Source organism: Amblyomma mixtum, chromosome 3 (assembly GCF_055824585.1).
Source record: "Amblyomma mixtum isolate Tamu chromosome 3, ASM5582458v1, whole genome shotgun sequence".
Lineage (NCBI taxonomy): Eukaryota > Metazoa > Arthropoda > Arachnida > Ixodida > Ixodidae > Amblyomma > Amblyomma mixtum.
Genome location: NC_143014.1, coordinates 426,351,586 through 426,423,674, shown reverse-complemented (window position 1 = coordinate 426,423,674; position 72,089 = coordinate 426,351,586). Strand labels below are relative to the sequence as shown.

The window sequence follows — 72,089 nt, the reverse complement described above, 5'->3', positions numbered from 1 at the left end:
TACTTCACGACCAAAGCTGCATAAGTCGCTTCAACGCTGAAGCCTGATCTTAATAAATAAATAAGATAAATATTACATCGAGAGGATTTCGAACCCGTGGCGGCGAGAACATCACAGGTTTGCTGGCCAGTACACGAGAGCACTATGCAATCTCTGCAGCAGACCACACCTCGTGTTAAAATACGACAGTCTCGCGCTGTGCATTGTACAGCGTCGTCTTCAGCAACTAATACTCATATCGCCGCGAGATGTGCGGACAACCCAGCAAAGCAAAACCATGGGCCAGCCAGGCTAAACACATGTTTTCATATGTCTACTTGGTAAACTGCGCTAAAACCCTATCACTTTTTTTCTTCTACTTTCTAATCAATTTTCTTTCAGTTATAAATTAAGAATACTATTACTGACCCATTGATGAACATTAAAGATAAAAATAAAAAAGATAGAAACAATCCCTTATGCTCCTTGGTTTCGGTGACGGTTGGAATCCGTCATATATTATTAAGAAGTGCAGCGCAAAGAAAAAGGATTTTGCCGCTCCTGTGAATGCAGGTTCATGCGGGGTTCAGTTTAAGCCGCTGAGCTCGTGGTTTTCTTCTTGTTTTCCTTATCCGGAAAAAATTTTGTCTCCCAGTGTCTATGGGCGTGCTAATGAATGTTAGCAGTTGATTACGGCTAACGCAGTCACACTCGCTAAATATTTCGCCTACTTGGCTCGGCACTCGTATCGGCTTATTGCAGCATGCCGATACCTCGCATGTCCGGTTACCTTCGCGTTGATTGAGGTTATATGAGCGAACACAACTACCATCTCCCGCCGCGGTGGTTCAGTGGTTACGGCGCTCGGCTGCTGACCCGAATGATGCGGGTTCGATCCCGGCCGCGGCGGCTGAATTTCGATGGAGGCGAAATTCTAGAGGCCCGTGTGATGTGCGATGTCAGTGCACGTTAAAGAACCCCAGGTGGTCGAAATTTCCGGAGCTCTTCACTACGGCGTCCCTCATAGCCTGAGTTGCTTTGGGACGTTAAACCCCAATATACCAAACCAAACAACTACCATCTGGTTGCATAACCCGCTGCCACTCGTGTCGATAGCCATGGCACAAAAAGAATATGTTTAACTCGGTCTTCCAAACATGTTGCATATCTTTAAAACTGAGCGGCAGACATAGTGGCAGTTGCTTTTGCGTGCACACGGCAGAAAACGCGTTAACCACACGTTCAGCTGGAACAGGCGGATCCAGATCCCGCCCCAGCAGTCGGCAGCACGTGCACGGATGACATTCCTTCTTCATTTTTTTTTTCAACAGCCACCGCTCACCTAGTCACCTTGTTACAGCGCGGAAACCGCGTCATAACTCCATATCGGTGCCTAGTAGGCGTGCTGTTCATATAGCAGCATAGCAGAGGTTACTCGTCTACCTTTGAAATCACAGATGGTTGAGGAACACACGTGCCTTTAAATATATAACTAAAAAAAACTGTCACTAACATTGAGCATAGATCAAGTTTATGCGTGTACCCAGCAGTTCCATCTGCTGGGTTCGGGATCCACGTGCACACTTTGCAGGTCAGAGAGGGACAAAGCCCTTTAATAGAGGGTCGAATACGAAATTCCGAAATACACAAGGGAAGGTACCCCCGCCGCGGTGGCTCAGTGGTTATGGTGCTCGGCTGCTGACCCGAAAGACGCTCGTTAGATCCCGGCCGCGGCGGTTGAATTTCTTTGGAGGAGAAATTCTAGAGGCCCGTGTACTGTGCGATGTCAGTGCACGTTAAAGAACCCCAGGTGGTCGAAATTTCCGGAGCCCTCCACTACGGCGTCTCTCATAGCCTTAGTCGCTTTGGGACGTTAAACCCCATAAAACCAAACCAAACCAAAAGGGAGGGTACAAAAGGTCAGACGTAAAGGTTTCTGATACGCATATCTAGTGTTACCTTAACCAACCGCTGAGGCGCCCACTCCTCAGTCAAGTCGAAGTGTGGTGTTGTTTTGATGAGCGATTTGAAAGCAAACTGCGTGCGTATTAATGCTACACCCATGCCTGATAACGAGGCATTGCGCTGCTGAATGGAGACCTCATTTTTGCTTATTTCGTCCCAATCTTGTTAAGAACCTTGCTGATTCCTAATTTTAATTGTTTCGCTCCTCAGAAAAATATGGCCGTTATTCATAAGCTGTCAATTTTAAAATGAGCATTTCGCGTTCGTCTGGCGCACTGTCATTGGTCACTGAGATATGCCCGCGGCTTTCAGGCGTCTGTGGTAAGCGACCCGGGAATTGGGTCGATGGCATCCGGACCCCAAAATTGGCAGGCGCGATATGCTGCCACTGGGGACGTGCATTTCAGCGCTCTGTCAGCAGCAGGCGACCGGAGCAGACCAATGGCTGGCGTTGGCTGCGATATGCAGCCAATAGTGGGTTCCAGCCACCAACCACCCCATCAATGGCCGGATCGTTGTCCACCGGCGCTTCAAAGCCGCGGGTAAATCTTAGTGACACCAGACGGATGCGAAATGCTTTAAATGAATAGCTTATGGAAAACCACACCTCTGCGCGTTCTAGTCACTGCTATCCCAAAAGAATTTTCAACGATACTGGCTTTGGCTGGCACCATAAATGATACAATCCAGTTTTTTTTTCTTCAACAACGACATTACTCCAAAACTGCACTTTTTCAAATAAACGAGGCATGCAAACGTAGTATCAAGTAATATTAAACAGAATCTCATTTTCGAAAAATTATTTCACCTAGACGTAATGCGGCTGTATTGCAACCCTTGTGAGGTACCTTTTCGCATGCTCGCGAAGAAAAATTGGTCTTGGACTGAGACGAACGCTTATTCACAGCTGATAACCGCCGCGTCTGAGGTTTTACTGTCTGGGGTTTTGATGGGCAGTTAAGTATCGTGTCCTATATTTTTTATGCAGATTTTAATGCCGTGCCTGAGGTCACTTCAAGATAGTTTTTTTTCCGTCATAACTGCGTGTTATATTTAAATGCCTGAATGCATCCTTTTTCCAGAAATAAAAATCATAGAATGAAACCACATGATTAAAATTACTCAAAACCAAAGCCGATGCTCGCTTTTCTGTTCAGGAGGGGTAATCATAACTGGCAGCGTTTGTACGGTTAACGGTAAACGCCCCAGCGATACCACAGGTAATCAACACATTGCTAAGCACGCAAGCTTGTGCGTAGATTGTCTCAATTCGCGTGAATGAGAGCAGATTTTTGCATTCATGTGAACTGACGGAAACGAATTGCGTGAGGATGCACACGCAGTGACCGAAGCACGCAGCAGCACTATTCGCTGGTGGCAGCTTATTGCTTTCTGTGGAGCTGGAATGAAGCGAAGTTTGCTAGCTAGGGTGTATACTGACTGTAATTACAATATACCAAGTCACGCCTTGTTGATAACACACCTATAAGGCTTGGAATTGCTATGCCCTGTGCCCATAAATCATTTTCAAGCTAAACGTTTGGACAGATTTGTCTCTCTGGTTGGGTTTTAAGACTTATAAAATTCTAACGCATCTCCAACCAAAAACTTTAATTTGAAACGCAACGCTTCGGAGTCGGCTAGGCTCCTTCTTCAGGGGTGATTGGGGAACGCTAGCTACGGCTCCCAATCACCCTTGAAGAAGCAGCCGAGCCGGCTCCAAAACGTTGGGTTTCAAATTAAAGTTTTTGGTTGGAGACGCGTTAGAATTTTTTTATAAATCATTTGTTCCCAATACCACATCTGACAAGTTGCGAAATAGTATATCGTCGTCTGCCCGCTGTTTTCAGCCACATCTTTCATTTGAACCGATCGTTAGTGCCTGATCGTTTTCTTGTTGTTACCAGCCTGTGTCGTCAGATCGCAACTACTTCGCTGTTGCAGAAGTTGAAGAAGCGGAAGTTTTTAAGCGCATTAAGGCGACTTTAAGAGTTTTTAAGGCCACTTTAAGCTTGTTTTTAAAACGAATCACATTAGTATATTCATACTGCTTGAAAGTAAAGCTTCTGATTAGATCGTCAGTCAGACTCATTGACATTTCGAGACAGTTTTTGGCGCTGTGGAGGCTCAGTGCCCACGAGCGGGGCTGATGACACAGGGTTTGCGGTCTCTGTACCGAGAGCGGCGGCGGAACTCTGCTGCCGGCTAAATCCTAATACACGCCTGCATTCGGATTTTGTTGAACATTATGAATCCTGAAGGAGTAAAATATATATCTGGCGCTTTCCATTGCGCCTTGCACTGCAGACACCATAATAGATTTGCGTGCAAGAATTTATAACCGATTTTCATCATATCCCTGTTGCTTTTTTCTTGTTTGCTCTGCAGAAGCAATACCAATAGGAATAGAAATATTCTGCTGCTTAGTATGTATACAGTCACCCAATAAACAAAGCCGTGTCCACATTTTATTTCTGCCTCTAATTGTCACTATTTCCGCCTAAGTTGTCACTAGAAGCTACTTGTTTTCAAAAAGAAAGTTCGCATCCGCAGCTCAGACGTCCACATAACTGCTTACCAGCCATTCGCTCCTTTGTCGCTACGCGAAGTATAGTGTCTAACCCACGCATCCTATGTAATTTGAGCCATATGTAAGATCCGTTTTGGAAGAAACTATAACACCTAGCTTAGTTAGGTTTATGTTCCGCTTCTTTCCATTTCCGCTTCTTTCAACTGAGCTGGAATCATTGTATTTTCGCGATTATTTTCAGTTTCGTGATTGTTAATGATGAACCGTAAATTATTTGGCTTTTTGAACAGAATAAAACCCCCTTTTAAAGAAACTCTGCTCCATATATGATATCACTCTCACTTCAGTATAGCTTTCAATCTATGCGCATGTAAAGATGTATGTGTATGTAAAGATATGTAACGACATTTATATATATTTTCGTTTTTCTAATATGGGTCAAATCTAAAAAATGAAATTTTGAGATATTTGATAACAAAATCAAAAGCGAAACTTGCTTCAGTCTTTCAACACAAAGATAATGCACTGAAACATCTTTTAGTAGCCATTAATTATGTACTCAGTACTATTCTACATTTTACTTTTCGTAGCATTGCATCTCTTCTAGTAAAGTACTTTCGACGCCGGTCTGCATCACGCAGCCGCTCCCTTAGGATATCCCAGATCCCTTGGGATATCACCGTGCATTTCATAACTGGCCATGCCACCATCACTGTATGCGAGCGCTGCGAATAATATCCCTACCACACTGAACGTCTATTAGGCTTTTCCAACAAAGGCGCCTATTTGGCCAGTTGAGCAAAACCTCAAATGAGCAGTAAGCCAGCTACACGGTTCAGCCCAAAAGGTGGGACAGCCTTCGAGCTTTATCACCCAGTGGTGTGAATAAGGTGACTGATGTGAGTTTGAAAAGCAGCGAGGAACATTTTAACGTCACAGCGTTAAAGGCTCCGTTGTCCAGAAAATCCGGCGCCCACGTTATCGGCGTCGGCGTTGTGAGCAAAAAATCATCAGCACGACTCAGGCATGTGGTCCCCCGAAAGCAACCTAGGAGGCTAATGGGCCACCTAGGTCACGTTACCTTTCGGTGCCATCACAACCTGCCCATCTTGGCAGATGGCAGATAATGATTGGTCGCTCGTGAAGAGCAACCTGGGTTACACAAGACCCACCGATGGGAGCACGTGCCATCGCAGGTAAGTGGCGCATCGCTTAACTGCGGCACCACTGCAAAATGAGGGGTATGAGGACTCCCAAGAATCTACGAGTGTAAAGTAGAGAATGTCTTGCTCTACGTACAGGAATTCACCATGCTATCGCGTCATGCCCTTAAGGCGGACCCTATGTGTGCCCTCCAATTTTATTCATTCCTTGAGCTTGGAAATTAATTTTGTCTTATTTCTTCATCAAAATTCAGGGCGGCACTTTGCTGACCTAAAGTGCGGTGAGGCGAAAGCCTTAAGCGCAGTGTTGCTGCTTGTGTCACTGATGCGTTGTTAAGATACGCTTCGCATCTAAGAGTTAATCGTGACAGAGTCTTGCAACGCTGCCAGGGAGTCCACAGAACGCCATCGCCCGTACGGTTGTACGCATTGCTCGTGGGTAAATTGGTGCGGAAGACGCTTTCGGCTCTACGCACTTTAGATGGTTAAAGTTCCCTCTGAAATTTTTCCTATTCTGATCATTCAAGAGAGAGAGAGCTATGATTGTGGGAACTGTCTGCGACAGTCTTGCAACGCTGCCAGGGGGTCCAAGAACGCCATCGCCCGTTCGGTTTACGCCTTGCTCGTCGGCAAATTGGTTTTTGAGGAAAGGAAATGTATCTGTCTCGCTATCTGGGTGGACGCCTAAACCTCGCCGTAACGAGAAGGGAGGAAAATGGGAGTGAACGAAGGCACCGTATTGACTAGACGCGCCTTTGTTCATTCCAAACCATCGAGCTGGCATGGCGGAGTGGTTAGCATGCTCGTCTCGCACTCCGGAGACCGGGGTTCGATTCTCGACCAATTTCCGACTCGGTTTTATTTACTTATCTGGCCTCACTAGAAGGGTGAATTAGGATAATTGGGTAATTAAGCAGTTATCTGAACTCCGTCCCACTTACTTGGAGCATCACTATACGATCCCTTTAATTGGTTGCATGGTTACTAGCCAAAGTACAATCGGCCCCGTTTCAAATTCGCGCACTGTGACGTCACGACCGTTTCGACCAAAGAAAAAGGTTCACATTTCTGCCGATAACTCCTGCTCACAACTATGCGGCATTAAAGGCCTTAAAAGAACTACCAACGGCTTCCTTCATCATCATCAGCAGCGGCACGTTTTGCGTATCGTCTCGGCCTCCATAGGCACTCAGTGTGGATGCAAATTTTTTTTTGTGTGTTGAGATCTGAGCATAAGCTACAAACAGGCGCCCACAAAGAAAAACATTGTTGACTGTTTAGACTTTCCTTCTTTTATTTGAATTTTTTGTGCTGGACGGCGCTGTGATCGGAGGTTCTCGAAGTCCGCTCCTTTCAGCTCCAAAGGCATCAGGTGGGTGTATTTCAGGCCCCTTTTTGCAAAAGCGCCACACTTATGCCATGCAGTTTCCGCCCACGCGCCTTTGACCATAAAACCCGGTGGCCATATTCTATAAGCTTTCCATTTTCAATTGTGCATTGTCTGTACGGTCCTCTGTCATTGGTTACGCAGGTGTACCCGCGGCTTTCAAGCGTCTGTGGAGAGAAACCCGGTCATTCGGTGGTTGGGGACCGGACCTCACCATTGGCTGCATATCGCAGCAAATGGCAGCCAATGATCGGGTCTGGTTACTTTAGATTCTGAATAATTTCCGAGGTCGCACCGGAGGGGTGGGATAGGAAGTATGGGGGTGCGCAGCCTGGTAACTGCCTCCTTGCTGCTGTAGGGATCACAGCAGCTGGCGAGCGCAGGGCAACACCCAGGGAAAGGACCTAAATATTAGGGGAGAAGATGCGGGTCGGAACTGGGAGAGAGGCACTACACAAAGGCGTAGTGAGGTGAGGGAGGCGGCTGGAGGTGCCCGCGCGTCGGCTAATGCCGCAACACAACACACAATTCACAGAAAGCTTGGGACAGGATGCGTGAGGATGGGCATCTGGAGGCTCTTGTTGGTTTATGTTGCAGTACTCTGGCGATTCACACAAAAAAGACACACACGACACGGCACAGACTGCGCGGTCACAGAGGATCACATAACCCTGCATCATTAATGAAGCACACAACCGAGTGGTGTGCACTGCGAATAGTGCTAGCTGATTATTGTGGGAACACCAGATCACAAACAGTTGTGTGAGGGAGGGTGGTTAGCGCGTTGGCGTGAGCATGGCACACACAGAACAGGTGTTCGACTGTTTCGGTTTCACCACTGTCGATACAGAGGTCTTCGCCCTCTGCTCTGATGCGGTGCCGACGCTCGGCTGTCCATACACACCCAATTCCAATTAGAAGAAGCAGAGTGCGGGCGTTTCGTCCAAAGTTTTAAGCATGAAATGCTTTTAGCTCCCGTTGTCGGCAGTGTGGTGACGTCACGCCGAGACCGAGATCCACTCATCCGGGCTCTGAAACGAGAACATCCGGGCACCGTACGAGATTTAACGAGACTCTCTAAGCCCTCCTACGCGACCGGCATGCAAGCGCCGGTTGGTCTCCAAACGAGTCACAAAAAATAACTGCTGCCAGTGCCTTCTCAATGTTTATCAAGATATCAGTCGAGCTGTCATTTGATAATGCACGGAATTATAATTTCCGATTTCTAATAACGCGTGCAAAAATCACATACATGCCAGAATATTTAAGCATGAAATGCTTTACGGTGCGGTTCGGGTGTCCACCGCGATGACAGAGAATTACTGCTCCATTTCCTGTCCTCAAAAAACGTTGCGTTCAAAGGGCAAGGCATCGCGCCGAACGGGTGGTGGCGTTCCTACCTTCCTGTAAGGTGCGGCTCGGGTGTCCACCGAGATGGCAGAGAATTACTGCGTAATTTCCTTTCCTCAAAAAGCGTCGCGTTCAAAGGACGAGGCATCACGCCGAACGGGTGGTGGCGTTCCGCGGACTGCCTGGCAGCGCTACAACACGCTGTCGCGTTCCACTCCTAAAGGCGAAGATTAAGCGTCATTAATTAGCAGATAATTAGTATTTAGTCATTAATCAGTCATTACACACTAATCAGTAATTTGTCATTACTTCGTCATCAATTATGTGTGACGTAATCCAGTGGTAACATCACCAGTGTCACATACGCAAAGTGGTGCTGAAAACGCTTTCGCCTCTACGCACTTCGGACAGTTTCGAACGCGCTGCATATACATTCTTGTCAGGCCTGCGTTTCGTCGTGTCCACGCGCGCTTCGCATTATGCCCGTAAACATTTCATGCTTACTCTACTCTCGGTTACGGGAGAGGCAGATTTTTTGTTGATTGTTTTTTGTTTTGCCGCCGCAGTGGCTCAGTGGTTATGGCGCTCGACTATTGACCCGATAGATGCGGGTTCGATCCCGGCCGCGGCGGTGTAATTTCTATGGAGGCGAAATTCTAGAGGCCCGTGTATGTGCTGTGCGATGTCAGTGCACGTTAAAGAACCCCAAATGGTCAAAATTTCCGGAGCCCTCCACTACGGCGTCTCTCATAGCCTGAGTCCCTTTGGGACGATAAACCCCTACAAACCAAGCCATTGCTTGTTTAAATTGGATCGCTCGGGGCGGCTTGCCAGCAGCCATGCGAGGGTCAGGATGGAGGCAGGTGATGTTCCCGCGAATGATGTGGCGAGTAACGTCGTGCAATGTCACGTTGCCGCACTGAGGCATATTACTTTTGTCGTGTGCGTCCTTAGCTAACTCGTCTGCAGCTTCGTTTCCTCCTATACCAATATGGGAGGGGACCCACTGTATAATTTTGTCACAGCCGAGCTGTAGTTTGGCTGGTAGCTTTTACGTGCACGAAGCGCCTCTTTCGGGGAATCGCAGCTGCGAGTGTGCTGCCCGAGAGTCGGAGATGATTGCCGCACTTGTGATATGCGGTCGTTCGTAGAGGACGTCCGCAGCTAGGAGGCGGTCAGCTTATTCAGCAGCGGTGGAAGATGTGTAGTGATTGAGTCGGCATTGCTTGTCTACTCCTTCTGCAGGCACAGCGCCGGCGTCGGTGGCACACCTACCGCGGTGCGAGACAGAGCCGTCAGTGAATAAGAGGACCCTGTCCTTGAAGTCTTCGACTATTCATTCTAGCGCTTCCTGCAGGATAGCGCAATGTTGCCTAGAGCACTTAGAACTGACTCCCGCGAGATATGGGTTTATGCCCCAAAAAAGTGCCGATGTGGCGTGGCCGGAAGCGGTGTCGCGGTTGCAGTGTCTGGCATCCTTGCGTCAAAGAGACGGAGAACCTGGCCCTTTTATTGTAAACTCTCAAGAAATTAAATAAAATAAACAAAAATTGGAGAGGAAGCCCGCACCCAACCAGAGCTTATCGCAGGCGATCCAATTAAACATAAAAGAAAAGGGGCCAACGCCCAAGAGAAAATTTAAGAAAAACCAATTACAAGAGAGGAAAAAAAAGAGGCACAAATGATGGGCGGGGAAAAGTGATTTTTAAAGCAAGACGCCCCTGAAGGATTAAGAAGGACGAAATGAACATGAAACAGGGATGGGTCCAGCGTGCCCAGATTCTTCAGACAGGCTCGCAGGCGGCCAGGAGGCGGGAAGGTGCGGGGATCTGTAAGAAGGAAGAAGAGACAGGAAAAGAAAGCTAGGAGAAAAAAAAGAACAAACAGGAGATACTGGGCTTAAGAAAGCAGAAGGGGTACATAAAAAAGGGGAAATAGAAAAGAGGATCAAGTAAGTGACAAAAAGGCATGTAAACAAGCAAAGAAATAGAACGAGCGAAAAGTTAAAAAAAATCAAACAAACAATTAAAACATGAAAATATAACAGCTAGAGAAATGAAAAAGGAATGGCAAAAAAAATAAAAATAAACATGAAAAAAACGAAAAGCAAACAAAACAAAGACTGCGTGTACACGCAAAGCCAGCAAATATCAAGGTCCACATACCATCCACATGCCCGTGAGGCAGGGGCAGGGCCACGGCCCACTAATATTGGCCATATGGTGCCCCCGACCACATGAGACATGGGGAGGCACAGAAATGGCAGGGAGGTCTACGAGCCATCAGGGCGCGAATAAAGACGAGAGACAGGTGAAAGAAGGGAAGAAACGCGAACAGCAACGCGAATAAGCAACGCTCGAGACCGAGGGGAACATAACAAAGAGGGGAAGTCATGAGGGGAAAGAAAGTGCGGATAGCCGGGAAGCCGTGCTGCTATGTCTGCGGTGAGAGGACAGGCACGCAGGTAATGAAGAACATCCCCCACAGCTGCCCCGCATGGACAAGAAGGCGAAAGAAGGAGGGCAAAACGATGAAAGTACGAGGGAAAACGACCATGGCCAGTTAGGAGAGCGACAAGAGATCGGGGTGGAGGGAAAGAGAGCGGGATACGGTTAATACAGGGGACAAAAACAGCCAGGAGGGTGTCCGAATGTTCCGCGGTCCAGGTGTCTGACCAAAGACTGAGTACGGTGGTACGCATGCGGGTGCGCACTGACAAGGGTGACAGCCACGACGGCCGCAGGAGGCCACGCGCCGACGCCAGTGAGGCGGCCCAGTCAGCGAGCTCGTTGCCCCAGACACCACAATGGGCGGGGACATGATAGAGGAAGACAGGACGCTGAAGAGAAATGGCGGCAAGAGTGCGCTTGATGTCGCGGACGCGTAAGTCGTTCGTAGAAAGAGAGTGAAGAGCCTGAAGGAGAGAAAGGCAATCAGAGTAGACATGCAAGGGTAAAGGAGAGGGGGCGCGCCGGGCGTAACAACAGGCCTCATGAAACGCAACAGCCTCTGCGCAGAAGGCACTAGAGGCTGTCTCTAGACGAAACCGGCCCACGTTCGGCAGCGCGCCGGAAGATGAGAATTCGACGTAAGCAGCACCCGCAGAGTGGGACGTATAAGAGCCATCCGTGAATATATGAAGGCCGGGAAGGAAGGACTGAGATGGAAAGTGAGAAGGGAGAAGACGGGCGAAGGAGAATGAGGAAGCCAGAGAGGGATGGTCGCACCAGGAATCAAAGCGGGGCAAGATATCAGACGTTAGGTAAGTGTAACCGCAAAAGGTGACGGGTTCTACACCATTTAGAAGGTTGAACTCTGCACAGAGGCGATCCAATTCCAAGGGAAGAGGGGATACCCGGAGGAGTACCTGAAGCGCAGCCGTGCGCGTTGTGCGGAAAGCCCCTGTGATAGCGAGAAGAGGGACCCGTTGCACAGAAACAACCTTCTCCCGAAGGCGGGAATTGGCGCTGCGAGACCACCAAGCGGGCGCGGCGAAAGTAAGAGCGGGTTGTATAACATGAAAATAAAGCCTACGTAGAGAACAGGAAGAGAGGGAACGGTGGAAAGAGAGAAACGAGACAAGACGCGAAGTGAGGATCTTTGCCTTGTCGCGGAGAAAGTGAGCATGCGGTAGAAAAGTGAGGTGGCGGTCGAAGACAACGCCTAAAATTTTGAATTCCTGTTTGAAACTCAAGGGGCGACCCGAAAAGCGAACGGTTGGATTGCGCTTTTCCATTCCGCCCACGCCATGAGAAAACAGCATACAAAATGTTTTTGTCCACGAGATCGTCACCCGCGAGTCAGAGGCCCAACAGGCTATTCTGTTAAGGACATCGGCACACAACTGCTCCAGCTCGTGGCGCGTGCGGGCCGGAACCAGCACAATGATATCATCGGCATAGGCCTGTATTGTTACGCCAGGAGGCATTTGACATTCGAGAAGATCAGCGATTATGACGTTCCACAAAAGGGGTGAAACGGGGGATCCCTGAGGGCTGCCGAGAGTGGGGTTGGCTAACACCTCCTCACCAGTGCGTGTACGATAGACTACCGTGCGCTGCGAAAGAAATGAGCGCAAGAGGTGATACAGGCTGGAAGGGAGAGCGCGGCAGCGAAAGAAGCGAAGGACGAGGGGGTGCCAAACGCTATCAAACGCGCCCTGAAAATCAAGTGATATAAGAACTACGGGCGTGCGGGATATGCGGAAATTTTCCAGGGCCGTTCGCAACGAGGCCAGGGATTGCACTGCGCTGCGCAAATGGGTAAACCCAAACTGGTTGGGATGGAGAAGGCCCCTGGCGTGCAAGAAATAGTAAAGACGGCCGTGAAGTAGGCGTTCTAAAAGTTTACCGAGGATTGAGTTTATCACTATTGGCCCATGCGAGAGTGTGGGGATGCGTGGAGTTTTGAGAGCATACCGCTTGTCCCTGTGGCGCGATGAAGCCGTTCAGCATGGTTGAGTGCAGAGCGTTCGGCACGTAGTGAGACGGGCCAGGAGGCAAATTCCACGTACGTGGGGCCCACATCGGAGCTTTTCGGGAGGCTAGCGAAGCGTCTAATTGCTTCGCGGTGGTCTGCATCGAGTTTCTGCCACAGTTGTGGTTTTAAGCTCACGAGTGGAAGGCCGTAGAGCATGCGAGCATTTGCGATCCCCTCGTATAGGCGGAGCGCCAATGTGGGCGCGACGCCTTTGCCGTAGGCGAGGAGGCGAGCAGCATAAGCGGCTACACGTCTGTTTGCAGCTCGGAGATTTCCTACCTCACTGGTCCACTTCAGTGGTGGTCTATAGTTAGACCCAGATATTTTGCACTGTTCTTCCAGGGGAGGGGTAAGCCTCGGATGTGTAGGGCATGTGTGTGCTTTTACGTGGACAGTCGGAGGTGCACCATCAGTGCGATGGTCTTCTCAAGCGATAGAAATACACCTATACTGTTAAGGTATTCTGCTATTGCTTTGAGGGCGGTTTGAAGTTCCTTTCAGAATATGGTGTGGCCAGATGCATATATGACCATGTCGCCCGCATATACTATAGCCACACGGATGGCGTGACGAGTTGACGGCTGGCAGTTTGGAAGGCGTGCCAGTGCTAAGTTAAAAAATAAGGGACTAAGCCCGCTTCCTTGCGGGACTCCTACACGTATAGCCCGGGGTGAGCTTTATGTTGTGCCCGCGCGCACTCGAAATGTTGTGTCCCTCAGGAATGTTTCCACGCAGCGGCCGTCATCCGCTGACACCAAGCCATTGTAGGGAGGCCAGAATGACTGAGTGAGGCAGCGAGCCCAATGCACTGCGCACATCAAGCAGTATGAGATAGGAGACTTGACGGTTACCTTTGGCGACTTAAAGTGTCGAGAGGACTTTCGTGAGGCAGTCGACAGTGCAGCGGTTTCTGTGAAAACAGCATTGTTCGGGCGTGAAGTCATTTTGGGTTGAGGCAATCCATTCTACCTGCGGAGAGCCATGGCTTCAAGTGTATTCCCTGCCGCAGATGATAGCGAAATCGGCCTGTATGAAGAGATGGAGCTGGCCAGTTTCCCTCGTTTTAGGACAGGGGCCACCGCTTTATTTCACCGCTCTGCAGGGATCATTACACTGCGTCAGACTTCATTGAATGCTTCGAGGAGGGCCGGGCACTGTTATTGTTCAAGTTGATGAGCATTTTGTAGGTAATGCCATCTGCTCCTGCAGCCCTTCGGCTGCTGCGGCAGGCTTTGAGCCTGTACCTTAGCTCATGCATAGCGAAGTCAGTTTCGCAGAGCTCACGGATTTCGGTTTTGCGCTGGGAGGGAGAATGCGCATATGAGATAGGCCATTGTTTAGTGAGGCGGCAGGGAGCGTCTCAAAATTCTTTGCGAGGGCTTCAGTGAGCTCTGCGCTGCTGAGCTTTAGAGTGATGACAATAGCCAAGATTGGCAAAAGCGGGCCACTTCTGGCCGTAGCACAGCTTGCGTAATTTTCCACGGGCGAACAGAGCGTCATGTGTTGTTGAGCGTCGAGGAGATTTGGGACCAGATTTGTGTGTGGCGACGGGCTACGTAGCGGCGGCAAACGGCGTCAAGTCTGTGGTACAGTGTACAGTTGCTGCTTTGCGTGTGCATATTGCTTTGCGCTGGGCAATTCTTCTAGCGGCACAAGCGTTGAGAAGCTTAATGTGTGGCGTTGGACCTCCGGCCGCGAAAGTACAGTTCAAAGTTGGAAAGCGGGCGCAAGTGGCGATGTGATGGAAAAAATTAGTGCCAGCTGGGCTATGCTGCGTGCATCGTTCACAAAATTCGCTCTATCGAACTACGCTGTAGGTTCGGGTGACAGAACGAACACAATAGGTGGGGGTGATCGCTATGGTGTAGGGATGTCAGGCCTGTCAGGTTGTGAGTCAGGCCTTCGCTGCGCCGACTGTAAAAATTGAGCGTCAGACTTCACTCAGCATAAGCCTTTGAAATGTGCTGTGCGGTAGTAATTTTCCAGCAGTGCTGTAGAATTTGTTCTTGCAGTACAGCTGTGTATAATCTGCGTACAACAGAGCCTGCAGTCCATCGGCTATTTCTGATGTCTCTTTGCAGGATACGGCGAGCAACCACGAATTTTTCTTTATGGTTGCCCCGTCCTCTATTCGTTCTTCAGCACCAAGTTTGGGCGCTCACAATCGCCACCTTATTGTTTGAATCACTTGAACGCCTGTGACGCCGCGGCTTGTGAGCGATGAGGAGATGAAATCGTTGGGCTACGCGCTGCCAGCGGCAGCCTGGTCTTCGCAGTCATAGCAGAGGCTTCAAAGGCGCGGATTGTGCCCTGCCGCTCGCGGCGCGCAAATAGCCTTAGCGTCCGCTGTTGGGAATGAGCAGCCGTTACGCCTGACTCGTCCATGCCCGCCGGTCCCAACTCGATGACTTGCTGAAGGACTAGCGAGTGCGGGAGGGGTTGCGAAGAGGATACTGCAGAAGTTTATTTTACAATTTACAGCCACGAGAAATGCGCGCGATACCACGTAAGATGACACTAAATTGACAAGCGCGAGCACACAAAACAAGCAATCCGTCTCGTTAAGTAAGCTCTATGATCCCCAGATCCCTAGCCGGGGTATATGTCTACTTGATCAGTGTCCAGTCAGATGGCCACTCGTGGTACTAGAAGTGTCGCTCACAGCAAGCAGAATCACCAGCACACTTCACTGCTCTTTTGATGGAGGGAATGATCGTTCCGCAGAGCTCGGGAGTCTGGTCGCTGACAAAGGTCGACTTGAATGATGCGCATGACTGCCAGAAAGTCCGCAGTGCCCCGTGCGAACGAACGGGTCCTCCTACTTGCCGCTGTCGTGCTCCAGCGCAGGAAAGCTGACAGGCTTTGTTTTTTACTCGCGCGACCTGTCCAGGGAAGTCGTGCATTGTCCTCCATCCCGCGAAGAGAAGACGTTGCCGCTGCCGCCGCCACCGCCGCCGGGAGTCAGCCTGTCGTCGTCGCCTTTTCGATGACTGTTCTATTGGGTCTAAAGTGTCTCGTAAAATTCCTCTCGAGGAAAGAGGTCCCTGATCTCGACAGTGGCAACTCGGTCAGCGTTCGGACGGAAAGTTTAGCAAAGTTCGTTTTATGTTCTCCTTCCGATTCACTGCTATTGTGCAAAGTTCGCCTAGGTTTGCCCAGAATTAGGAACGAAAACCAAATCACGATTTAGGAAAAAAAAAGCAGGTGCTCTAGCTTTCTTGCTTTGTCTAAATGCTGGTGAAGAATCACCTGAGCTTAGAATTAACAATTGCAAGTTTTCCTTTCGCCATGCTTTTCTGAGCTCGAATAAAGTTTAACGTGTCCACTCGCCACTTGCTTCCGGAAATCAGCTTTTCTGGCTTTAATAAACGACGTATAAAAGCATGTAAGCCATTTCTCAGGAATGCTTGGGCATTGTAGTTAGGTGAAAATCGCAAAATTGAATTTTTTCCTATATTTGTCTACCCTGCGTCATTAAAAAATGAGTCATTGAGCACCTCTTACTTTTTAACCCTGCTTCTTTCGGAACAACATCATGCCTTGTTTCTGAAGCACTGATACGTTATTCTCTTTGTTTTGACAGGTGCTCAAAATGTCTTCACGAAGTCTTTCACCATCTACATCCTTTACATTGGACGGGGAAAACATGAGCTCAAGAGTATCCTTGGTTATTGAAGACAACGTGGTAAAGTCCTGCGTGGAAGGCACCGCCATTCCTGACATCGATTTTGCAACATACTTCACAAACCTCTGGAAAGAATATGAGGACTGTGTTGCTTTGGTGAGCTACAGCTTTTGCATCACTCATTTCTTTCTCAAAATGGACCTGAAAACCTACCGACCCTACTATGTGCAGACGATCTGGACGTTGACACTTGATAGCAGTTCGAAAATTAGACGGCTTGTGTTAGCAATGAACGATTGCAAGAATTGTACCTATGATTCGTGATATTGATTTTGGGATGATCGAAAGAAAAGGAGTGTCACACAGCTTCCACCCACGCCGTTCGATGACGTTCTACGTCACATCAGCGGTAACTCAGGACGTGCTACGTCCGCTGCTTAAGAACGTGGGTGGCGCTGATGATAAATACCCCCGAAAGCAGATTTGACAGCCGTCGCCGTAGCTCAGCGGTAGAGCACCGGACGCGTAATTCGGAGGACGTGGGTTCGGATCCCACCGGCGGCATGTGGCTGTTTTTTCTTCTATTTTTCTAATCAATTAGGTTTAAGCGATAACATATTCAGTAATATTCTAAATCGAACAACAGCACAAAATAAATAAATAAATTTTAAAAACCCCTCTCCCTTGGTTTCTGTGGCTGTTCGCTTCTCATATATACATACATGTGCGTGTGTGTGTGTGTGTGTGTGCGTGTGCGTGTGCGTGTGCGTGTGCGTGTGCGTGTGCGTGTGCGTGTGATTTTTCCTGTCAGGACTCAGTCGTCGTGCAGCATTTAACAAATTCATTGCGACTCAGTCGTCAGTAAGTTAAGCGATTTCACCATGCAGAAATTTTTCAACCGGAAAGTAGAGGGAGAGTAGTTTCAATTGTGCTTTTTAGTAAATGTACAGAATTCTGTGCCCTGTGCTTACGTCATCCCATGTAAGCTGTGGAATTAAAAACTGCTAAGTACACTTAATGCTAATGTGTCCATTCCAGATTGTTTTTTACAGTTTATGCATTCAGCTAAAATAATAAAAGTAGATTTCCCAATTGGGCTCTAGTGGCACTTGAATAGTCAGCATGAAGTTACGGCATTTCTGAAAAGGCCTACACATTTTTAGCAGGGTATCTGCGAGAATAGTTTCTATACCGAAAGGTGGCGGGTAAAAGTGCACAAAGTTGAAGAAATACGGCTTAGCAAGGTTGTCTGATGGGCTAGTTTGTGTAGCTTGGAAGGTTAAACATAAAAAAGCCCGAACTTGAAGAAATATGTCCCGCCCTTTCCTTTTTTCCTTCGTTTTTCTTGCACTTTCAAAATACGGCCTACGGCGTACACATTCGTTCATTGCGTAAACTACTCTTAATTTAGAAAAATTGCTAATTTGCATCTTCATTAATGCAATCGTGATCTAGCTTCTGGAAAGCTGCATGCTCTTCAGGAAGCCGAATATTATTCAAATGCCTTTTCACACTTTGTCCGATGAACGCAGTTTTCGTGACGCCGGTTTTCCGCGAGCGAACCGCGGTAGCTCGCTGATCTCTAGCTGTGCAATTCCTGTCAATCACCTATTGGTCGAAAGAGCCCTGCCGAGTTTTTTGAGCGCAGTAGTAGTGCTCGGTGGCATAGAGTTGCTCTAAAATTTATTACGGGAAGTGAAGATGATTTTCGGCGAATTCTTGTAGTAGCGAGCTACATCTCTGACCACTTTAATTGTACCCCTCTCAGCTTACGAGATTAAGGAATTGTAAAGAGGAAGATGAGCAGCGGCGGCCGCCGCCCCGCTAGCGCGCGGCGCGAGATCGCTGGCTGGATGACCGAAGCTCGGACCGGCATGAGCAGACTGCGGGTCGTTGTGAAACAGGGCGCAGAATGTCGACCGCAGATGGGCAGGGACGACAAGCAACCACTTCCTGCCGGTGGGGACGTAGTTGCGGCGGTACAATAGACCATCACGAATGGCGAAGTGAGCAGCCTGGCGGCGGAGGGCACGAGGCACGGGTGCCGCCGAGGAATTTGAGAGAAAACGTACAAGCGAAGATATCCAGGGGTCCTTATTTTGCTCGCTGCCCATGGTATCTGTTGAAAACGACAGCGAAGCGCAACCGGCTGGCGAGTGGCAGACAACGTCTGGCGGCAGTGGAGAGCGGGACAATGCGTCGGCGTCGTTATGTTTTCGGCCGGAGCGATAGATGACACGGATATCATACTCCTGTAGGCGTAGGGCCCAGCGAGCGAGGCGGCCTGTAGGGTCTTTCAAGGAGGCCAGCCAGCACAGGGAATGATGGTCCGTGACGATATCGAAAGGGCGGCCATAAACGTAAGGGCGAAACTTTCCGATCGCCCAAACAATCGCCAAGCATTCTTTCTCGGTTACGGAGTAGTTGGATTCCGCTTTTGTCAGTGCACGGCTCGCGTAGGCAACGACATACTCCGGAAATCTGGGTTTACGTTGCGTAAGGACAGCGCCGAGGCCAACGCCACTGGCATCGGTGTGAATTTCAGTGGGAGCAGTGGGGTCGAAGTGGCGTAAAATGGGAGGCGCTGTGAGCAGCCGGCGTAAGGTGATGAAGGCGTCGTCGCAGTCAGGTGACCAATCGGACAGGTTGTTGGCGCCCCGAAGAAGTTTTGTAAGTGGTGCGATGATAGAGGCAAAATTTCAGACGAAACGTCGGAAATAAGAACACAGGCCGAGAAAGCTGCGAAGTTCCTTCTGAGTCGACGGCTTGGGGAACTCAGCGACGGCACGAAGTTTGGCTGGGTCAGGAAGCACGCCGTCCTTAGAGACGACGTGACCTAAAATTGTCAGTTGGCGGGCGCCAAGCGACACTTTTTGAGATTAAGTTGGAGCCCCGCGGCAGTTAAACATGTCAACACGTGCTCCAAGCGGTGAAGGTGCGTCTCAAAATCAGGCGTGAAGACGACAATGTCATCTAAGTAGCACAGGCACGTGGTCCACTTCAGGCCGCGTAAAATGGAGTCCATCATTCGCTCGAAAGTCGCTGGGGCATTACAAAGGCCGAAAGGCATGACGGTAAATTCGTACAGGCCATCTGGTGTAACAAAAGCCGTCTTGGCACGGTCAGCCTCGGCCACAGGGACCTGCCAATACCCCGAACGCCGGTCTAAAGAAGAAAAGAACTCCGCGCCTTGGAGGCAGTCAAGGGCGTCATCGATTCGCGGCAGCGGGTAAACGTCTTTGCGGGTGATCTTGTTAAGCCGCCGATAATCGACGCAAAATCGTATTGTGCCATCTTTTTTCTTCACTAGAACCACAGGAGAGGCCCATGGACTACTGGATGGTTGAATGACGCCTCGCTGAAGCATGTCGTCCACCTGAGTGTTGATAATCTGGCGTTCGGCTGCCGAAACTCGGTACGGGCGTTGACGAAGCGGCAAGTGGGCTCCGGTGTCGATCTCATGGGTCACGGTAGACGTGCGGCCGAGTCGGTTTTGAGCCACGTCGAAAGAAGAGCGAAACTGGTTCAGTAGGTGAAGTAGTTGGGCGCGTTGCGGTGTGGCAAGACTGGCGTCGACGGAATCGGCAAAGGCATCGTCTGTGGCCACAGCGGGAGATGCGGGCAAAGTAAGAGAAGTAGTAGCAAGAGAACACGATTCGGCGCATCGTTCGGGATCGAGCAAAGAGTCGACGGGCTGAATGTGGCCAAGGCATTCGCCACGGAGAAATATGCAGGGGCTCAAAAAAGGGTTCGAGATCGGGATGAGGCTGCAGCCGTCTTGAACAGTGAGCAGAGCGAATGGCAGAGGCAGACCGTGTCGAGAGATGAAGACGTCGGATGGTGTAAAGACGACGGCGCCGTCAGATGCGGTGAGGCAGGAGACAGGTACAGGAACAGATGAGCACGGAGGAATCTTGATGTCGTCAGCCACAGACAGTTTGCCCCACGAAGATGACGTATCAGGCGAGGTAGCACTGCACGGAAGAAGTTCTAGCTCGGCACGAGCGCAGTCGATGAGGGCCTCATGTTGGGAAAGAAAGTCCCAACCTAAAATAATGTCATGCGAGCACGAAGAGAGAACGACGAATTCAACAGTATATAAGGAACCATGAATGATGACCCTGGCTGTGCAGGCAGCTAAAGGCGAGATTCGCTGAGCATTAGCTGTATGAAGCGAAAATCCGGATAACGGCGTCGTCACTTTGCGAAGTTTTCGGCACAGTTTCTCATTCATCACAGAAACAGCAGCGCCAGTATCAACAAGCGCCAAGGCGGTGTGGCCCTCCACAGAAACGTCGAGCACATTCGCTGGGGACAAACGAGGCCTTGAACTTGTCGCCGAATACGCAGTTCTTGCCAGAATAACTTTCGAAATGCGCAGACGGGTGCAGACTTCCTTGGGCGAGTGACATTGTTTCATTGCGGATTTGATATGCAGAAAACGTTTTGTTCCCGCGTGTTCAAATAAACGTAATTAGTATGAAGTCTGCAGAGGCGTGCAATGACTACGCCAGCATGCTTACTGCTCCATTGTTTTCGAAGCTTTGCCGTGTATCAAAGATAAGAAATGCAAAAAAAGAACAACGTCAAACGGTTTTCTCTGAGTCACCTGAACTCTCAGATATTGGCTGCGAAAGCGTTACCAACGGCAAAAGGAGCACTGATATTCACGTGGCTGAGCACTCGGCCACAAAGGTGATAACTACATGTCCTCGCGTTGTCCTGTCCGCCTTTCTTGTGAGTGTCTTGTGTTTTGCGGTTACTTTTGTACGAAGAATAATGCACCGACTAGCCCAGCAATAAGCGTTACTTGAGTCCTCGCTAACCAGTACTCTGCCGCTTTGACTGGTTTTTCTTTTCGCGCAGTCCTAATTTGGGATGAAGTGAGCGCTTTAAGCGTACAAAATCATTTCATCGGTCCTATGCCGTTTTTCTTGTTAATAAAAAGTAAGATTGCATTTGCCCCGTTGACTTCTGCATTCTAATTCCCCACACGTTGCGGACGCTCCAACACTAAGCCATAGATATTATGCCTTGGCAAGTGTGCAACGCCATTTCGCGATTGCACCGTTGGGCGTCATTTTTAATAAACAGTGAGTTATTCGTACAACTGTATGCCATCAACGAGAGATGACGTGTCGCGCAGGCTGTTCTTCGAAGCTGAGAAAGTTACACTGCTATAATCAGATGCAACTCATGGACGAAGCGGCAAATGCCCCTTAATGGAGGCCGTCCAGCCAAAGGTGTCGACCGATTCCCAGGACGTCGTATTTGATCCCTTTATACCTACTTGCCTGACATCGCAGACGGTGGCCGATGAAAGAGGATTCATCACGGCTTGATAGAATTAGCCACGTCGTCATGGAAATCGGTCGGCGACATTGGCTGGAGGACCTCCTTCGAGGGTCATCTCCTGCTTGGTTCTTGAGCTGTGTCCCACTATCGTCGGCGGCCAAGTCAGCCATCCGGCTGTCTGTGTCAAGCGTCAGAGGGAAATGTTTCGAAATGCCCAGCGCGAAAACACAGGGAGACGAGAGAAGCAATACAAACAGGACGGACGCTGTCTAACAACTGTTCATTTTCGAGGAAAACCCAGCACAATATATGCCAAAAACCGCGTGACAGTCAGGGGGCCAAAGATTACAACCTAAAGCACAATCATCAAAGGGCAGCCGACACAAGCATGAACCGGAAAAAGCCAGTGATGAAAAAATGGGGTAGGAAACTTTTATGAAATTATACACAAAAAGCACTGTAACTAGCATAAAACTGTGCTTTAGGTTAACTGTGGTGCTGTGCTTTAGGCCATAATGACTGTGGTTTAGGATGTAATCTTTGACCTCCTGACTGTCACGCGGTTTTTGGCATATTGAATTGAATTGAATTATTGCGCTGGGCTTTCCTCGAAAGTAAACAGGTTTTAGTCAGCGCCCGTCCTGTCGTTTGTGTTTCTTCTCTTGTCTTCGTCTGTTTTCGCGTTGGTCATTTCGAAATATGTTCCACCAACTCTCCGAATCAGCAATTTTGATTGTCAGAGGGAATATGACGAGCAGTGCTGAATGTGGCTGCTGATGACTCCGCTGACACTTTTTCTGGTGGAAAAGTTCCCGGTATATCATTCGTCCATTCTGCTTTATCGTCGGCTTGGCTCGCCGAGGCACGAGTACGCAGGTTGCGAGCGCGCTTCCTTGTACCGGAGGGAGACCCAGTAGAAATTCCACTGTGCCGCCCTGCTAGGCCTAGGTCTCACTATACTTCACATTTCATTCATTCATTCATTCATTCATTCATTCATTCATTCATTCATTCATTCATTCATTCATTCATTCATTCATTCATTCATTCATTCATTCATTTCTTTTGCCGCCCGATCGTCGGTTGCTCCGTTCACTAAGTTTTCTCGTCTGCTCGCTCTTTGCTTGCTTTGCACATTGCTTCTGCTGAAACACGTTCCCTGAGCTTCCAGCGCAGCAAAATGCAAAGATCATTTTGGTGGTGTGGTACATAGGGTTTAATAACCCAAAGCTGCATGAGCTATGAGGGCCACCGTAGTAGAGGCCACCAGAATAATTTCGACCACCTGGAGTTCTTGAACCTGCCCTGACATCGCACAGAACATATGCGTCATGCTTTTTGTTTCCATCAAAATGCGGCCGCCGCAGCTGGAATAAACTCACACGTCCTCGAGTTCAGCGGTCGTGCGCCCTAAGCACTAAGCTACCGCAGTGAGGGATCGTTTTCGCTTCCATCTTTTCATTCTCATATCCGGTGCATTGATCGGCTGATCCCAGCAGCAACAGGGCCGTTGCGACGCATGAGACAATAACAAAGCAATTGGAAAATACTCTGCGTAGCATGGCATAACTTTTTTATTGAAGGCCGGAGCAAAGGGCAGCTGGCCGCCTTTATTAGCTCAAAGCCCGGACAAACATAGCAATTTTATTCTGATACGATTTTAATCAGGCATCGTAGGCGCAGCCACACTCCCGCTCTGTCGGCTAGGGTTGACAGGCAAGCACCATTGAAATACCACTCATCCCCCTGTCACTGCATCCAATTGTGCTCAATCATGCGGACGACACTGCACGAATACGGCGCAAAGTCACCACCCATTGGTTCTTTGCCAAGAGGGGCTTAGCGCCGGTAAAGGTCGTCATGTGCGTGAAACACCTCGTAAAGCTCATCGTCGGTGCCGGCCCACCGGTGTGACATCGACATAGGGGCGGAATGCGTTTATGCAGTGGCATCATGGGTGTGTTTCTGTCACAAACCAGCGCGACGTCTTCTCCCACTACCGACGTCAGTTCGAGCAGCAACCAATGGCAGAGGACCAAATTATTGGCAAACGAAGTGAGTGGTTAGAAAATACGGGCCCTGCTGCCGATGGAGCGCGTAGATGAACCAATTGCGGAGAGGTAAAAAGAATATAGTTTGAATACACCTGTAGGAGAGTACCGCAACCTCCAGAATACAATCCGCGACCGCTATACAATCCTCAGGACTGAATTTTGTCTGAATTTTTTTTAAAGATTCCTTGCACCGGGTACATAACCCGAACCCGGAGTCTAGAATCGTGTTATGCATTTCGTGGTATAAGATAAGATAACATAAGATAAGATAAACTTTATTTTCAATCAAAAAATGAGAGAAAACGGGACTAAAAGCTGCAACCGCAGCTTGACTCGTCCCTGCCCCCTACATGAAAAAGACAGGTGGTACGTGACAGCAAAACACTAAACAAGAAAAGCATATCAGAAGAACAGTAGTTTCGACACGGTAAAAAGTACAATTGCCTATGGTAACAATACATGGCAACAAAACATGATACAAAACAAATATAAGGAAAGTAAATTTACGTCATTACAAACAATGATGACTCACCATTCGATATAGCAGTGCACTTGCATTTGAACATAGTTACCGAAAAAGGACTACATCATATTTCAGGATTGACAACAACACATCTGTTTATAAATTTTACAATATTAACTGCGGTTACATACAGTTTGCATTTTATTGAAGAAAAATATTCTTAAGCTGCCTAGAATTCAGCGGTAATATGTCTACATCTTTAGACAAATAGGAGTTTTAAGACCGAAGGAATGCGGTGTTTTAGGGTTTGTGCAGAGTAATTTGTTCTGCGGGAACCAACTTTCCAGTATTCGGGTTTTCTTGTGAAGTGACCTGACGAACTTCTAACGGCTAGTTGTGCTAATTTTTTTAGGATATTGTTATTTTGTCTCCAAGGATAGATGATATAACATCGAGGACATACTTTACGGGCTTGATTTTCACGTCATGGACATCACAACCGGTTGAATTTTTTAGTTGCATCATTAGCATAACAGGGGATATAAAAAACCAATACTGTGCGTAGTCCTCACGAACAGATAATCCGCAAAGCCCGCGATTTTAACTTTCAAGCACGTAAAGTGAGCGCACTGTATTCCGGAATTTACAGTCCTTTAGATTAGACAGGTCCTGTTGTTCAATAGAAGATGAAGCAAAATAATGAATGCACTGTGTTTCCACAGTAAGACAGCACACAATCTTATAAAAATGTGCAGTAAGGGCAGTTTTTGTCACACTCGGGCAACAAGAGGCAACGAACGAAAACCGGGAATAAATTGTCTCCTCCATCGGCCAAGCGACGAAGAAAGCAATCTTGCATATTAGCATCGGGAGAAGCACACTGTGCTTAGAAACTGTAGCACAGACTTAGTTAAGAAATGTAAACAATGCTTTGCGTTTGTGCACCATGTAAAGGGATCCAAGGGCAAATTGATGTCAGAGTGTACCGATAGATTTTTGGCTTCTGATAAGAAAGTCACTATACTGTCACTAAAAACGGAGATTTTGAAGCATAGCAAGGGTTAACAAATAAAGAAGAGGTATCTCAACCATGGGCAGTTTTCACACACGCACGCGCACACACACACACACACATGCACGCACACAAATTCTTGCACTACAAGGCCTTTTCCGCGTGGATTCTCGATGACAGGCTGCAACGTAATCGGCTACGAGTCGATTTTCACAGGGTGATCACTCGGTCTGCTTCCTGCGATGTTGTCATGAGTCTGAATTGAGTAGCAGGAAAAAAAGATATTGCATTGTTCAATTCAATTTCCGCTGCCACAAATCAGTCGTTTGCTACCAAACAAACGTCACTGTGTCACTGTAGCTACAAAGAACGAACTAATTGTTTTTTTTACTGGGCACGAAAATCGGATAAAGTAGTCCATAGCGTCCCTTTTGAGGACAGTTTATGACAGTAATACATTACCCCTATATATACAATGATACTTGTATTTTAGTATTGACAAGTTCCACAAATATCGAGAAATGTTATTACCAGGAATTCGGGAAAACGCCCTGTAGTGCCTCTAAGCATTGTGGCCCATAGCGCTTCAATGGGAGGCGACAGATATTTTCCAGTAACCAATCTCACAGACATCGGCCTAGATTCTTGAAGATGATTTAAGTTTTTGCTGATTTTCCGGAGCATGTGAAGGCCACGCTGCTCAGGTGTCCGAAAGAGATTTTGTTGCGATGTCCTACATGCCCTACCGCCGAAATTGGAAGGTATTTTGGGAGAAGCAACTTGATTTGTGAAGAAACTGCTCTGATCGCTTTTTGTTAGCGGCAACAGATAGAAGAGGGACTCAACTTTCTACCCTTCAAGCTTTTCTTTGTCAGAACAAAGAAGAAAAGTGTACAAAATTCACATTTTAAGTACAATCGTCCATGCCCGCGCAGTAGGCTTAAAGCAAAGCTGTCTGCCGTTGCCTATCAGTTTCTCTGTGATAGAGTGGTCTAAAGATGCTACTTCCGGACCGCGAGGTCATCTGGTCAGATGTCAACTGCTTGCGGATTTTTTTTTTGCATGATGTCGTCGCCCTATTTTTTAATGTTAGTGCATGCACCACCTGGTGGCAGCGAAGGGAACGGGAAGTGCTTGTCCAGAAATCCTGGTGATGTTTTTCTTTTGCTATTTAGAGAACTGAATCCTGTTGCATTTAGGGGGACCTTTCTTTGTGGCATAAAAGACAAATAATAACAACAATATATTTGCCTTTATTTCAAATATTGACAGATGCAACACTGGATAAATGGTTCAGCACAATTTAAAGACGCCTGAACTGCGTCCGGCAGTCGAGGAAGGCTGCATTAAACACAAATGCACTATGAAAAACACCGACAAACTCGGTTCAAATAAGTCTCGAGAAGTTTGCTCGTCATTACCTCCTCATTGCGTGTTTGGATGAAGTAGCGAATTCATGATCATGTAATATTGTAGAATATATTGCAGCATTAGAACCGTAAGGGGGGTAATATTTAAGATTTTTGAACCCCTGGTTATGGAGAATTGAACGGAGCGGAATATCAGAAATCATGAATTCATATTGCCAGAAACAGTCTGGTACAAACGTTTACAAAGATAATGTAAAATGACGACAAACAGTACTATCGGCCGCAAAAGGTGATGCAAAAAAAAAAGTACTGTGGCACTTCATCCAGCCATAGTCGCCTGTTTCTGTTGGCAGCGGACGGCAGGCAAACGCGCCCTGATCCCTTCATGTATTTGAAGCGATGACTTCAAGGTACGACACCGAACTAATTTTTAGCACACCGAAAGGCCGTAAACTTTTGCTGAAGATAGTACATGAACAAACAAGACATACAAATTTCTGTCACACTTGATGTCTGTGTTTCAAGGCATGCATCCTATGATTAGTCCGAAAATAGCATTAAGGTTTGAGCACCAAGCGAGAGAAGAATGATACAATTAGGAAATCGCATTTAGAACCATTTTGAAATTCATGTTTTTTAAAGTGTGCATTTAAAATTGCAAATCCAGAACCTGTGATTGTATTAGTAAAAGTGCACCTATACTACCTGTAGCTAACAAAGGTAGTAAAAATATCTGAATACTCTTCCAATATCATAGCACTTTTTTTAACAGGGTACAAAGCTCCACTCGAAGTCTCCAGTCCAGTCCAAAGCTCCAGTCCAAAGCTCCAAGTCTCGGGAACATACAAAAAGGCTTCCCCACAAATGAGGACAGAGTTAACATATCTCTTTGGATGGTCAGGAAAACTTTTGGGTTAAATTGTTATTGGCCTATCGTTCCTCACTTTTTTTAAGGGTTGTAGTATAGCCCTTGCCTTTCTGCATGTGTGCACGTACAAGGGCGACGGAAAGAAACGCGAATAGGTGGGAGCCTAGGCGTTCCGCTTTTCGCGTTTGTTTTCATCATGCTTTCACTTCGGTGACAGCAAAAAGACGCTAGAGTCGTCCGTGATGCATTCTAGGACAACTGTCGGTGCCCACCGAGATATGTGAGACAGTTACTGCGTAATTTCCTTTCCTCAAATACAATTTTCATTTTCTTCATTACGGCTCCTCTTTTTCTATCTTCTTTCACTCCCACCTCCCTTCCTCTACGGTGCGGTTCAGGTGTCCACCGAGATGACAGAGAATTACTGCGCCATTTCCTTTCCTCAAAAAGCGTTGCATTCAAAGGGCAAGGCATCGCGCCGAACTGGTGGTGGCGTTCCGTGGACTCCCTGGCAGCGCTACAACGCGCTGTCGCGTTCCACTCCCAAAGGCGAAGCTTAAGCGTCATTAATTAGCAGTTAATTATTATTCAGACATTAATCAGTAATTAACAATTAATTAGTGATTTGCCATCACTTAGTAATTAGTAATCAAATATATGTGACGCCACCAGTGCCACAGAAACAGCGAAGCTGGTGCGGAAAACGCTTCCGCCTCTACCCACTTTAGACAGTCAAAGTGCCCCCTGAATTTTTCTAAAGGCTCAGAGCTTTCGCTGGGCGAAATTTCCTGCATTCTACTGAACGTTTTTTTCTAGTTTTCGAAGTTAAGATGTCGTCCAACACGAGAGGTCGACGAACTTGGAAGTAAATATGGTTGGCATCTTGAGCTGGCTATTGGTTGAGTTGTAAAATTCGTGTGCGATAGGCGAGCTCATGCTAGTGCTGTCTATTTAATTATTTAACTATTTATTTATTTCAGAGTACTTCAGGCCAGAATTGCTCCTAGCAAGATGTGCATCAAAAACACAAATCAAAACACGACGTGAAAAAAAAACCATACATTGCATGCGACACACAACAAAATGAAATTTAAAAGATGTCCTAGCAAAGAAGAATATCAATACATAATAAAAAATCAGTATAGGAATGTCACTTCCTTTCTACTGAAGCAACAATGTTTGTAGCGCCTGTTCCACCTCAGGAGAGTGAAAAATCGATTCCGGAAGCACGTTCCAGTCCGCTATAGTTTCACGGAAGATACTGTGCTTCATTAAAGGCGCTTCTTGAGGCAAAAAGACGCTGTAAAGAGTGCTCCAACTGCTCGAAGCACTCCCTTCGAGCAGTGGAGTGCTTGAGGAATGAAGGAGGAGAAATGCTTAGTTTAGCTGCAAAAATTTTATGAACTTAAGATGTTATTGTCTTTCGTGAGCTGTGTTGGGCAGTCAGACCTTTTGTATATATGAAAAATAAAAGACACTGCCTGTCTTTGAATGAGCTCTAGTTGATATATATCTTTTTACCGTGCGGATGCTTGTTTTGTATGTATTTATTAATAAATGCATTCTGTTTTATTAAGCCTTGACAGTGGATTCCTAACCACTTTCTCTTTTAACACGAAGCTTTAAGTGGTCATGGCGACCAGCTTTTCTCACGGGGCACCCCTGCTTCAATTATGCGGTGCAAGGTGGAAAAGAAAACACAAGAGCGCGCAACGACTAGTACTTGGCATGCTCCAGCTCTTTTGCGCTCTTTATTCTCGAGCAAGTGCAATGATTAATGCAACAGTCCTTCAACACACAGGCAGCAAGTGCCCTATGAGCAGCGACATTTTCGCGCTAAATAAAATAATTATAATTTGAATGGTAACTTTACTGGTAGCATGCGTTCTGAATAGTCACCAAGTTCATGACTTTATAACTTCCGTTGTTTTCGGAAAACACAAGGCAGATGACACTTTTCTACTAAAGCACGAGCGTTTCTCGTGAGCAAGTCATTTGCCTTCAGAAACTTATTTCAGTTTCAGTTTGGTGTTATGATGTGGGCTGCATGCAGACTAACAACCTATAGAAGCTTGTTTTGCTAGTTAAGTCACTGCCTACTGTGCTTCTTTCAAATCATCGGCTCACCAGTGGGCGCAGCTCAGACGCCTTGTTCAATGTTCGTCCGCTACATGGAGCGCTCCGAAGGGAGCACCTCGTTGTCGCTTCGGCTGTGGCATCGCGTAGGAATTCCTGTACCCTACACGACGGGACGCAGTCCTGCAGAAACCCCCTGTGACCATGCAACCGAGATAGACAAAAAAGCATAGGAGCCGCAAAGTGCTTCAGAAAATGACAAGGAAGGGATAAATTCAACATTTTCGGCTGATCTGACAGGCATTTAAAAATGCAAGAGGAATTTGCTAGCTGAATAGTATTGTGCCCTCTTACATGGTTGCTATTGGTCCGCCTCTGTTTTCGCGCGGGTGCGTACATTTCTGGAACGCAAGCTGTTCCTTCTATTTGTCCCACCCTAGGTTGACGTCAAGTCCGGCGCCGAGTACACCTTCGGCGAGCTGCTGGACGCCTGCCGCCGTGTTGCCGCTGGACTGCGGTGGCTCGGACTGCGCCAAGGAGACGTGGTGGCGGTCCACTGCGCCAACGGAACGGAGCTCGTGGTTGCCATGTGCGGAACATTCTTCGCAGGAGGCGTTGCGGCCCTCATCAAGACTAGCCTCACTGAAGGTTAGCGGAGGCCTTCATGACACTGCAGGGGAAAGGCCATCAATCCGGTGTTTTCATTTGCATTCAGCGAGTAAATGACAGCCTCTAAAAGGAAGCAGTTCTATTTGGTTCCAGCAAAAAACACGGCTCGTAAAGTCAGTATATTCGAAATAATTATTTTTTTGTTGATACACCATAGAGTACACATCATTTTGCTGATATTGTTGAAGCTTGCATACGTTCCAGTAAATGCACTAAAAATCGGAAGCGGTCATTCCTACGTTTCGAAGCGATGGCGATAAGGACCCCATGTCCCAGAAAATCCGGCGCCATCGTTTACGCTGACGTCATTGTCCGCGAGCGAAAAATGCACGAAAAATTCACAGATGAGGAGCGTAGGTTGAAATATGTAACGTTACCTTTTCGCACCATCACAATCTGCATACAGGATTGTGAGCAAACTTCCCACCATGGCAGGGGATAGTTATTAAATGACCGGTCGCGATAGGTTGCTCGGGAAGACCAAGCTTGGTCTCACAAGGCCCATCGTTGGCAGCAACTGCCATCGTAGGGCAGTGGCGCATCGCTTAACCGCTGCACCACTGCACCAGGAGTGGTATGAGGACTCTCTGATATCTATGAATTTAAAGTATAGAATGACAATCCTGCATATATAAGCATTAACTTTTTAACCCATCTGCGTAAATCGATATGATTGGTTCTTTCCTGTCCCACTTGTGAAATCACTCCATAGAAGATAATTGTTACCCAGATATACTCAAAGTTGCTAAAGTAGTACCTATATATAAAGATGGAGATCCAAACCAACCAGGTCGTTGCAGACCAATATCTGTAATGAGTGTGCTAAGCACTCTCTTCGAAAATCTAATTGCGCAACATGTTAAAACATATCTTAAGAAAAATAATATTATTGCAACTCAGCAACACGGTTTTGTTGAAAAAGAACCAATTCCACAGCCGTATTAACATTATCACAAACCTTTAAATCCGCCATGCATAAAAATCACATAGCTGTCGTTGTTTTCCTAGATATTGAAAAAGCATGTGACACGGTCGGTCATCCCATCTTGTTGCAGAAATTAAAAAAACTACGGTTTTGCAGAGAGCTAACTCAAATTCTTTCATAGCTATTCATCTTCGCAGAAACAAACAGTAATTATTAATGATTTTATGTCAGATATTGAAAATATATCTTGCGGTGTACCACAGGGCTCTGTTATGGGTCCAATTTTGTTTTCACGTTATATGAGTGATTTTTCACAGGCGCTTCACTCTTCACATTTAATAATGTACGCAGATGACGCCACGCTAATAATTACTGCTGAATCTCTTGAAGTAACTCAAACAACAATACTGAGTGAACTGAAAATTCCCTCTTCCTGGTTCTTCGAAAATCGCCTAAAATTGAATGTAGCGAAAACTAAGTACATCATTTTTCATTCTTGGTACAAGGCAACCAACAATTGAATTACATTTACTCTAGGTAGCTCGTTAATACAACCGGTTTCCTCTTTCAAATGCTTGGGAGTTGTCATTTACATCAGAAAGAACAAATTCACGACGTACGCAATAAAATTAGCGTTCGGATGTCGCATGCTCACTAAGGCAAGATATAATTGTCCGTACGATGTATTACGCTCCATATAATACTCCTTCTGTCATTCACATATCAGTTACTGTTGCGAATCTTGGGGCCAAACATATAAAACCTACTTGTGACCTTTATTTCGTCTCCAGAAACAGGAACTGCACGCGATAAGATCTGATTCAGATCACTCTAAGAGAAACATTTTTGATGCTAATCAAGTGCTGTCGTTTCCTTCCTTCCGTAACTATAAAATCTCGCTCCAGATAAACAACATAATAAACACTACGTCTCCCCTTCCATTAAGCCTTTTTGTAAATTTAACCTCCCAAAATGTACCAATGTACATGATGAACGCCGGATAGAGTTCAACGGAGAAAAAATACGGAATGGATTGCCCATCGAGATAAAAGTAGCCAGAAATTTTAAAATTACTTGTAAACTGTATTACATTTCACCGCTGCAGTCCTCCTTGGATGTAAGGGTAAATGAGAAGGCTGCGATTAAAGGACCTATAACTGACTAAACGATTTTGCGTGATCATAGACAAAATTTAAGCGCCTTGCTGCTTCATATTAATGTCATCACGGTGTTTTATTGTGAGTTCACCTAATGATTGTTTTCTTTTTAGTTTGCAACAAAGATTTCTGCATTACGAGATGAAGGGATGTTGTGCCTTGAAACTCGGGGACTTTCTATGTATCCCAAACGAGAGCAAACCATAATGATAACCTAGCTCTTCTTAAATGCGACGCGATTTTCTTTGCTTTCAAGACAACACCCCCGAGTTCTATTCCTATTTCGATTTCCGTCATTGAGACTACAAGTCCAAACGAAGAATGATGAAAATCACCGTTCCTCTCGGTTCGTTGAGTGGAAAGACTGAACAGAGGAAATCCTCGTATCATGGCAGTGCGAATGAGTACGGTTATCGCATTTATAGGGATGCATGTAAATAGAAGCCTGAAGATTTTTATATATTACTGTAAGAGTACTAATTAAACGGTCCTCAAGATATGTTTGAAATTTACCCTGGCACTTTTCAATCAAAAATAACGTTGTTTGGCTGGGACCGCAGTGCTTTTCATTTTCACGCTTTTACCAGCGTGCTATCGCCATCCCATTGACAGGTCATTGTTTAAATATTGACCTAGACAAAAATCAGCGTTTCCGCTGACAGGAAAGTTCCCCTGAAAAATGTGTTTGGCCTTTTTGGCAGAACCGTTCCAAGAACGCATTCTTTTGGGCGAAAACTTTTCTCTTGCTCAGAAAAAGCTTGAGCCTTTCAAGACCAATTGTCCGTTTCTTTATATTCGCCATGGAGTGCCCGTAGATTGCTATTATGATTGTATCGCAACTGCAACTGCAAATCTTAGCTAAAGAAACTATGTGCATAACTTTATCTGCGGCATCATAGTAGCAAAGGAAATGACTACATTTTCTCTGCATTAATGTTTTCAGTGAAACTATTTAATACCCGTGTTACACGGGCGTTTTCAACGGCAGTTCAGTTAGCCCTCAGTTGAGTATTTCAACTCTCGTTGAACTCAACTGGATTCGCTTCCTGTTACACGAGCACTTTGCGTTCAGTTCAATTACCACACTAACCACGTGACGTTTCATCTAGAGCGAAGTGAAAATAAAGAAAAACAGCGTATACATTTTTTTTTGTGTGTAGTAAATGGTCGCCTTGTAGATATTCTTTCCTATAGAGACAAATTTTGTGTACTCTTTTTTTTGCTTTTGGGCAAAAATTCACGTGACGATATTGGTTCGTAGCCATGACTATCCGATGTGGGTCGGTTCGCTGGTCGTCGTCGTTTTTTTTGTGTTTTCTCACTTCGACTTCTCTCCCTTCTCGACGCACGCGCTATGTCTACCTGTGTTTAATGCGTCTCCAGTTTTAATTGGAGTGTTTTCTTAGTTTGCTGCTTTGCGGATGCCGCAGTACTCTGAGCCAAGGCAATCCACTACGGGAAATTTTTTTTTATCCGTTGGACGCCATCATGTCAGTTGGCCGTTCAACTGAGACCTCCGATCTCAGTCGAACTCAACTGCCGTCGAGATTGGAACGACAGTTAGCGCTGCCGTGTAGCACTGCTAACTGCCGTTCAGTTCAACTGACGGTCAACTGAACTGCCATTGAAAACGCCCGTGTAAAAAGGGTATAAGATACGGGACTATGCAATACTCTGCAAAACAGATTAGCATTGCATGTAACGCCCTCAAACTCTCCAACATTTTCAAGGTTTCCACAACACTCACCTTTAAATGTGAGCCCCGATGAAAGAGGGGTCTGAAAACGTGAATCACATTTAAAAAACGATCATAGCTGGAATATTAAGGGGAAAAAAAGAGCACCATGAATTTCAGGACTGAAGCGAATGAATAATACCGTAGTGGAAGTTGAGAAAGAAATGTGCGATTGATAGATGTAATGATGCCGGGCAGGTGCGGAAACAATAAAGACAACGAAGGGTGACAGAGCCTAAAGGGATGTCATAAGCTTGGCAAGCTGGCCGGGATATGCTGGCCGTGGCTAGGGCAACGCGGCGCTAATTAGAAATTAGTGACAGAAGATAGTACCGTGCGCTTCTTTTCGCCGACCTGTATATGATTGTGCTAATGCAGCTGGAGAGGGTATGAACGTTGCGAAAGGGAGTGACTATAATGAAGAGGTTAAACTTCTCTTTTTTTCTTTCATGGAAATATTTCTAAAGATCTTATGTTCTTGCTGCGTTGAGGTGCTCAAAATAGCTTGTGTAACACCGTCATGGTTAATTTTTTTTTTACTTCGTTTTGCTTCTTCCAGGAGAAGCTCGTTACGAGCTGGCCGATTCAGAAGCGAAGTTTGTTTTCTGCGACATTGAACTGAAAGAAAAAATAAAGAACGCTTGCGACGGCCTTGCATCGGTAGAGGTAAGTTGCTCTTCTGGCCCATAAGCTCGTTTCTAGCTCAAATAAAGTCGCTATGTTTCTCACATCCCAGTTGAGAAAACTATCGTAGTCAACCTAACATAGCTCAGAGCGTGCGGAAAAGTCAGCTTGACGCTGGTTCATTGCACGGCTTCTGCTCTGAGAAAGTAGTGCATGATCGTAAAATTGAACAGAACCGTAGCTAGAAAAAAAACTAAAAAATAACGGTTTTCATCATCACCGGTCGTTTTCGCAAGCAATGAGCAAGTGCATCGATTCTTTTTCGGCGTGGGTCTCTGATACTAGGATACACTGCCATTCACTGCACAATAGCGACCGCGAAGTGTTTTTGTTTTTGTTCTTGACTTCACGAATCTCAATTGAATGAATCGAATTTTCAGATCCAGTTTTCTCAGCGAAAAATGAATCTTCCGTAAAGACATCAACGTAGCCAGGTGCAGCCATAAAACGGCTTTTTATGTAGAAATAAAAAATTTAATAGTTATCTTCAGCGCACCTTGTATAAGGTAACGAACGCCGGAGCAGCCGGAAATGAATACGCCTAAAATCCTGCTTTCACCTAGTTGCTTCATGCTACCTAGTTTTTTTTAGAACAGCGCGAAAAAGGCAGCACGAAGAAGGAACACAGTGCCCGTCCTGACTTAGTGTTAGTTCTTTGCCCCGCATTTTCTTGCGCTGTTCTAGAAAAGCGTACAGGACTTTCGAAACCTCTGGCCAAGTGACTACTGTGAGGCGCCCCGTTACCGCAATCCACGCGCGCCAGTTAGCGCTCAATTCTCGTCTGCTTCCTCAATGTAGATCCTCCGTAGCATGAAAAAGACAACAATGTCCGTATTTCCCTTCATACATAGGGCAAACCGATATTACGGGGTCCCCAATGCTATGCTTGGGACAAGCCGCACAGCTTATGAGTTGGCACGATCATTTAAACCAAGATACCACCCATGAAAACAGCCACGCGTTCTCTCAGTCTGTTTAAAAGGCATGCGTTATTCAGCCGAAGACCACACAAAAGTCAGAAAGTCATGCTGGGATGCCAGCCTTGTACTGTTATGCACGTAGTGTCTCTTGGGCCAAAAGTTGGGAGGGGTGAGCTGCTTGAGTCTGCCGACTAGAGTCTTGTTTTGGTTGCTTTTTTTAGTGTTAAAGAGATTAGCACATAGGACAAATTATTGGCCAGCACCCACTGCGACCTTTCTTGGAAGTCAAAATGAAGTAATGCCAAAACAGTGACCAAAACTCGTGATGTCTGATCACCAATGAATAATGATCTTCGGGTGATCGCTCGCAAGCAGAAATGGGCTGGTGGCTCTTTCGCCTGGGCAGTCTTAAATGCAGTCGAAACGGTTTATAGGCAGGATACAGAGACATGAGACAGTCACCAGCTTCCGCAATTCTTGCTTTAGTTGTGTAACACATTGACAAACAAAAGCGTATGCCAGGTGTCCTAGTTAAAAGTGACCAAGCTATTTAAAAACGTTGTTGTGTCTTAGGCGGGAGAGACCAAATGAGTGCTGTTGAGAGTCGCTTGTCCCAGTAGCAGCATTTTTTTGTTCTGAAAGTTTATTTAACCTATAAAGAGTAATTAGCTTACTTTTTAGACATTGTTGACAGGAGGAGTGTCAATATGGAAGTTGTAGACCTTCCTTAAAAACAGCGAATTGAAATGCTTGCACCAAGATACCATTTATGTCGCCTTTTTAATGTTCTTAAAAGAAAGCCAGCAAAACACAAAACCTACCACGTTACAGCGGTGCTCGTCAGCGTCCCAAGACGCATCTCATAAAACAAAACACATTTTTCTCCGGAGTGCCGTCTCCGCAGGGGTTTTGCGTGCGCAATGGGCAGCAGATATGTGCCAGCAGCTGCCACTTGATAGCTTTTGTATTTCACGACCGTTGCTTCAAGGCCAGGCAATAAAGCTGCGTAAAGGGCACCTTGGTGCTCTCGTTTCAGTCAGATGTTTCTTAAGATGATGTGCAACTTCACAACTGACAATTTATTCGTGAAGCTAGTGCTTAAAAAGTTCGATAATTACTATTTAAAAGTTACTAAATTTTGGAGAACATAAAAAGGAATGCAAATGGCGTGTCCCAGAGGGAGCTGAAAGGGGGGCGAAAGTGCGCAGACAAAGACTATACTATGTGATGCGACAAACCTGCGCTATGAGCAATGGTTGTACATTTCGATTTTACATTGATCGATCTGCTCATTGCGTCCATGAATTTCATTTCGCCATCGTTTTTCGTTCCTCTCCTGTGCGAGAATTTAGTTGAAGCTTCGGAGGGTGAACGTGACAGGGTGGAGGCCTTCCGGAGTGGGGTGGTGGGTACAGCTTCAGGAGGGTGAAAGTCAGTGGAGGCTTGTAGGAGGGCGATACATTTTTACAGGTGGTTGCCCGAATGTGCAGGCAACGGAGGCTTCAACCAAACACATGGTGACGGATTTTTCTCTAAAAGAGGAATATATATACTGCTAACTTAGTAAAAATAGTGCAGATTGTGGGCCGCGCGACTCTGACAGCAGTCACTTGGTTTCACTTGGATAGGAAATGCGTATTTTTTAAAAACCTTGGTAACTTTTAGCTTGGACACTCGGTATGCAGCACCTACTCCTTCAGGCTCTTCTACATGCGCAAGCTGCAAACGCCCATATCGAATGGCACTGGTCGGCTGTACCGATTGTAACGTACAAAAAGTATTTGGCGCAGTTGAAGCAAGGAGCGCTCGGACGGACCGCGCTTAAACAGTGAACATGGCGAAAGACTTGCTCCAAGTTATCACATCTCGAAGAGTATCGTCGTGTGCGACGCGGGAGCAATAATGGGAAAGACGACAGCGGCAGCGCAAATCAACGGATGCCCATGTTGTAGCTAAGAAACAGAAAGAATTGGAAGCACACAAGTAGTATGTGCAGAGAAGACTTCCGCAAGAAAACGATCAATAACGGCAGTTGCAATTGGATGCCATATGGCATGACGGCTTACCGAAAGCGAAAATCGGAAGAACGTCTGGCTGAAAATGCTGCAGCCATGAAAATCTTCACCCATGAGTTGGTGGAAAACCCGTTTGGGTCTTCACGGCCAGTGTGTAGGAAACTTTCGTATCAACGTGACTTGGAAACTGTGCCGCCAATGTTTAATCATTGAGACACCACAGGCATAACCATTTAAAAACATCTTACTGGCCGATGTTCCGTGATTAACCGAGATTAACCGCCCGTATTTTTTTATGCATTTGCGGTGAGAGACGTAATACAGTAATGCGTATACGCTCGCAGCTTCACCCGTTTGTAAGTGATGTTTTGCCCAGGAAAACTCAGTTTTCAAAGTTATTAGGCGACGAGGCGCTGACGCGTTTTCTGTCAGATATTTGGCCAGCCGGGAGTTTATGCAACCCAGTAGAATCGTTTTTATACGTGCTGCAGGAATGCTCCACTACTTGTTTTGGGAGCTGTACCTCTAGAAGTGTGGTGCAATTGACGAGATATTTCAAATTCTTCGATACAGATTACAGGTGGATGCTGCGACAAAGCGGTCAATATTGGCGTGATTTAATACAGTAAAAATACGATTAAGTAAGTAAAATTGCAGAAGAGGGCAAATACGGGCTGGTTGGTACATGTTTTAAGAATTGGAAAAACAGCGCAATCAAAGACGAGACACAAGAGAAGGACAAAACACCAGCGCTGTTTTTTTTTCTGACTAACAACCAAATGGTTTATTGCTACAGGCAAGGCAGCATATATATGAAATGGCATGAGTAAAAAACACAAAATAAGCATGAGAGAAAGATACCGCACAACCACACAACTTGACTAAAAAAAGGCACGTTACTGATTAAGATACGCAAGTTCCTTTGAGAGTAGATTTATGGATGGGCTGCTGATACAGGTGTTACCGAGCTTTCTGATATGGCAAGCCTCCGAAATGAGCCTTGTGGTCTCATCTTTATAACGGGCGATGATAGTAGTCCGATTGAGGTGCGCTTCGCAATCTTCACACTCAGCACAGTGCACAGCAAGGTGGTTTCTGCGAGACTTGTTCTCTATATCTTTTGCATGTTCACGCAGTCTATCGTTGATGTATCGTCCCGTCTCACCGATGTAGAAACTGCCGCAAGAGGTCGGGATCTTGTAAACGACACCAACACGACACTGAACGAACTTCCGCTTATGCTTCTTCTGGCAGCCTTTTTTGCTTCCATCCTCATTAACACGCTTGCACAATCCGCTAAGTTTATTCCTGGCTGAAAAAACCAGTCTAATGCCTCCTTTGCTCACTATCTTTTTTAGATTGTGCGAAACTTTGTGCACATACGGGATGCACACTGTTCTTTTTCTTTCTGCCAGACCCGCATCGGTGTCCTTGATCTTTCGCAGACTACATTCTGCAAGCAGGGACTCAGCAACATTTGACACCATCTTCGTGGGGTATCCTGCTGCAGATAGCCTGTTCACCTGTGCGTGAAAGCTGCCTTTTGTCTGATGCAGACATGATCTTTTCAGTGCGGCTCTTGTGCAGCGCTGGTGTTTTGTCCTTCTCTTGTGTCTCGTCTTTGATTGCGCTGTTTTTCCAATTCTTAAAAGTAAAATTAATTAAGCACTTTGTTAATGTTTGATTTTCAGGCAGAACATCCAAATGTGAAATTAAGGCCTTGAACATCCGAGGCGAACAACCCACTTTTTAAAATTTCTCAGCCGGCATCATTGTTCCAAATATCAAAAAGCACAAAACGTGTTTTTGGGAACTCGCTAAATTGTGTTTGCCGCATTGCACAATGTTTAAATGGCGTTCCTGGGCGTGGTATCTTCACGGTGGTGGTGGTGAAAAACTTTTTTAATACTCAGAGAGAGTTTGGGGATCAGAAGACCCTACTGCATGGTCGGTATTCTCAGTCCGGGACATCGCACGACGAGGCCCCGTCTCGCCCCCGCTTTACTAGAGCCCTTTGGGATTCCAGCGTGGAGCAGTTGAGGAGGGCAGTATCCCATGCCTCTCGGGTGGCGGTAGGGGAAGGGGGAAGGTGAGGATTCTGATTACATGCCCACACCATGTGAAAGATATCGCAGATCTCTCCACAGTGCCGGCAGCGCGCATCTATTTTCGGATCAAAGTGTTTGGCGATGGCAGGACAGAGAAGAGTTCCTGTCTGCAGGCGCCGCAGAGTTCGCTCCTCCGCCTTATTCACTCCCTTGGCAGGTGCTGGGTAGAGGCAGTGGCTATCGCAGTAATGCATTAAGATTTTAGGGATCACGCCAACATTTACGTCGCAAAAAACGTCAATTTCGGCTGTACTCGTCTTGAATTCAGAGACTAGTATACCAATGTGGAATGTTGCAAAGCCAAATTGAAAAGAATATATTAGTGTTTTTTCACGCTCTATACGGCAAATCACTGCGCCGATTCTGGGATTTTTATACTGGGCTCGCCTTCAGTACGGACGACCATCAACTTCGCAGTTTAGTCATGCGCTCTGAACCCGAAAGCAAGTTGAATAGTTATTCATCTAATTAGCTTTTTGCTACAATCTATCAGATCATTTCTCACAACCAGATATTCTTCACAAGCGCATTGTTTAAACAAAAAGTTGTTCATAAACTTCATTTTTTCGCATTTCGTAAGATTGCTCGATAACAATAAATATATCCGCAAATCGCCCCTCGGGTTGCTTGTAGTCTTCTACTATCAATTGTCAAAAATGCCCCCAATTTATTTTCTATAGCGGTCCTACCTACTCGTGGCAAGCGCAGTACAAGCTTTAAAACCAAGATTTTGCTACGCACAGGAATGTTAGCCGATTTACACAATGTGTACATAAGAGTATTTCACAAATATTCTACATTGCCTCACAAAAAAAAATGATATCGATAAAAGCTGGATGTGGATTTCAACCTACCGAGTGAAATGATCGGGAAACGGGTCTTTCCCTCCACCTGCGTCTATGGCCAAAGAGCGCCATTACACAATGTGCTCTTTCGTTTATTTAAGTTGAGGTCAAAGACTTGCTTTCCGATGATTTCGTCCTAAAGAGTGAAGTGATGTGGAAACCGGTCTGTGACCCCGTTGGCGCTGTTTGGCCGCAGATGCCCTTGCGCCATAAAAGTCATCATCATCAACGTCCCCAAACCCACTCTTTGAGAACATATCATGGTACAGTTATCTAGCAGGAACAAAATGGTATATTGAAGCTGCTATGGCAACGTAAATGAAGGCGGTAAGAGTTCATTGATCTCCATCGTAATGCGAAGGACAGGAAACAAATAAAAAAACCATAGGTACAGGCAAATATGCGGTAGCAGTAATGGCTGAACCTTTTAATTTTACGTTGATCGCCTTCTCATTGCGCTCTTTGAATACCAGGCCAGGGCAAAGCTTGCACCAATTGTATCCGCGGCGGGTGCCCCGCCGCACGTTGCATCGAGCGCTGCACCTCGTGCATGCAAGGCAGATGCTCAAACCTCTAGGCCACCACTGCGGCCGGTTTTGGGACGTTCGCTATGGTTAATCTGCAGAAACCCTTTCTAGGCCACTTGACAGCAACAAGCAGTTCGCGTCGCGGGCAGCCATTTCCAAAATGCGCTTTAGTCACTCGTCTACCAACAGCGCTACATTGTCTGGCTGAGCCAAAGCTTTTATGCATCTTATTCCGTGGTGTATTTACATTTTTGAAGCAATGAAACTCTAATCACAGCTGGGCTTCATAGTGTTACGTAAATGTAGGCACACAAGGGGTAGTCACTGAGGGATGCTGACAGCAGCTCAGTCGAACCACTGCCGGCCAACGGCGCACAGATCACACTTCGTTCTCTTCGCGCTCCGTGCACGAGCCCAGCGCTGTCTTCTTAGTTGTCCACTGACACAACTCCCGGCGGCGAAAGCATCGTCCCGATGCTAAGTGGAAGACGGAGCAGGCGCACGGTATGGCTTGAGGCGAACCACGTGAACAACGTCAGTGGCAGGGGGGGTGGATGACGACGGAGGATCGAAGGGGGCAACCTCATAAGTCACGTCGGTCATCTGACGGAGCACGCGATAAGGGCCCTTATACTGATGTAGTAGTTTCTCTGCAAGGCCGACACGGCGAGAGGGATACCAAACGAGTACGAGTGATCCTGGCGTGTAGTGTAGTGGGTGATGTCGGCGGTCGTAAACTGACTTCTGGTAGGCCTGGGAGGCGGTGAGACGGTCGCGGGCGATTTCGCGGGCCATGGTTGCTTGGGCGATGGCGCCACGTGCGTACTCCGTGGTCGAGGCCGAAGAAGGTGGCAGGAGTGTATCCAATGGCAACGCAGGATGCCGGCCATATAAAAGATAGAAAGGTGAATAGCCCGTGGTGTCATGCCGCGATGAATTGTACGCAAATGTTACATAGGGCAAGGCAATGTCCCAATCACGATGGTCGGGTGCGACGTACATAGATAGCATGCCAGTGAGGGTCCTATTCAAGCGCTCGGTAAGCCCGTTCGTTTGAGGATGGTACGCTGTAGTGAGTTTATGCTGCGTGGAACAGGACCGGAGTATGTCGTCAACTACCCGAGACAAAAAGTAGCGGCCGCGGTCCGTCAGCAATTGGAGTGGGGCACCGTGATGAAGGATGACATTTTGCAACAGGAAATCGGCGACATCGGTGGCGCAACTGGTTGGTAATGCACGTGTGATAGCGTACCGAGTGGCGTAGTCAATCGCGACGGCGATCCAACGGTTGCCGGAACTGGACGTAGGAAAAGGTCCGAGGAGGTCTAGGCCGACACGATGGAAGGGGTCCAGAGGTACGTCGATAGGCTGCAGAAGGCCGGCAGGCAAAGTGGAGGGCCGCTTCCTGCGTTGACAGAGGTCGCAGCTGGCAACGTAACGGCGAACACTACGGTAAAGGCCGGGCCAAAAGAAGCGGCGTCGGACCCGATCGTACGTGCGGGAGACACCGAGGTGTCCCGCGGTGGGCAGGTCGTGTAGTTCCGCGAGGACAGAAGAGCGGAGGCGTTGAGGAACGACGAGCAGGAGCGGAGGGCGGTCAGGGCGAAGGTTGCGGCGGTATAGGATGTCATCGTGAAGAACAAAGAGTTCGAGCGAAGGATCGGGGTTGGCACAGGTGAGGCGGTCAATAAGGGGACACAAGGAGGAATCTTGCCGTTGCTCGGCCGCGATGTTAAGCAGATCAGAGATAGCGAATAAGCACGGGCCGAGGTCATTGTCTGCAGGATCTGGCGGCTCCACAGGGTGACGAGATATGCAGTCAGCGTCTTGATGTAGGCGCCCGGACTTGTAGACAACGGTGTAAGAGTACTCTTGCAGGCGCAATGCCCAACGACCAAGCCGGCCTATGGGGTCCTTCAGCGAAGAAAGCCAGCAAAGAGCGTGGTGGTCTGTCACAACTGTGAAAAGACGGCCAAACAGGTAGGGTCGAAATTTAGCGACCCTACTTTGTAATACCCTACTTTGTAATAAAGCGACCCTACTTTGTAATAAAGCAATAGCTTTATTACAAATTTCATGTGCCACACACTGTCATCCACCTTTCGCAGATGATCATTGTTACCACCGGACCCAGTGACGACGGTACACGCAGTCTGTCTGAGCTGAAATTATTTCCTCTCGAAGACAACGAAGCTTCTCTGAAACCGAGTGTGCACACTGTGCTGGCAATATTGTACTCAAGTGGATCTACGGGGCTTCCAAAGGGAGTGCAGCTGACTCATCGCAACGTAATTGCCCAAGTGGTGTCGTTTGGGTATGTATACAGGCTTAGTTTTCTTAAATTTTTGAAGCGCTCACGCTACTGATGCGAAGGTTACAATTGTTGCCGTGCTATCTTAAATTGCTAAAGGACTGTTGGTCTACGTTCTGCGAGCATTGTTTTGCATTAAGTCGTGAGAAGTTATCAAAAAACGCCTTTCCGAAACGATCCCTGTGAGGAATACCCATATATACCAAGCATATATCCACTCTGCTTAAATAACAAGATATTCCTGAACAATTCATTTATTACGCAAAAGACAGTTATTCTTCAGAACAAGGTGAAACAGGGCACAGGATTGTAGGGCAAAGGAGGAAGAATAATACAGAGGTTGCAACGCTCGAAAGAGCTAAAGCCACAATACATTTATGTTATCCTATTTCTCATGACACTCCTACTCAAAGCCATGGAAAGGCTTTTTGCGAAGCCTGGACTGACCGCACCAAGTTGTAAAAGAAAAGAATACATCTTCGTTAAATACATGTAGCTCAAGAGCTGAAACAAGGCAAGTAAGGCTGTGTCTCCTATAAGACCGTTCACTGAGTGATTCAAACCTCGCGAGACTCAAGGTCTTGTGGCCTAGGCGGCCCACCTTCCTTCTAGGTTATTCTCTGGGGATATTTCGTGGATTTTTTGCTCGTGCGGAATGACGCCGACGACAACGCGAGATTTTCTGCGGCACGAGCTCCTTAATGCTGTCGCGTTAAAAGGTTTTCACCGTGCAGTAGACAGGGATCCCCTTAAATGCATCAGTAGAATGGCTGTTCAGCACGGAGAAGGGCACCATGTATTTCAAAGCAGGGCAAATATTTCGACGCCACATTACAGCTCAGCTGCTCCCTGCGATGCAGTAAATTGAAAAATCCGTAACGAATATAGGAACTGCATCCAGAGTACTCTTATATAATCGCAAATTAAATAGCCGTCTAGAAGTGATTGCAATTATTTTTGAAATTAATTCTAATATAATGTCCTGACCTTTTGTGAAGAGTAATCTCAAATGAAATTTAATCATATTTTTGCATTGTTGAGAAGAGTACTTGGTATTTTATTTATTTTTCAAATGTAATTTTGCCATGTGTGCGTGGAGCTGCAGCCAAGCATTGAGAGGTGCAATCTGAAGGTCAAGAAGAGAAGCGAAGAGCGACCCATTAATTTCGTGGCTAGATACTTACACTGCAGAGAAATTAAGTTGTTTTAAGGTGTCCGCGCGTTCTAAAAAGTACTGTGAGCGCCTGAAAATTCTGCAACAACATGTGCGATCGGGCTCTACGACGCGTAAATGACAACCGAAGCTGACAGCTCCGTTATCAGCCGGTGTATTAAAAACCAAGACTAGTGCAGGTGAGAGCTGGAATCATGTGCTTTAATGTGAGTGGTGAAAAGAAGTGATCGTTGGCAGACATCTTATCTATGCGCCTGGGGCGCTTTTATTGCGTCCATAAAATACTTCGATGGCCTTACACTGTCTTTCTGTGACAAGGGTGATATTTACGACAGACGGATGAACCTCATCTCGCTGAATATGCCTTTTGCCCTACACCTCATGTATATCCATACTAGAAATTGAGTCTTTAATCTCTGTTCTCTCGATGAAGACGCGCTCGTATGAAAAACAGATATTCAAAACAGATGCACGGAGCCTCGTGCATTCCGGTCGTGATGAGCATCATGACGCACACCGCGATGCACAGGGAAGTAAGTGTTTCATGTGCAGTGTAGCCGCAGGGGTGCCATCGGCGATAGAATACTGCGCTCAGCAATTCATTAGCACACAGTCCCGCAATAGCGACGCGCCCAAGGTAGTGCGGAAGGCGACGCTTCTGGTACTCTCTATTCGGATGAACGTCGCGCGTTGCTTACGTGTAGCGCACGTGATTTAAAACGTCGCTGAGGTTGCCGGCTCTTGCCGGTACAGCTGGAAGCGTAGAGGTGAGAACGAGGACGCAAAACGTGACTTGGTCGTCGGCCACGCATGGCTACAGCGTCCTTTTGAGCACAGTAATAATAAAAACGAGAAAATTGGGTCTTTCCCGCTCACTGATACTAATCATGCTTTTCGTGTTCGCTTCTTGCAGGCTTCTCGACCCACTGGTGTTCGAAAGAGGCGATGTCTTCCTTCCCCTGACACCAATATTGCATGTTGGTGGTTTCTCCCTATTTTTTGGCTACCTTGGCCACGGCTGCAAAGTGATTTTGGTTCCTGCGCCCATGTTTGAAGTGGTTTTGCCCGCCATCGAAAAACACAGGGTAAATATTGGGACGGTATGAGCTGCGTAAGGGCGTTCCTTCAATATGTTGTCACGAAAAAACGAAATCCACGAAAGAAGTATAGCACACGCACTTTTTTGGGGGGGAAATACGGTGCTTCTTGTTTATCCTCAAGAAATGTTCGCACATAATGCCGATCACCGTTTAGTTCTCTAAGGAGGCCTTTGTGTATATGGCTGCTTGAAGGAGAACTTGAAGAACTTTCTAACAGTAATGGTGTTAAAATAAAGGGAAGCACCCTTCATCAAGAAGCTCAACCGCGGCGGACGTCAGTTATCTTGAAAATTGGGCAAACTGTTCTTGCTAAATAACAGGAGTTGGTTAATTAACGTTTTAAATAACAGTGTCTGGTGGCTTTTTCCAACACCGATTTGGCAACCACGGAAAAGTCGATGACATATTAGTATTTCAAACGAAGAAAAGCCGTTTTGTGAAGGCCTCCAGACGGAAGAAATCTGGTGCTTTTTACCGCCCAAAGCCTAAACTGAACGCATTAGACGCTAAGAAATTCGAGTGCAAACACAACGCCCACTAGTGACGTCGTTCAGATTCCTACAAAGCCTAATTTTATCTTCCTGGGCTTTTGCACAGCTCCATGCACTTGCTTTTGATTCCCCGCTCTCAAAAAATTCCACCGCTTGGATCACCTCCCATTGCAGGTCAGTGGTGCATCGCTTAACTGCTGCACCACTGCGCCAGGAAGGGTATGAGGACACCCAAGAATCTATGAATATAAAGATATAAAGCAGAGAATGACCTTCTCCATATGTGGGAATTAAACCATTAGGCTATCGCGTCATACCCTTAAGGTATGGTTGTGAGCCACGGGTCAAGAGCATAGTGGTTCTTGGCAGAAGTGACAACAAAGTAGGCCGTGAGCTTCTAGAAGCATTCTATATCGTGTTAAAGGGTCAGGAATGTATTAGTTACACGTCAGTTACCGTGTGTAGTGCTGAAAAACACTTTCTGAGCGCGTTTTGCTGATTTGTGCCCAGGCTTTATTTGCCTTCTCTCCCGATTCCGCCCTCTTTTTTTAGGCACATGTGTGCACTGCCTATATAAAGAGCATTGATCCGAATAAAACCAGCAAATAGTTTGCACTCTTTCGGTCTTCATCGTCCATCCTGGGTTCGTCCTCTATATATGCTCAACCTATTCTTAACAATGCCCTTAGTGTCCCCTCAATTTTTTTCGTTTTATGATTGAGCCTATCTCTCCACTCTCTCGCTACAGCCTTAACAGCGTCTCCTTCAGTCTTACCTCTTCACGCTGTTCATCTGCCTAAGTCCCAGACGTTGTCAGTTTCCTCGCCAATATCCGGCTGTCGTCTTCAAAAGAAAAGATGAACGGCGCCTACAAAGGATACATCGAAGAAAATTGGAGATGTATGAAGTTAAAGACGAGGTTAGTGATTATATGAAGATGTGAAGCGAATATTAAGTCAAAGTGGGCATCATACACCTATGATTGGCTCTGGTGTCTGCCAGCACGCCGTACGAAAAAAAAAAATCATAGATGGGACCTTGGGTCCACAACGAAGAAAACCAACGTACTCATGTCTGGCTTGTGATGAAACATTTTAGAGCGGTCAGTAGTTCTCGTTATGCTTCTACGGTTATGCGACGTCTTTTTCGATAGTACACAACGAGTACTGAATGGGCCGAGGTGAGCGATTGACGGAAATTCTTTGATTAGAAGGGACATGGAAGGAAAGGCGTCTACCATTCCAAGTAACCTAATATTTCACCTGTTTTCTATACCTCGCAGCATTGCATAATGAATTCAAAATAAAGGCGCCAAGCAGTTTAGCATGTATATCTCGTCGACAAGTCATGTCCGCGGTGAAGACAAAACCGATGATACATAGGAAGCAAAGATTTACTTGCAAGGTGGCCGCATGTTATTAAACTAGTGGCGAGAACACCGGAACGCCCTGTATCGTCCTTTGAAGTACGTCCCAAAAGTAAACCTCTTCCCAACAATGCGGAAAAACGTGATCTATCGTTTCTGGTTGCTTTCAGATTAGGCAATGATGACCTCACGGAAGAAATAAGCCTTTATCCTGTAAAAACATTTTGACTGATAACGCTCCAGTGTGCAACGTGAAAAAAAAGTTTTAACCCCTGGCTCAACGTGCATTCTCTTTATCCTCTTTAAGACATTCCTTCCAGAACCTCCGCTGTACAAGGCCCTATACATGGGTTCCGGCAAGACAACTTCACATAAATCCTTATACAACCTTTTCGTGTTCACTGTAGATTAATATTCGTTGGAAAACTTCGTTGAGAGAAATGGACACTTGCGACAACTTCTCTGAAGCACCCAAAAATTCCGCGCGATAGGGTTTCGGTTGCAACAACAAAGTCAGGCAGCGCGCACCCCAGCCTTACTTGGCACACGGTGTGCAAAAACGGATCACTGACATCACGCAGAAACATAAATCTATTAACAATGTGCCGCAAGAAAAGGTGTCCCAGACCCACTCCACCATCCTTCACTCTTCTAAATAAATTCGTCCGGCTGCACCTTTCCCATTGTGCAGCCCACACAAAAACAGCAAAAATTCGATGTAACTTCTGTATGTTCATGCTTCCACAATGCAACACTTGCATCGCATACCACACCTTAGGGATAAAGAAAAGGTTGCACACGGTGGCTCTAGCGAAAATCGATAAGCCTGCTCATTTACATCTTTCCGCCTTCTCACGCACATCCTGGATCTGCACTCTCCAATATGTTTCGCTGTCGCGATAGCTTTCTAGCGGTACTCTGAGGTATACTTCGAAACATTTCCACTTCACCCTCATGGAATACGGTTTGTTGAGAAGGTCAAAGCTGTTGGCGAGGCTTCCGAGTGGTTGTCAAGGGTGGAGACTTTGATGGCCCTAAATGAATTTTAAAGTGACGAAGCCAGCCCTTTGCAGGCTGACTATACAAACTCTGTGTACATTGTATCCCGCAATTTTGTTCTGGTCATTCTTGTGTAATGCCAAAGCCAGGAAATAAAGAGAAAAAAACACCGCAACGCCCTAACAAGTGTAAATTTACTAAAAGCGCACCGTTTGCCATCATTAATAAACACACGTCTCTTTTTTCACTCCACAGCCAACGATGCTGGGTCTTTTGCCGACATTGATACAGAAACTAGATCAACATCCGCTTCTCGGTAAAGTAGACACAAGCAGTGTCAAAAAGCTGGTGACTGGCGGCAGTACATCGAGCACACCTGTGCTGAAAAACATCGCCAGGAAGCTCGGCTTGAAAGGAGTCACGCAAGGTACGCGTCCTTTTTTTTTTCTATGTAGCCCAAAGATCACCAAGAAAATTGATACTATATTACAATTTGGACGGTCACAGTGCTCGATGCAGCGTTTTAGCGAGCAGCAAGTAAAAGCAGCCATGATATAGTTACATAAGGTTGAAACAATTCACTGGTGCCCTAAGTGCGGTAACAGTAGTGTGTAAAAGAAAGTGCGCCTTGTTTGATGGTTACGCATTAGACATCGCCTTCCTGCATTGAATTATAAGCAAAATTTTATAGCGGGTTAAAGCCGTACTATTTGAGCGGTGAATCGTTTACGCAAGCCATATTTTCACTCTTGTGGCCCCTGCTGGAGCTAACCAGTCGTACCCTGAGCAACGGCTTGCGACACAACGAAGTTCAGCATTTCAGGTACCGAGTAGCGCCGCCAGCTTCCACTTGAGCTTTGGCTGCTTCTCGAAGGAAGTCTGCAACATTAGACTGAAGGATACAAGATTTCAAAAGGTTATCGCGGAAAGATGCATTGTGCAGCGCTTGCATTTTTGAATGATCAGGTTGGAAACGTTGCAGACATTGCTTTGATCCGATGTTGGGTGTATGGACCCAAATGTTCACATGCTGGTCCATTTCTTGCGCTTTTGGGCTCAGAGGTTGTAATTTTTGTCATAAACTGGTTCTTATCCACTGATCCATGGCTCTGGTCCACTGTAGATGCTGCACCCCATACCAAGGGAATTATCCACAAGACAGCTCCGGTTTTGAACGCTGGGAGGGAGAAGCTCTTGAGACCCCGTTGTGTCTGTCCAGAACAATTCATATAGCAGTAATTGTGTAGTTAGTAATTGTGTATGTGGGCTCATGACAGTAGTGCAAACGAACAGCAATACGGATGAACGAATAAGTAGCAGAAGCCCTGCCTTTAATTTATGCGGCTGAATCGGTGTCTTTGGCGCTGCTGCCGTCTGCCACTTCCAATGGTGTTCGCGCAGACGTTTTTAAATATAGCGCAAGAAAGCAGTGGAAGATGGTAAGGAAAGTTATGAACGTCGACTGGAAGATTGAAAAAGGTTCGTTATGGTGCCCAAATGGGTGCGTACGAAGGTAAACAAAAGAAAATAAAGAAGGGCAAATGAACAAACGTAATGCGGACGCAATGATCGCTCTGCGCTGGTGCCAAATGCCACGCATGCGCGACGCCCTCAGTAAGCGCATCTGCGCATGGCAATCCCTAGGCGCCGGCGCCAGGCAGTGCAGAGGGGACCTTATTTTCTTTTTGGGAACGGGTATCACAGAAATCAAATGAAAAACTCTTTATTTTTATGAATAGTAGGAAGATAAAACTCTTTAAGTGGCCACATGTCTAGTTAGAACTCTTTGTGATAAATCTGATTAAAATATTTCAGTCTAGCAATTTTTCTCCGACTTCCTAACGCCGAGAGCTCTGCCGGTAAAGGAAATTTCGTTATAGGTGGCGCTGACAGGAAAGCAGAAAACATCCATTAATGTGCCACTTTAAGAATATGTTCAAGATTATTTATCGACTATTCGTTGTTTTAATCCCAGATTATTGATGTGTAGTCCAAAGTTGGTTGTACATTTTATTTATATGCTTTCAGCTTGCATGTTATAGTGTCAGCAGTGAGCTGAAGGTGAATGAAATAAAGACTGCAATATTTCCGCTGATCCAAATGCGTCGAAGGTAGCGCTACCGGTCATATCGATGACGGGTCAACCGTAGTTCTTAAACACGACGCCGAACCACAGGCTCCACCGGATAGCTTCTCAACAGCAGTCGACGCAGCAGGACAGGGAGAATTGCAGGTCATGGTCCAAGGATTGTAAACGCAGGTTAGCAAAATCATCCGGGTTCAACGGAGACAAGGTAAGTTTTTTCGAAAGCGAGCGATATGTACCTTTCTTTGCCCGTTCACGATATCGGGATAAATCTCAATAGGAAGTCGCTGTGGGCTGGATAGGGTCGCTTCGCCTGTTCGATATCCAGATGTGCTTCTTTGCTCTTGCAGCGATTGAAACTATTTCTCACGCGCTTCTGCGCCACCACTGGTTGAATTTCTCAGCCTCAGTGCCGCTTCGAAAGCTACTTGCTGGTCAGATCCTCTCCCAATGGCCCCCGAAAAGAGCAGTTTAACTCCTTGCTGCTGTCCCTTTGCAAGAACATCCCCTAATTACTTGGGCATCGGGTCATCCCGACTAAGAGGGCAACGAGGAAGCTCATAACCGAGTTCAAGCGATAATTAACACAGCGGGTCCTTCCCATCTTCACCTAAGACCCCTTTCCTCCACATATAGAGAACGACTAGATACGCTACTCCTTAACCGCAGGAGATAGCCTCCCCCGCATAAAAAACTAAGCACATTAGATGCTGTAGCCTGGCGCCAAATACACTGAAACTAATTTCAAAACCTGCATAAATGCAGTAAAATGTACCCCGCTTAATACCATGCAGCTGCGCCTGGTGTGACACAAGTCCCACGCTTTTGTACGTTTTCTGGTGGTGTGCGGGCAAGCCTGAACTTTTAAAGACGACGCATTACGTCTTACGAGCAGTGGAAGGCTCAAGTGACTAGATATCCTTGAAATATCAGTTAAAGCTCATCTACAAGCTTTGCGAAGTAGCTCGGGCAACTGGATTTCTATAATGAGGGCCCCACCCCTCTGATGATCAAGCAACTCTCAAGACCTGTTTCTCAATAAAAGTTATTCTCCCTCTCTCTCTCTCGATGGCACAGAAAAAAGCGGCCTCTGATTTCATTGATAGCGATCCTTTTTTTGGCACAAATACCGAGCTAGGCTTGAGTACTGCTGCAGTTTACAATTCGACCCTCTCCTTTCGCTAAAATTCTTCACCTGTTATCAGCACCAACAGATCACTTATAGGCACCAGAAGACAAGTTGAGAAATAGCATGATAGGAATAAAAATATCTTAAATAAATGCACCCTTAAGTTTGTGGGGCCGGGAATAGTCTATTGCTAACACCCCAAGCCATCATTCCGTTAATGCAATGATACTTATGTACAGTACACAACGAATGCGCCAGGCACAGATGAAGCCGCTGTTGACTTAGCCGCTGAGCTGCGCAAAAGCGTGAAAATTGTTCTTTCTTTATCGCCTCTGACCGACTAATTATTAAAAAAGAAAAACAACTTCAAGCTTAGAATTCATTGACTGTGTCTCCTGTTTCAGTGTATGGCATGACAGAACTGACGGGATGCATTACGTACTCCATTCCACGCGAGGACGACTTCAAAAGTGTTGGCAAGCCTGCACCGTTCGTGGAAATGAGAGTGAGCACTTGATTTAAATGACTCCATCCCTTAATTTGTGGCAAAGGTGGGCACAGTGTAAAATAAATTTTTCTTGAACTCTTCTCATGAACGACAGTCAACATTAAAGGTTTTCAAATATCTACTCCACTGCTCCTACCATAGGCTGGTACATAAACCGGATGACATGTAGAACATAGAAACTGTAATAAAACCCAAATGCGCACTCCTATCAGCTCAGCATTATAGAGAAAATCAAATGCAAGCGTGAGAAAAAATGTAGCGCAGCGGGAACGGAGTCCTCCGAATTACGGTGGGGAACTATAGGGCGTAAGCTGCTCGGAGATTCTCGGACAAGAAGAGACGTCTGTGCTGTTCAACCGTTTATTCTCTGAGTGTCGTAACGGAGCTGCGGCGGGGAGCGCGGGAGGCGCTCCCCGTCGCTGCAAGAGGGAAAACGGAGGAGAAGGAAAGAGCGCGCCAGATGCGGTGGCGCGCGGGGTGCTATCTGCTTGGTCTGGATCCTTTCAAGGGACACCGCAGACTTCGACCGCAACAGCGTTCACCTCACGTTGCCGGAGGCGTAGGAAAGAAGCACGCGTAAGTTGTACCGGCGAGGGCTGGCGCCATGGCTGGCGCACTACATAACATTAGATGTGTTCGTAGCCTCGGACCGTCTTGGCATCCCCATTCGCTGTTGTGTGAGACATGGTGGGCTTGTTCCACTCCCAGAGTACATATTAGTCTTGTCAGGCTCATTAAAGCATACAAAACACTTTCTGAACGTTTCGGTTTGGTCAGAGCTTAGAACAAGTATAAAAGCAAAAATAGTGGCAGTTGAAAACTGCCTTAAGTTGCGTAACAAAATTAATGGTACAGTTCTGAATATAAATTTTTTCTCGTTTGGGAAGATTTTGGGAGCGTGGTTTTAGTGGATACGTATTGTATAGGCTAAAATGAGGATAATAAGTTGAAATACCAGCTGACGCTTTGAGCATTTTAAACCGCCGTTAAAAATTCTAAGTTTGTGTTGTACACCAGTTGGTGATCCATATGAGCGTGTCTGGCAGGGAGACATAATCTCGCTAAGGCTATTCACCGCCTGTTTACAGGAAGGAGGTGTTTATAGGTCTGGAATGGGAACAGTTGGGGATAAGAGTTAATGCATTATACCTCAGTAACCTGCGATTCACTGATGACCTATCATTGTTAAGTCACTCAGAAGATGCATTGCAAAGCATGATTAATGACTTAGACAGGCAGAGCAAAACGGTGGTTCTAAAATTAATATACAAAAAACAAAAGTAACGATCAACAGTATCGGAAGAGAACAGAAATCTACAATTTGTAGCGGGGTGTTGGAAGAAGTAAGAGTATACGTCATTAAAGAAGGAAGGTCGTTCAAGAAGCAAGCGCATGACTTCCGCCACACATCCTGTTATGCAGCTTGGATAACTGGGACCGCACTTTCCCCACCTTCAGTGTAGCTGTAATGACGACTGGCGGCCGGGCGTAGTGAGTGGATTTCACGAGGGGAATTGCTAGATGTCTTTGCTTTTCTGGCTATTTCTTCGCTTATACAAACTCGGATAACAGCAAAAAAAAGAAGGTATTTTCGGTCCTTCCGACACTACAGTCCACCGAGAGCGATTTTCTATTTTTTACGTGCCTTTAAGGTACCTGCTATTATAATACTGCGAAAAGGAATAAAAAGCTTAAGGTTACAAACAGAGAAAGAAAAACTGCGCGGATTGTGACATAATTTATCGGCCCGGAAAGTTCACCTTGCTTTTACTCCTCCTCTATTGCCGTTCGTGTAGGGCTGCTAATACCTAGGCGAGAAGCTCACTCGAAAATAACAAAAAAATATCATAGTTCTTTGTATACATGCACAGTAATAAGCATTTGGCTGTGTTTTTGTAGGCCCAGCATTTCGAAATGCATTGTCTTCGTTTATTATTATTATTTTTGCTCTAGGTAGTAGACGTCCACACAAGGAAAGCTCTGGGACCATATGAGGAAGGAGAAATTTGTGTCAAAGGTGCTTGTACATTCAAAGGCTACCTGAAGAATCCAAATGAAACAGCGGATGCTTATGAAGATGGCTTTGTCCGGACAGGTGCGATGCCTGTATCTTCACATTTTTCTATTTGTATCCTAAGTTGTGCTTGGCTCTTCGTCATGTATGCTCCACGTTCGGTTTCACAGAGAGCTCTATATCTGATTATTTATTAGAACGGCGTCCCTCTTTGCGTACTGCTAACTTTGTTGGTACCCCACCCTTCGTCCGCAAATCGGAAGAGGAAAGAAACGGTGGTCAGGCAGCTTTACAAAGTTGACAACCTCTACAAGAAGTGAAATTAACAGATATAAAAAAACTGTTTTGTGGACTCTGCGATAAAAAAAAAATTAAGTTGTTGTTTTAAGGTGCCAGATTCTGCCAGCGCATTTACAAAGCGTTCAAAAGTTTGCTTATGCTGAGAGAAATATTCTTGGTTGCACTTACTTTTCAGTAATCGTCTTTTTCTTTAGAAGCAATCACACTGAATGATAATTACGGTTGAGGAAAGACCACACCTAAATTTAAAACACGCGCGGAAAGGCCCGAAACACTTCTAAATTCGATAACGAACCGCACACTAGCGCTCTTGGAACAGAAGAAACTGCTAGTGTTGGTTATAAAAAAGCAATTGCTGTTTCCATATATAAAAGCAAATGGTTCTCAAAGTCCTCGCCGAGATTTTTTTTCACGAAGTGTAACAATCGATCCCTTTATAAAGGCAGAGAATAACTTGCAACGATTGAAAAATTACGATCAGTTCTTTCGTTTCTCCTAGCGTGTTCGGTATTCTTTTGCAATCACGAAGTTGGGCATCCTCTTCGTGATTCCATTGGTATGACATGAATCCCAGCAGCGACTGTCAGCTAGCCTTTATAGTAAGATTGTTGTGTAGGAGCGATCCTGGCGCTTACAGCTGACGTTGCTGTGAGCGACGTGTAGCTGACTTAAAGACTACACAACAAGCCTACATGCTTATATCGTTTAAGGGCGGACTTGTCGAGCAGACGAAAATGTGAGACATTTTCCCCTTAGCTGTGTCTCAGCAATCATGACCCACTGCGGAGCATAAAATAGACGCCGGCTGCTTATATGGAGGGACTATCGTGCGAAGAAGGCAAATAAAAACAATTTTCGTGTATCGAAAACACGTTAGGCGAACGTAAAAATTTCCTTAGCGTTTGTGGTTGCCCACATCGGTCAACATGATAAACCTGCTAATGTTATGGCAAACGATTGGGTAGGATAGGTAGAGAGAAAAGGCGAGGCATTTGGAAAAGCCGCGTCTAATGTTTATTTATTTATTTATTTTATATAGTGCAAGCTCCTTTACGAGGCTCTAGCAGGTGGGCACACATAGTCTGTACACTCAGTCTAAAGCTACATCGGCACAACAAGCGTAAAAAGCAATTTACATGGTGGTAAGAACAGATACATGCACGCAAAATGAGGATCCATAGCGCACAAAATTGAAGGGACACAACACGGGTGCTAAACTTCCACTGAACGATCTTTGTAAGGTACAGGTACAGATGAGTAACAACGATTATCTTGTCAATCGTTGTTACTCATCCGCGTTACACTACACAGCCGTGCTACACTAAAGTAGTATTCCTTTGATTTTTTCATTTTGTGCTTAAAATTTGTAAAGACGCAGGATAATTTCGCTGTTTTATATAGATTCAAAGCTTTGGACCTAATGAAACGTGGTAGCCCCTTTACGTTTTGCATGAATTACGTCTCGCGTCATCCATGAATTCTTTGTCACCGGTTTCGTGATTCTTAATGGTACATTACAAGATATAGTAGGATATGGCGAGGAACATTAACAGCAATACAAAGGAATCTAAACTTTTTAACCGACGTAATCAATGAGAATTAAGGAGCAAATAAAGATGAGGAAAACGCAACTGTGCACTATTTGTTCCGGAAAGTGATAAAGCAAAACAATACAGAAATATTCACGACCCAATGTAGGGGGTCGTCCACTCTTAGTGCGAACACGTGAGCGCGCGGCCGCAGTCTTTAGCGGGCCCCTGCGTGCGACCCAGCCGCTCAATATAGCAAATTGGCGCAGGATAAGATGGACCTGCATGTAATATTTCGTGCCATCTGCCTCTTCAATTCAGTGCGCGGCCGTGTCGGACCCAGTGGCCCTCGAAAGAACATGTCCATGAGCTCGCTTGTTCGTACCAAGAGTGTACGACCTTGTGCATGACTGAGAGCATTATTCAGCTTCTCTTATGGCTTCTATCTTTGTAGCAAATGTTTCCAAAGTCTGCGCATAGGTAATTTAGGCGTCCACTCGATGGTATTCTCGGATGACGAATGGAAATAATGAGTTCTTAAATCCGTCTGTATTGTAAGAATATTCAGTAAATGTGTAGCTATCGTTTGCCGTGTCGGTCCTATATATATATATATATATATATATATATATATATATATATATATATATATATATATATATATATATATATATATATATATATATATATATCAGATAAAGTCACTAGAAATTGAAAAACAAGATTTAATTCACGACGTTTCGGCTGGAGGACCATGCACTCGAAAAAGGCTGGTCCTCTAGCCGAAACGTCGTGAATGAAATCTTTTTATGCTTTTCAATTCCTGGTCACTTTATCTTATATTAATCAATAAGCTGCCATATATATATATATATATATATATATATATATATATATATTATTAGGGACGTGTAACAGTTCATACATAATTTTTATCCCTGCGTTCTTAGCTCTAGTAGAGAGAGTCGCTAGGCCTGAGACAACTGCAAAGTTAGTTTGGGAGTCAGTGCGCTTACACAAGATGTGTATGAATCGCAGTGCCTTTCTTTGTATCTTTTTTAGTTTCGCGATGTTAGCCATTGATTGAGAAAACCAGACAGTGTAAGCGTATTCTAGTATTGGTCTTATGAATGTGTCAAATGCTAAGAGCTTAGCTGACGGTGGTGCAAGCCGGATACATCTTTGCAGAGAAAAATGCTGCTGATATGTTAGCAATGTGCGCATCCCATGAGGTCAGCGGTTAGTGACACCGAGGTATTTATGCTGATGAACTTTATAAAGTGGAGCGCCATGCATGCTCTAAGAGAAACATATGGACTGTTTTTTTTTTCCTGCGGCGGGCATGCAGAGAGATTTCTTCGAATTGTCATCTGCCATCTATGTCACCATTCCATAACTGCATCAGGCGATTTGCTAAGCGCACTGTGGTCGTCATGGTTTTAATTTCTCTGTTCATTATGCAGTCGTCTCCAAATAGCCGCCTAATATGGCGGTTCATTTGCTTGATTATACGATTATTGAAAACTAAATATTATAACGGTACACATAAGGCGCCTTGCAGAACTTCAGAACCAACTCAAGTTACCTGAGACGTCATGTTTTCAAAAGTTCGCAAAACTGAGAACTGTTAAAAAAATTTTAACCCAGTTCAAAATTGCTCCCTCACCGATCATGCTTTGCAGCTTTGCAATTAGTTTGGTATGACATACGCAATCGAAGGCTTTAGAAAAATTTAGTAATGTGAGAATAGTTTGACTGCAATGATCAATGTTGAGTGCCAGGTAATGAACTTCAGTTAACTGTGTGATAGTCGAAAAAGCGCGGCGGAATCTATGCTGGTCAGGTCACAACAAATTTTCAGATTCTAGATAACCTGTTATAGGTTTCATGATGATATGTTCAAAGACCTGACGTGCTGCCCTAGTGAGTGAAACTGTTCTGAATTTTGTTGCACTGGTAACGTTCTCGTGCCGTCATCTCTGGCGAACAACGACTGAAAAAGATCGTTAAAGTACTCGGCTTTTGCTGTAATTTTGTCTGGCGTGAGTTCGTAACGTGTTTTCTTATTAGCGTGGAAGTATTTCCAGAACCTCTGCGGATTATAAGCAACAAAGTCAGGAAGCGTTACACTAAAGTAGTATTCCTTGAATTTCTTAATTTTGTGCTTAAAATTTGTAACGGCGCAGGTTAACTTTGCTGTTTTACATGGATTTAAACCTTTGGACCTAATGAAACGCGATAGTCTCTTTACGGTTTGCATGAATTACGTCTCGCGTCATCCATGGATTTTTTGTCACCGATTTCTTGTTTCTTAATGGGACATTACTTGATATACAGTAGCAAACAATTTCCTTAAACTTAAGCCAAAACTAACTAACGTCGGTGCATGCTTCGAACACTATTTCTGAAATTATTTGCAACTCCTGTTCAAGAGGTGTTAATATACTAGAATCATATCAGCTTTATTAAAATTAGTCACATCGTTTAGGTGGTCGGTTTGCCAGTGTGCTGTCGAGTGGCAGTACATATCTGTATGCTCTGGTCAGAATTTCCTGACCGGCGTCGCGAGTCTCCTGGTGTACTGAATAATTATCGCTTACAAGTATCACGTGGAACATGCTTTCTATTGTGCCTTGCATGCGCATTCGACCTGAAACTCATTAATGAAGGCTGAAGGTCAACATTATGTCACTGAGTGATTCGGAAGCCGGTGTTGTGTGACGCATGGCAGTCCAGTCAATATGCGAGAGGTTAAAATTGCCCATGATGATTATTCGGGAGTTACACTCGTGATATTGGAGATAATGGCGGATGGCATTCATGCATTTATGCCCAGAAGAGTTCTCTTCGGTAAATACATCCTTTGATAACACTAACACCACCCTAGACGATCTTACTACACACTGCCTCAGCGCCTACGTCGTCGGGTAGAAGGACAGTGGGCAAGTGCTTCTTGATCAACAATACAACGCCCCCCCCCCCTACCCCGAGAAGGCATCTTTTCAAATTACTGAAGAATTTGGAGGGAAAATTTCGTGATTTCCTATGTCTGCCGAAAGCCACGTTTCTGTGACAGTCACCATATCAGGTTCTTGATCACAAAAGACGATTACAGGCTTGCCTTTTTCGCTTTGAACACTTCTAGAATTTATATTTATTAATTTTATTTCTTTAATTGCGCTTTTTGACACCTCACTACAGGGTTGACAGCTTCTTGTTTTTTTTTTATTCAGCTACACTCTGTGGTTGTTTTCTCTGTTCCAGACGAACGCTTGGCTGCTGATGTAAATTTATCAAAAGAGACTTCATCGCCTTTTTCATGATTCTGTATGGTGCTGTGCCACAGCTTTGTTCGGTTGGCCCCAATTTTTCGCGAGAAATCTTCAGAAATTGAACAGTAGCTGCCTTTACGTTTGCATTCTCTTTTAAGTGCGAGCATTTTATTTCTGAAGTCCAGAAGCTTGAAAAAAACAGGTCTCATCCTTTTTTGTCCTGACCACCCCGAATGGTTAATACGTTCTGTGGAAACTTCTGAGAGCTTAAATTTGCCCTGCATAATTTTCGTGTTTACATTCTCTTCAAGAACCTCGCTGGTCTCTTCCTCCTCCTCTTATAAGTCACATATAAAAAATTGGACCTTCTGCTATGGTTCTCAAGGCCGTCTAATCTTCCTTGTAGCTTTTCTATTACTGGGCTCATCTCAGGAGCATGTTCCTGGCAGAAAGAGACGATTTCCTAGTGTCAATAGAGCATCGAGCTTGTTATCGATGTCGAAAAGCCATTTTTCTTTAATTTCTGTCATGTAAGTAGCAATTTCCTTCAGCTGCTTAGAAATCCGAGCTAAATCTGGTCCTGGAGCAACTTCATTATCACCTCCCAGTAACAGTAGCTTGCGCAAGCTTACAGTCACTTCGAACCTCAGCCGCAGGCACGGCCGCATCGACAAGAATGTGTCGCTGGAGCGCATACAAATCTCGTAGCGCTTTCTCACCTGCAAAAAAAATGAGAACGGATTGTTGGCGAACCACATTCCGGTAGCGCTGCTGTGCCCAATGGCTGCCGCACGCGTAGATTGCCGATGTACAGTCCAGTCCAGTGGGGTCGCTGACTGCACGAGATGCGCGAAGTGGTCCACGCATGTAGTCCTTGATCGGTGGTCGCGTTGATAGCCCTGGTTTGGAGTACTTAGCTGATATGGAACATGTGGTTTGGCAGCGATGAATCTCTGCGCCGTTCCGCTGCGCCGTTCGGCCCCTTGCCTGCGTCCGCGGCACGAGCCAGTAAACCCAAGATAAACTGCATAAGAAATGAGAACGGATGGTTGGCGAACCGCATTCCAGTAGTTCTGCCGTTCCTTTCGTGCCGTGCACCATCGTGACAAACTCAGCAGTCTTGATCTCTGTTTCCCTTTTTGTTCTTTTTTGCCGCTGCGAACCAAACGTCTTAGCTTACATCCATAAATAAACTGCAGTTTAATTTGTGTAATAAACCAACATTAACCACTGGCATATTTCAGTACTCTGGTTAACGCTTGCTCACGACTGTCAACAAAAAAAAAGGGCTTCTTGGCGTAGCGTTGTCATCAGTGAGTCAGGAAATACATACACTGAGAAAATCTGACACGATAAAATTAAATGTAGACTTAGAATCGCTTAGTTCTTAGAACGTCTAATATCGTTTATACGGGATTCCACGCGAAAATCCCGGTGTTTAGCGCCTCTGAAGATAATTTATGGAATGCATGTCCTTTCGTTTTTGCGTTTCGGTACGATCATGCCTTTACGTCAAAGGACAAAGTAGATAGAACCTATGCTCCCTTCTTTTCTGCTCCAGTACATTCAAGAACAAATGATATCCAAAACTTCAACTCTATACAAAAACGCCGATTGTTCGCAAAGGGCCAATTTAATACTGACGTGACTCAGAACAGAATACCGATTGCCGCTACTAGCAGCTATCACTGGCTGAGCCTCTGCTTGACCATGCAAGTCTGCGAGATTTTCTTTCGTTTTTTCCTTTACCTGCGGACAAAATTCCTTTAACATCAGCAGTACGATCATTGCTACTATCAAATAAGCTTTAGCTGCAATTCTAAAGTAAATCAAGAACAATATGGCCTTTCGGACTAGTTGTGTCATGGTGAAAGTGGAATAACCTGTTGATGCGAACCCTCTGGCGAGAAACGTACAGAGCGCTACAAAACGTGATGCTCTCCTGAGTGGGAGGCTAAGAAAGCACAAGTCTCTCCAAAAATCTTTTCTTGTTTTGTATTGAGCTAATTGATTACCGCTATATGTCGTACGTACACTACGGCAAGGAATCGTTACGTTGCTCGCAGCATGCCCAGCTGAAAGAGAAAACGACGTTTTATAGAAGCGCTATCCGCATTACCGCGAACAATAAGTCCTTACGATGCATTTATACCAGCATCTGAGTTAGGCATTACATGACGGTTGGAAACCAAATGGCACACAAGGGGACTTTGAACGATGGCTAAATCATTCTTGGTCTTCGTAGGCGACGTGGGCTACTACACACCCGACGGCCGCTTCTTCGTATGTGGCCGGCTGAAAGAGCTGATCAAATGCATGGACGAGCAGGTAGCTCCGGCCGAGTTGGAAGAGCTGCTGGCCGCCGATCCTGGGGTGAGCCGCGTGGTCGTCGTCGGGGTGCCGCACCGAGAGTACGGAGAGGCCGCGCGAGCATTCGTGGTGCACAGGTGCCGCCTGCAACCGGGAAGCCTCGAGGAGCGGAGGGAGGCCCAGAGGCTCCGGAAACTCGTGGCCGGTACGGTGCGGCCTCACGGCGGCTACACGTCCCATTTTACTATATTACATGGCAGCGCTACCTCGCACTATTGGCACTCCCACATGTGGTCCAAGGAACGATAGCTGGTGCCTGTAGGCGATGACGCGTCTATTTCATGCTTCAGGTGCGAACGCGAAAACCGCGGCAATCCAGCCGTATCCTATTTTTTACGTCAGAAATAGTGAAAAATATTCACTTTCTGTTGAGTTTTGAGTACCCAGAAAATCACGACATTCACTGTAAGGAAGCCAGTTTTTAAATGGTAGATCGTAGCACGCCTACCGGAAGCATTTACGTTCGTGAAGCAGGAAAATACCATTTGAGGTTAATGGGGCTTAACGTCCCAAAGCCACTCAGTCTATGAGAGATGACGTAGTGGAGGGCTCTGGATAATTTCGACCACCTGGGGTTCTTTAACCACGGACATTGTACAGTACACGAGCCTCTAACATTTCACCCCCATCGAAATGCGACCAGAACAGCAGCTTGGGCTTGTTGGTGATCCATCTCGAAGTAACAACGCAAAAACATAGACAGGACACATTGAATAAGAAGACACCACGAGCGCTGACTTACAACAAGTTTATTTCGAGGGAAACATTGCCTGATATACTGCCTACACTCAGCACGTGACACAGATACGTGACTTCTGTTGTGATACGTGTTGTAAGTCAGCGCTCGTGGTGTCTTCTTATTCTATGTGTCCTGTCTATGTCTTTGCGCTGTTACTTCGAAATGCGACTGCCACGGCCGGGATAGAGCCCGCGACTTTCGGGTCAGTGGCCGAGAGCACCACAAACACTGAAACACCGTGGCGGCTGTTTTTACTCGTTAGCATACACCCAGGCACAGCCATACGGCTTCAAAAAAAAAAGCTCTACAGCGTTCACAGAGTTTTGTATTTGAAAAAAAAAAAGTTAGTCCTGGTCAGGGAACCACACCCTGGTCGACCACCTGCCTGAGGCGGTGCTTAGGAAGTTGTCAAATAGGAATTATACTTCCTTACCCCAGGTTCATTTAGTACATTGAATTAATGGTGGCTTAGGACGCCCTTATGGTTTGGTGAAAGAGTAGATTGCTGAGTCTAGCACACTGCAAATAGGTCGACCACAATTATTTTTCTTTCGCATCATAAAGGCGCTCTTTGAGGGCAATTGGCACGAGTCGGTTGCTGGTCCGTAATAAGTCACGAGTGGATGAAAAAGCCTTTCGGCTCATTTGTGTTTTGCCTAAACGATACTGGTACTTTAGTGGTATTTCTTTATGGACTACGATAGGCTGTGACTTTAACGAACAGTGACGTTTTAGAGTGACTTCAGTTTTCTGTTACTCTCCTTTCTCTTTCTTTTTTTTTTATCCCCTCGCTCCTTTCCCCCCCCGTGTAGGGTAGCAAACCGATTATTCTTTCGGTTAACCTCCCTGCCTTTCCTCTTCTACATCCTCCTCCTTTATGGACTAAACGACAACATTGTACGCCGACTTGCCGGTGCACTGTAACCATACACATATTTCACTGCTTTCAGCTCACATGGCTTACCACAAGCACCTGCACGGGGGCATAGAGTTCCTGGAGAGCATCCCCAACACGGCAAGCGGAAAAGACCAGCGCAACGCTCTAAGAGATGGCTACATCTGTCAACAAATTTGTAGCGAAGAGATACCTGAGGTGGAGCAAAACTAGACTAATGCTGTACACGGCCCCTTGTTTACTGTGATAAGCTCTACCATCATAAAGTGCAAGGTGTAGCGACATCAGAGCCCACACAAGAGTCAACGATAAGTTTTGCCAAGAATTAAAAAGTTGGGCAGCGTAACAAATAAACTTTGCCATCTGTATCGTTCCTGCTTGCTTTTAGAAATATTAGTCTTATTTCTGTTTATTGTACCGACCATATCATTTCCCCTGATAGGATGTGTACTTGAGAAATATGTCTTTATGTGCATTTTAACTCCTAAATTTTAAATTGAGAGGCATGAAATTTTAATTTATTTTAATTTGCACTTTATTTTACCGACATCTGGCAGCTATTACTTACTTATTACAAAACCCACAGTGTCGTGCAGGCTTGAATTAAGGGTTGGTGAGGGGGAAGGAGAAGGGTAACGAAAATGCAGCATAAATAAATTGAGTTTAAACAAAATGAAAGCATGTAACCGAAGAACAAAACTATTAAAGACTGTAGAAAAAAATCCCGTCTAATCGACTGTAAACGTGGACTATCCCGCTGCAGTAATGAATGGGTGCTAAGCTGTGTTATTTTGCCGCGTATGCAGACGGAGTGTTGTCAGGAAAGGCACCTTTATGTAAGCACTCGTTTCGTTGCGCTTGTATTTCGGGCAGGCCCCTAGGACGGCGAAAGAGAGCTCAGCTTTAGGCTAAACCTCGTCCGGCAGTCAAGCTTCCACCGCGGCCGACTGTAATAGGGCGTCGTGAAGGCTTGGCAGACCTACAGGCTGGAGGCGCCACTCTATTATGAAGACGTTTTGGCTTCTCAGCTTTCGCCCGCTGCTTCCGAAGGCGACTCTCTGGTCGATCGCTTTGCCTTGGAACAAGCTCTGGCCTGCTGGTGCTTCGTCCTGGCATTCGTCGCATCGTGCGCCTTTGCTCTACGAACATCTTCTCGCCTCTTTTAACCCTGCTTTCTTCCTCATCTTCTTGAGTCACTAACACGGCGAAAATATTTTTATCGATGTTAATTTATCGTCCACCCTGCGTTTGTGTCTCTTGGCTCCGTTCCTTGCGTCTCGTGACAGAGTTTCTGCGTGCTGCTTTTCTGCCATGAAGCATAGCAATTGAAAGCTCCTCGTAACCACTAATTTTTTCTTGTGGAAATGCCTCCTAGAGATACGCACACGCACAGTGTTGCAGTGATAGTCTAGCGGTTTAAAGCATCGCCAATTCTTCCCGTTGCGCACTTAAGAACTATAGATTTGGTGCTTGGTGTGACCTTATATTCTTTCGGGTTGTCTTATTACTGGGGATTTATAGCAGTGCAGATGGACGGACAGCAAAATTTTATAGAAATGGCAGGGCCAAGAAGTAGGCGCCAAATGCATCCTCCCCTTTCAGTCACAAAGCTTAAACACAAAACGCATTCAGGAAATGCTAGAATTAGAATCAGTTTATTGGAATAAGAAAGAAAAATGGTAATGCAACTCAATATTACGGTAGCAATATCTTTATTGCATTCCGTTATTCTTTGCAAAAAAAGAAGGACACACTGAAAAGGTTTATCTTGCAAATGAATTGATTTTTATAGGCATGATCAAGTGGGGAGAAACATACATAGTCGGGATTGCAGAAATATTGCCCCCGCTTGATACCTGTAATGAAATGAAATATGCTGTAAAAAATTGTGCTTCAGTGTTTCCACGCACTGCTGTAATATTTTAATCCAAGTGTTTCCTTGGCGCTGAAAAATTCAGACTCCTATAATTGGTAGCCACAAACCGCATAACGAAACAGCGTATTCGTCTACATTTACAAATGTGTATCTACTGCCAGGATTCACACATACAGCAAGCATACTAAGGCATAGATCTAATGTTTAACGTGATTTATTTTCCATTCAGAGGCAAATATTCCCAAATTTACTACTGCAGGTTAGTGTTGTCAAAGACTTCTGTAATCAACATAACCGAACTCATATTATGATAATTTGAGTTCATAGTTTTCCAGCGCAATGACACACAGCCTTGGCAGGGAGAAGAGAAAAGGACAAACGTCGTCGTCCTTTTCATTTTATTCTTCCGTCCTCAGGCCGTGTGTTGCTGCTATGGAAAGCTATGAACTTAAATCCACAGTGCCAAGTAGCCCAATAACTGACTGTACTGCTGTATTATGTGGGGATTCGCCCTTCTCTGTCCCCTTCTGTTTGCTTCTCGTCAATGCGTCTTCCTTAGTTACCTGAACTAACAAGAGAGGGCGCATACTTCGCAGCGCCACGGATGGTGGTGTGAGTGCTGCGTGCGTGGGGAAGACAGTTCTCTCTCTCTCTCTCTCTCTTCGGCTACAGAACTCATCACGTGCGGATGCTTCGGCGCGGCCCTCCACTCTGAGCCACCAGGTTGGGTACATTTTCGCTGGAGCTCGTCCCGTCTGGTCCTGAAGTTTCTCCTCTGCCCTTGAGTGGGCGAACATTCGCTGTTAACTTGGCTGGTGTGTCGGATGACCTCGGTTTCTTAGCGTATTTTTTTGCTAGCTGGCGTTTTTGTTATTTCAGGAATAAATGCCAATTTCGTGCAAGCCGGAGTCGTTTATTTCTTTCCCTCAAGGCATGGCACGCCGTCGTCAGGGTGCGCCCGGTAGCACGCGCGATCACGGCGTGATGTAGGCGATTTTTTACTCCGTCAGCCGCGGTTAAGCGCGGTAAACGTATTTATTCCCCCATTGCAGCCCTACATTTAATTCAAAAGAAAGCCGTCCGTGCAACAGAACATGCTTCTAAGTTACATCATACACAATCACTTTTCCGAAAAGACAAGGTTTTAACAGCGAATAATAGTACCATTATAAACTGCTGTGTGCATACAGGAAAACAGTAAAGAGAAGATTGCAGACTTTTAATTTTAGGAAACCTTAAAAAAAGCAGAACCTACACTTTTCGGTACCAGCCACTATGATTTGTTCCTTTTTCACATACTGGTAAAGGGATAGGAAGAATTAGGCATTAATTACCGCCCATTTTGACTGACCTAAACCGCCAGCACATATATGTTCTAAGAATGCTGCATAGCAACATATACAACCTTTATGTGTGAAAGCTACATTGCATTCACTTTCTCATTGCTTTCAGTGCTTTGCTGACTGTTTTTTTATCACGCCACCTGCCACCGGTGGCAGGTTGCGTGTTACACTCACAGCCACCCTCCGGGATCTTCCCGCGGTAGCCACCTTCCGGTTGCCCATTTCTCTGCTCTCGTCGTGCCAGGTGGCGTTTCGCTCTGCTACTACCTGCCAGGGTTGTCAGATGGCGTGTTACGCCGACTACGCCGTCGACGACTATGACGCGGAATCAACGAACGGGTGCCTATAAGAGCTACGGTCTAAAAAATCATTGTTTTACATAAGTATTTTTACCATTGTCGTTGCTGTTGCTGTAAAGGCGGCCGGAGTGTTGTGAAGCTCCGGAAAGGGGAGCTTTTTCTCCAGCCACATCATTTCGCTCATATGTATTCGGTAGCGAAAATAAATATCAGACGTATTAAAAATGATTTGCATTCCGAAACACAGAACGTCATGCTTGTAATATAAATCTAGTACAGAACACCTGGTCTCACCCATGTAGCACATGACAGCGGCCCAATATTAGAATACCGTTGGCAAAGCATGGCCCTCAGTAGGCGCAGGGTTCCCAATAAGTATCTGATATTGGCTGAACCACTCATTACCGCATCCAATGATGGCCCTGGTGGTCCATCGCTCTTCCAGTACTGGCTGTGCCATCACAAAATCCTGGCTATCGTGGGCCAGGTTAGCCACAATTTTCCCACTCTTTGCCATTGTCGGTTGTGCCATCACGAAATCCTGGCTATCATCTATCATAGCCCAGGTTAGCCAGAATTTTCCCGTTGTCTGCCATTGTCGGTTGTGCCATCATGGCTATCACGTGCCATGTTAGCCAGAGTTCCCCCACTGTTTACCAGATTTGGCTATGCCATTTAAGAAAGCTTTCTATATTGGCCTAGCGTTGCCATCACTCATCGAGTGTTAAACGTATACTAGCAAACGGCGGTCAACCTCTGCCATCTGCTAAAACGAAATGGCAACGTTCAATATTGCTACAACAGAGAGCGACAGTTTCTATAATTTTTAGGATTTGTAAAAGGTCACTTGAGCTCTCGATAAGAGGTGTGAGACTAGTATAAACCTGTCTCATCTCAGTTTAACTATAATTGGCATGTATACGTTGCCAAAGTAGATGTTTTCGTTGATCCTTGAGATCAAAACACATGTTCCTGGAGCACATTATAGGATACGAGCAGTATTAGAGTAGTGGCGCAGTGCTATTGCTCGACTACAACAACTGCAATTTTGTCATAACACCCGTGCTACGCGGACTTTTAAGTAGCACTTGAGTCGAATGGGAATTCGACACTTCTAATGGCATTCGGACCTAACGAAGTTGTCTGGTGCTTCTCAACAAACGCATTCGGGAGCATTCAAAACGCATTCACTCGCTGTATAGCTGCTGCGGTCGAGTATTGTTTTTTGTTCCTTCGCTGCTTTTGAGTGGAACAAAGACGTCATGACGACATGTGGTGGTCAGTGGACAGTGCTTATTCCGCCACAGAGGAACCGGTCTGTCACATAAGACCCACAACGACACCATCCAGACCAATGACCACAGATTTAAAGAATTCTGTCGTTAATACTTGGTAAGTAGGAGCGGCTGCACTAATCCTAAATTTTCTTTCAAAAGGTCCCAAAAAGTTTCGTAATAAAAGAATGCGCGCTGCCGTGACCCAGTGGTAATGATTCGTGTAATAATATATGCCATAGACAAGCCGCTAATCAACAAAATGTATTCTTTGTTTGTGAAGTGCACAGACAGAGCTCATGCTGTTGCCTGTGTCGGATTTCTGGGAATAATCACCCGCCTATTTCTCATGGAACATTATGCATTTGAAAGCATTTTTGCACCCTCTGATCGAGCGAGTGTCTGGAAACCAGCCCAAAGGCGCCTGTTACAAAAATCACATAAGGTTTATTTTATTGAATTTTTGAATTAAAAATCACTTTTTTATTCGCTCTAGGAATTCCCTGCCGCAGTGCGCAGTGGGCGTCTGCTTCATGGAGACCGGGGTACAAAGGTAACAGCTTAGTGCAAGTGTATTCGCTAAACCGACTTTGTGCGCAGTTTTAGCAATGTCCAGAAACGAAGCAGTCGCCTCGTCATTTAGAATTATGCACTGCGCACGTGAAATATTAGGCCGGTGCTTGATAAACGCACGCGGACACGCGTTAAGAGATTCCTACGCTTCCCTACGTCGTGCCCTGTGATCGCGCCTTTCCCCTGTTTTCTGATTTCCTATTTCCTCCCTTTTCTGCAAATCGTAGTGTTGTAAATTGTTGTTTTTGTGCATTTTTATCTTCTGTTCAGTAATTTGCATGGGGCATTTTTAGCTCTTTCTCACGTCTTTGCATATTTACTCACAAGTTTTTTTTTGCATTCGAACATAACCTTTACTGATGAAAACCATCGGAAGTAGTTGCGGACCACAATTCAACATGCGTTTGTTTTTGCTTTTTTTGCTTGAAACTTCGACACCAACAAAGATTTTCGAGAATTCTTCGACGACCAGCCAATAAATCGACTGACAACTGGGGTTAGATGCATGTTAATTTAGCTTGATAGGCACATGTACGGTACATGAAGCTATAAAAGAGCGCGCATTCTGCTTGGATATTTTTATTGCTTTATATTTTCGTTATTTTGTGGCAACATCTTAAGCCATCTTGATATAACAGAAGCCACATCATACGGCCCCGCAAAATACGCGAGTGTCTGAAGTCGTTTTAGTGAAATCGATCTTGAAACTCCTCGTTTTTCACTTCAAAGTTTCAAGCTTTTGCGGCGGCTTTGAGACAGTACTTCGACGCTTCCGTGTTTCACATCCGCTTGGTTCTTACAGTAGATATTGCCTTCTGTTTCTGCCTGTGGCTCATTCTCCAAAAACTCCAAACCTTTTTTACATGTTTTGGCCCCGTCTTCTCCCTGTTTCAAGCACAATATCTCCCCACCTCTTCTCCCGGCCGCGCACTTTTCCAGGTAGCAGGCTAACTCCCCACCCCGCGAAGCGCTATTTTTATTTTTGACTGTCACTTTCTAGAAACTGTTTTCCCTAGCGCGCAGCTACGCGCTTGGCCGTTCGTGTATCCTCCAACGATCTCCCTTTCTCCACCTTTCAGCTCGAGGCCTTTTAAGGCGAAAGCCTTTAATGCCTCATCGTTGTCGACAGAAGGTCGTCAGCAGAAGTGTCACGCTTTTCGATTGGTCGAAATGGTTATACGTCAGAGTGCGCTGATTCGAAGTAATGAGGTCACCCACGAATGCCTAACGCCCCATTTTGGAGCACATAACAACTAATAAAGTAGTTGTCGTCCGCTCCGATAGGGGACGTAAGACGTCCGTGGGTGACCATATTACATACCTCATTACTGCGAACAGAACCATGGATACAACAGAACTCATCGAAGCAGAGAGAGAGTCGTGCTAAAGAAGCAGTCAGAGTCGACAGTCAAAGTGTGTAGTTGTAATGTGTAGTGAAAGTGTGTAGTGAAATAAGCACTAGTACAGCAAAAACTGTCTATAAGTCAATGCCAAACAGAGCGCCAGGAAAGGCTTTCGCTTTGCGGGACTTTAGAGAGCCAAAGCGCCGCTGAATTTTTTCTCGTGACCACAAAACGAAAAAATTCAGGCGGCATTTTGGCTCTCTAAAGTGCCGCAAGGCGAAAGCCTTTCCTGGCGCACTGTTTCGCATTGACTTCTAGACTGTTTGTGCTGTACTAGTGCTTATTTCACTACACACTTTGACCACACATTACAACTACACACTTTGTCTCCCGACTTTGTCTGCTTCTTTAGCACGACTCTCTCTCTGCTTCGATGAGTTCGGTTGTATCCATGGCTCTGACGCAGTAATGAGGTAGGTAATATGGTCACCCACGGACCCCTTACGCCCCCTGTCGGAGCAGACAACAACTATTTTATTAGTTGTCGTGTGCTCCAAAAGGGGGCGTCAGGCATCCGTGGGTGACCTCATTACTTCGAATCCGCGCACTCTGACGCATAACCATTTCGACCAATCGAAAAGCGTGACAACAAAACGGTACTGTTTGCGCGAATTTTTCATTTGCAGCGCACCGTAGAAAAGCTGATATGAAGGACAGCTTTTCAGCAGTATAGAATGGAGTTATGAACGCGGCTGTAACACGTGCTGAAGTATGCAAAATATTTTAGAACATATGTTCCTAGACAAAACTCCGAGAAAACCATTGAGACTGGGACAATAGATTCTCAGCATTCAGGTGTGTCTATGCACAAGCGCATAATAGCGTACTTATTTTCAATGCTGCCGGGAATATCTCTTTTCCGGGTGAATTAAATTTTGTATTTATTCACGGTGACCCGTGTAAGCGCTGTGCTCACAGGTTGCACAGGCCCCTGGGAGCGCTCAGTGGGAGCGGCATGGTTTGAACATGGGCGACGGGTCGTGCTAGGCGAGAGTAGATAATGGGGCAAAGGTTGGTTTTGCAGGGCCTAACGCACTCATTAAAACGGAATTTGAGGAGAAGGAAACGGAACTCCACGCATGTCGCCATATTTATAATCCCACTTCCCAGCGAATTCAATGCGTTGGATAGGACAAGGCACACATTTCTCTAACTTACCCTGTGCTCAGGTGCAAAGAGGCGGAAGCAAAGCTGGTCCATCTCTGCATGCGAAGCGATAGAGCATGGGAATGGGTGGTTAGGACACGAAGTTGACTTTGGTGCAACCATCTGTGTCTAGTATGGCCCATTCCCGGAGAGATGATTGCGAGGGAGTGGAAATATCTGAAGTTAGGAGTGCGAACCCAGTATCATAAGTGTTGCATCAGCATCCGATTAGAAAACTCAGCCTCCTTTTGCTTGGCATATTTGATGCAAATCGGATATTCGGGAGTGCATTTGCAAGAAAAATTTCCCTCTTTGCGGGCCACGCTTGACAAGCTTCGCTGGAGAGCACGCAGCACCATTGTGGGGTTCACGAACCGTCCTTTCACCCGCGGAATAACGGCTAATCGCGTCCTATCGCGAACAGCGTGCGACTATGCGTCCGATTTTGTAGCAGTTCGCCGACTCGTATTATGTAGGGCAGAACTGATTGGGGTAAGGCGTGTACGAAGCAGAGGAATAAAAAAGACATTCGAAGGAGGGCAGCGGGTGGCGATAACCATTCGTCAGAAAGGTCATCCGAGTCGTCGCTTTTGCTGTACAGCCACTTGATTAATAAATGCCTCTTTTCATTGCATCCAGCGTCGATACCAAATGTGGGGTAAAGCCGTTGACGCTCAGAGCTGTTTCGAGT

The 72,089-nt window shown here is 46.0% G+C and overlaps 1 protein-coding gene across 1 annotated transcript; it reads left to right on the top strand.

Annotated features, from left to right (window-relative positions):
- The first annotated feature begins 16,445 nt into the window (after positions 1–16,445).
- On the top strand, positions 16,446–66,125 carry LOC149357976 (uncharacterized). The gene is made up of 11 exons (XM_089576695.1): positions 16,446–16,634; positions 30,057–30,264; positions 34,662–34,768; positions 43,310–43,515; positions 45,600–45,771; positions 48,898–49,069; positions 52,262–52,362; positions 54,319–54,460; positions 61,726–61,995; positions 63,540–63,682; positions 66,033–66,125. The coding sequence occupies exons 1-11, from the start codon at positions 16,446–16,448 to the stop codon at positions 66,123–66,125; spliced, it is 1,803 nt and encodes a 600-aa protein (XP_089432821.1).
- Positions 66,126–72,089: the final 5,964 nt, after the last annotated feature.

Excerpts from the sequence above, each read along its gene's own strand:
- LOC149357976 (XM_089576695.1), top strand. The coding sequence starts at position 16,446 with ATGTCTTCACGAAGTCTTTCACCATCTACATCCTTTACATTGGACGGG. Across the intron at positions 16,635-30,056 it reads ATGAGGACTGTGTTGCTTTG|GTTGACGTCAAGTCCGGCGC; the intron begins GTGAGCTACAGC and ends GTCCCACCCTAG. Across the intron at positions 52,363-54,318 it reads CACCGTTCGTGGAAATGAGA|GTAGTAGACGTCCACACAAG; the intron begins GTGAGCACTTGA and ends TTTTTGCTCTAG.